Consider the following 61,767-nt stretch of genomic DNA (forward strand, 5'->3'; position numbering starts at 1 on the left):
TCACTTAAAACAATTTTTTTATATTCCTTGTAAGGGGTTACACTCTCAGGTAGGGCGGCGATGACAGATTCTTTTGCAAACCGCAGGGTTAAAGTCCAAATGTTGCTTTATTTATCACACTTCGGCAATACAGGCAACCCCAGTTATAATTCACTGGGTAAGCTGAAGGTCCAAAACCATCAACAAAGCATAAACCAACAAAGCATAAACCAAAAGAAACACCTGCCCGTCTGGGCTCTGGCTAATACAGTGAAGTTCCTAACTCACCTATTGAACACAGTTCACACAGAGAACTTGGCTTCTCTAGCCAGCAGGGCAGCCAGCTTCCCAGACTTTCTCCAGGCCTCACTCTCCCAGACTGACAGCCTGGACTATGCTTTATTTCCCCTTGATGATCCCAGCTGGCTTCAGCTGGGGTACCCTCAGGCTAGGGGAAACCTGAGGTCTGGATATTTTTAGCCAACAAGCAGTGTACCCTGGACAAAGCATCTGCGTTCCCCTGTAAATTCCCCGGCCTATATTCAACCTTGAAATTAAAATTTTGCAGGGAGAGAAACCACCTGGTCTTGCGTTTTTTATCTCCCTGTTTTGTTTCATCCAAGTTAAAGGAGCGTGATCTGTTACCAACTGAAATTTCCTACCCAGTAGGTAATATTTAAGTGACTCCAGAGCCCATTTAATGGCCAGACACTTCCGTTCTACTATGGCATCATTTTTTTCTGCCAAGGTCAACTTCCTACTTAGGTACATCACTGGGTGCTCCTCCCCATTTATCATTTGTGACAGGACCGCTCCCAAGCCTGTCTCAGATGCATCAGTCTGGACCAGAAACTCTTTTCTGAAATCCGGGGAAATGAGCACTGGCTGTTGACAGAGAGCGGACTTTAGGCTTTGAAAGGCCTTTTCTGCCTCTAGGGTCCACTTCACCATTACTGACTTAGGGCCTTTTGTTAATTTAGTCAATGGTGCTGCCATTGAGGCAAAATTTGGTACGAACCGGCGGTAGTACCCTGTTATGCCAAGGAAGGCCCTGACTTGTTTCTTCGTTAAGGGCCTAGGCCAGTCTTGTATCGCCTCTACTTTATTGATTTGGGGTTTAACTAGCCCTTTACCAATAATGTAGCCCAGATATTTTGTTTCCTCCAGACCCACTGCACACTTCTCAGGGTTTATGGTTAGACCAGCATCACTAATGGAGTCTATAACGGCCTGTACCTTCCAGAGATGACTTCTCCAATCAGATGAAAAAATTACCACATCATCAAGGTAAGCGGCCGCATAGTCACGATGTGGCTTCAAAATCAGGTCCATCAACCTCTCAAATGTAGCAGGGGCTCCATGTAACCCGAACAGCATCACTGTGTACTGGAACAGCCCCTCTGGAGTGGAGAATGCCGTATTTTCTTTTGCATCATCTGAAAATGGTATCTGCCAATACCCTTTTGTAAGGTCAAGGGTCGTGATGTACCTTGCTTACCCAAGCTTCTCAATTAGTTAATCTACTCTGGGCATGGGGTACGCATCGAATTTTGACACCTCATTTAGCTTCCGGAAATCATTACAAAATCTCCAAGTCCCATTAGGCTTCGGGATTAAGACAATAGGGCTTGACCACTCACTGGTAGATTCCTCAATGACCCCTAACTCAAGCATGCGCCTGACCTCAGAGGATACCGCTTTTCTGCGTGCTTCTGGTATCCTGTAGGGCTTTAGATTCACCTTACTGTGGGGCTCAGTTCTCATGGAATGTTTTATCAGGTGGGTACAGCCTGGTAGGTCTGAAAATCTTTCTCTATTTTTCTGCAGAAACTCCTTTACTTCTTGTTTCTGAGGTACTGACAGTGCCTCACAAATTTTTACCGGAGGAATTGGTGGTGACACCTCCTTACTCATGGTCTGTGCGGCCACCAATGACTCCCGATCTTTCCATGGCTTGATCAGATTTACATGGTAAATCTGGTAGGGTCTTCTACTTCCTGGTTGGTGCACCTTATAGTTCACCTCGCCCACTTTTTCCACAACCTCGTAGGGACCCTGCCATTTTGCCAGAAACTTACTTTCTACAGTGGGAACTAGAATCAGGACCCTGTCTCCGGGATTCAAGTCCCTTACCTTGGCAGACCTGTTATAAATTCTGCTTTGAGACTCCTGAGCTCTTTGCAGATGTTCTTTAAAAATGGGCAACACTGTCGCTATCCTGTCTTGCATATCAGCCACATGTTCAATGATGCTCTTATAGGGAGTAGCCTCAGTCTCCCAGGTTTCTTTAGCTACATCGAGTAAACCCCTTGGGTGACGGCCACATAGTAACTCAAATGGTGAGAACCCTATAGAAGCCTGAGGCACCTCCCTAACAGAGAACATAAGGTAGGTTAGGAGGCAGTCCCAGTCCCGACCATCCTTTTCGACCACTTTTTTTAACATCTGTTTCAGCGTCTTGTTAAACCTCTCGACCAACCCATCTGTCTGTGGGTGGTACACCGAGGTACGTATCTGGGTGATTTTGAACAACTTGCACAACTCTTTCATGACCTTCAACATAAAGGGGGTACCCTGGTCTGTGAGAATTTCTTTAGGGATCCCCGTGCGGGAGAACATGAAAAATAATTCCCAAGCAATATTTTTGGACGCCATGTTTCGCAAGGGTACCGTTTCCAGGTATCGTGTGGCATAGTCCAACACAACCAAGATATACTGGTATCCCCTAGCTGACTTATAAAAGGGACCCACCAAGTCCATGGCAATTCTTTCAAAAGGTACCTCAATGATGGGAAGAGGCACCAAGGGACTCCGGAAATGTGAGGTCGGGGCACTTATCTGGCAGGTGGGGCAGTATATTTCCACTTCCTTGTATACTCCAGGCCAGAAAAATCTTTGTAGTACCCTCTCCTGTGTTTTGCTAACACCCAAATGACCCCCAAGTACGTGGTTATGTGCGAGATTGAGTACCATACGTCTATAGGGTTTTGGCACCAGAAGCTGCTCCACAATTTCATTGTTGCATTTATTAACTCGATGCAACAGGTTTCCATTCATGGCAAAATGCGGAAATTTTTGGTCAGCTTCTGGTACCTGTGGTACACCATCTATCACAGTGTCATTATCAGGTACATCACATAACCCCACATTTTCATCAGACATTTCAGTTAACATGACATCTTCATTTTGCACCTTATTGGCACCATTGTCTTCAATGCTATTTTCCTTTAAACTATTGGATTCAATAGGCCACTCATAGCAATAATTATTTAAAGGAGAAGGCACAGATTCTGCAGGAGTGTTTCTCCTCTCCCACAACTTCCAAAACAAGGGGAAGTCCCGGCCCAATATCATATCATGCATAAGTCTTTTGGTGACCCCAACTTCATAGAATAAAGTCCCAGCCGGTGTCTCAACCTTAACGCAAGTCACCGGGTAGGATTTTGCATCCCCATGGATGCACAACACATTTACTCTTTTTTCCGGCACATAATTGCCAGCCATGAAGCTGGCATGTACTAAGGTGACCAGACTACCGGAGTCCAACAGAGCCCTGACGGAGCAGTTATTTATCACCAGGGTACACATCTGTGGCTTAGTCTCTAGTCCTGGGGAGGCCGCACACACTGGCACCACATACACTGACTGTCTTCGGCTCCCGGCACACTCCATGGGCTCTGAGGTCAGAGGGCAATAGGCAGCAATGTGTCCCCACTTACGGCACCTCCATCACTGGGGCGCCCCGGGTCTCCTAGGTGAGAAGACCTCTCCGGGTCCAAACTGCCCGGGAGACTCAGCCTTATGCCTATGCCCAACCTCTAGAGCCTTATTCCCTCTTACACCCAACAGCCGGAAATCTCTTACCCACAGAGGACACGGGTCGAGCACTCTGGAGGGTGTTGGTGCGGTAGGGACATCACGCAGGTAGACCTCAGTTGACAGGAACCTTTCCACCTGGTTTACGAGCTGATCCGCAGTTTTGGGGTCTCCATGTCCGACCCACCATTGCAGCTCCGCTGGGAGGGCTCTGAAGTAGTGATCCACCATTACTTTCTCCACAATCTGGTCTGGTGTAGAAGTCTCAGGTTCCAGCCACTTCCGTACAAGATGGAGGAGGTCAAACATCTGGGATCGGGCAGGCTTGTCCATGGTGTAGCTCCACGTGTGGACCCTCCGGGCACAAACCGCTGGTGTAGCGCCCAAACGAGCCAGGATCTCCATTTTTTTATTGACATAGTCCCGGACATCCTGCTCCCTGAGGTCATAGTAGGCCTTTTGTGGTTCGCCGGACAAAAATGGCGCAAGGACCACTGCCCACTCTGCTACCAGCAGCCTTTCTCTTTCGGCCACCCGCTCAAATACGGTCAGGTAGGCCTTGATATGATCATCAAGTGTCAGTTTTTGTAAGGCCCACTGCACAGCCCTCCTCACATTAAAAGTCTCTGGGGGGCTTACCTCCACACGCGGGGTTGGGGCTACTACAGTCTCTCTCAATACAGCAATCTGCTCCACCAGTAAATTATTGGTTTCCTGCTGCTGGGCCTGGGCCTCCACCTCAGCCTGCTGCTGGACACGTAAGGCTTCCTCGTGTCTCTTTTTATCCTCAGCATGTCGTTTTCTTTCCTACAGATTGGCCAGTAAAAACATCTTCATCATTTCCTCCATGGTATTTGGTGAAATTTGCAAAGCTGCAGCAGCTTTCACCCAGGACATTAAATCATCAGCTGTCACGCCGTTGCCCTTAGCAACAGACTGCTGCTTTTTTCAGCAGCTACGCCTGCCCGCATCCGACATCAATTAAAAGGGGGTACACTCTCAGGTAGGGCGGCGATGACAGATTCTCTTGCAGACTTCAGGGTTAAAGTCCAAATGTTGCTTTATTTATCACACTCCGGCAATACAGGCAACCCCAGTTATTATTAACTGGGTAAGCTGAAGGTCCAGCACCACAAAACATAAACCAAAATAAACACCTGCCCGTCTGGGCTCTGGCTAATGCAGTGAAGTTCCTAACTCACCTATTGAACACAGTTCACACAGAGAACTCAGCTTCTCTAGCCAGCAGCGCAGCCAGCTTCCCAGACTTTCTCCAGGCCTCACTCTCCCAGACTGACAGCCTGGACTATGCTTTATTTCCCCTTGACGATCCCAGCTGGCTTCAGCTGGGGATCTCTCAGGCTAGGGGAAAACCTGTCCCGGAATGGGGTGGACTGGGGAGATCCCTCTACCAATCCTACCTTCTCCCAGTCCAATAAAATCCAGCCAATAAACCTTACAAAACTGTTTCAGCAACCTACACATTGATGAGACTATTTTAACCTTCTGGATTTTATTAACCTCACCCAGTTAAGGAAGCTGGGTGGGATATACACCCCTTCCAGGACTCTACCATACACTTTTCTGTTCACCTTACCACATCCTTTAAAGGGTTTTCTGGGAATTTTATACGGATGACCTACCGTATCCGCTGGATAGATTGACTGGTGGGGGTCCAACACCCAGAACCCCCACTTATAAGCTGTTTGGGTAGGCACTGGTGCTTTCAATAGTTCAGCAGCCTTCTCTCATCTCACCATTCACATCTCTTTTATTGTTTAGCTGCTGTGCTTGGTATCAAATCTCAGTCCCTTTCACTGCAATGAAGCTGAGCTGCTCCCCATATGACTGATAAACATGATGTTACATGGCCTGGAAAAAGCTGCAAGAAGGCCATAGCACTACTGCGAAAGCCGCTGTCTTCTACTTTTGCTCACAGTGGCTATTTATCACTGACCCAATCATGCCCCTGCTCCTGTTTGTTCATCATGTTCCCTACAATATTGCTGCTGCTGCTGAAATCACATCAGCTTCTACATCCCCTACTGCCACTACTACTACCCCTACACATCCACACGTCTTCTGCCTTGTCTGTTAGACTACTACTGGTACAACTACTGCTGCTACAACTATTACACCTACACAGCTGTACATCCTCTTCCTTGTCATTGTGGTTTCACATACAGACTGCAGCTCTTCCTAAAAAGGGAGAATTTTAGAATAAGCCACTACTTTTTCCAATAAGGGTGGGTTCACACTAGCGTTAGGGATTTCGGTATGGCTTTCCGTTATAACATGGTTATAAAGGAAAATAACGGAATCCATAGGATGGAATGCAAAACGGAAGCCTTTAAAAGGCATTTTGCTTTGCTCCGTCCTAATAGAAGTCTATGGGAAAAAGGAACGAACCCGAACTTTACAGTTTGGATTCGCTCAACCCTACTCATAAATCAAGAATATTTATGTGCATCCGGTCACAGATTCACACAACAGGGACTCATCAACAACTATCTATTTTTCAAAGGTGTAGATTTGAGGAAAAAATATTAACTAGGTTCAATATTTAAAATAAAAATGAGGCTAGCTGTGGACAGGTAAACAAACAGTTTCTATGTGTCCACCCAATCTTCTGTACTCCATGTTCAAATGAGAAAACTTCAATTTCTTATATTGTTTCCCTGTGATTATTTTAGTCCCATTAATATGATAAATGATCTCCTTGTGCTTGAGACTTTGCAGTAATATCCTTTATATCTGACGTCTTCTACAATACATAAACTCTCCCCTAGTCTTAACACTACGGTTGTGCAAATATAAAAATGGCTGTATGAATGTGCTCCCCAAGATCACTTTCATATTTCCCTTGTCAATAAACATAATCCTACTGTCCTTATATTTTTTGTTTACAGCAACATCTCCATCGTCAACAACTATGACTTCCTCAACAACCACCCCGACTAAAGACATTATGACAACTACCTGTAAGTAGTACGCCACTGAATAGTGTACAATAACATAGCATGGTTAAGGTTTTAGCATGTTCGTTACCAGAATACTCAAGTCCTCCTCTTAAACTTTGGTCCTAAATTGTATTCCATTTAAAATCCAATACAACTCATAACATGCTCTATAATACATAAAATCCTCCATAGTCTTGACCGTGGGACTGTGAATGTATAACTAATGGTTGCATGACTGTGTTCCCCAAGATCACCTTCACATTTCCCACGTCATTGAAATTAATTCTACTGTCCTGATATTTTATGAACAGAATATCACAACATCGTCTACAACTATGACTTCCTCAACAACCAGCCTGGTGGCCACCACTGGGTTGCAGGAAGGTGAGAAACCAATTGGCCACATATCCTATAGGCCTCCAAGAAGAAAATCCCATATGGACATCACACCCTGACAAATTCCTAGTGACAAAAAAAGTGCATCGTCAACACAAAATGGCATACAAAAAAATTAAAGATTTAAGAATATGTTTGTGTATTATAGACCAGACATACTATTGGTTTTGTAAAAATTCGATTTATTATCGCAAGTAGAAGATTTTTTATGAATTTTAACTATGGTATTATACATTTGTTTGTAGCAACTACTATAAGCACTGTACCAACATTCAAAACTACAGAGCCCATGACATCTTCTACACCATGTCCGTGTACCTGTAAAGATCAAGCTTTGAATTATTGTGTCCGTCCAATCTACTGTTCTCCATGCTCAAGTGAGAAACCTTCTATTTCTTACCTATCCCTTTCATTTTTTTTTTTATTCCATCATACTAATCAATGATCTCCTTGTGCTTGAGGCTTTGCACTAAAATCCAGTACATCTAACAAAATGTTCTACAATGCATAAACTCTTCCATAGTATCTACCCTAGTCTTGTGCATGTATAACAAATTTTTGGGCAGCAGTGGTCCCTAAAATCACTTCTACATTTTTCAAGTCAGTAAACATAACCATAATTATCTGATATTTTATATCTATAGTAACATCGTCGACAACTATCACTTCCTCAGCAACCACCCCGATGATCACCACTTCGACTACTAGCACTACGAAAACTACTGGTAAGTAGAACTACATTGAGCATGTAGACAATAGCATAGCACGGAGAATGGTGTACATAAAGTGTGTTTGTTACTAGAATGCCCAAATGCTTTTCTTGTTCTTTTGTTCCTAGTTTTATTCCATGTAAAGTCCAAAAAAAAAAGGTGAAACTCTCTGATACAAAGTCTTGACCTTGGGGCTGTAAATGTTCTTCTCTTGTTCTTTTGTTCCTAGTTTTATTACATGTAATGAGTACTGTGCCCACTTTCACAACCACAGATCCCACATCATCTACTAGACCATGTCCATGTACCTGTGGCGATCACGTTTTGAATCTTTGTGTCCGCCCAATCTTCTGCACTCCGTGTTCAAGTGAGAAACCTTCTATTTCTAATCATATTTCCCTGTTTTCCCTTTTTGTCTTAGTCCTATCATTATGATCAATTTTCAAATTTTTGCTTGAGGCTCTGCACTAAAATGCAGTACATCTGACTAAATGTTGTACCATACATAAACTCATCCAGAGTCTCTGCCCTAGTATTGTGCAAAAATAACAAATTTATTTACGACTATGGTCCACAAGATCACTTTTATATTTCCCTTGTCAATGAACATAATCCTTCTGTCCTTATATTTTATGTTTACAGCAACATCTCCATCGTCAACAACTATGACTTCCTCAACAAGCACCCCGACTACTGACACTACGACGACTACCTGTAAGTAGTACGCCACTGAATAGTGCACAATAACATAGCATGGTTAAGGTTTTAGCATGTTTGTTACCAGAATACACAAGTCCTTCTCTTGAACTTTGGTCCTAAATTTTATTCCATTTAAAATCCAATACAACTCATGAAATGCTCTATGATACATAAACTCCTCCATAATCTTGACCTTGGGACTGTGAATGTATAAATAATGGTTGCATGACTGTGTTCCCCAAGATCACTTTCACATTTCCCACATCATTGAAAATAATCCTACTGTCCTGATATTTTATGAACAGAGTATCACAACATCGTCTACAACTATGACTTCCTAAACAACCAGCCTGGTGGCCAACACTGGGTTGCAGGAAGGTGAGAAACCAATTGGCCACATGTCCATATGGGATTTCCTTCTTGGAGGCCTATAGGATATCACACCCTGAAAAATTCCTAGTGACAAAAAAAGTACATTATGGACACAAAATGGCATACAAAAAAATTCAAGATTTGAGGATATGTGTCGTGTATTGTAGACCAGACATACAATTGGTTTTGTAAAAATTCGATTTATTATCCCAAGTAGAAGATTTTTAATAAATTCTAACTATGGTATTATACATTTGTTTGTAGCAACTACTATGAGCACTGTACCAACTTTCACAACTACAGAGACCATTACATCTTCTACACCATGTCCGTGTACATGCAAAAATCAAGCTTTGAATTATTGTGTCCGTCCAATCTATTGTTCTCCATGCTCAAGTGAGAAACCTTCTATTTCTTACCTATCCCTTTCATTTATTTTTTTATTCAATTATACTAATCAATGATCTCCTTTTGCTTGAGGCATTGCACAAAAATCCAATGCATCTAACAAAATGTTCTACAATACATAAACTCTTCCATAGTATCTACCCTAGGCTTGTGCATGAATAACCAATTTTTGGGAATGCAGTGGTCCCCAAAATCACTTCTACTTTTTTCAAGTCAGTAAACATAACCCTAATCATCTGATATTTTATATTTATAGTGACATCGTCGACAACTATGACTTCCTCAGCAACCACCCCGATGATCACCACTTCGACTACTAGCACTACGAAAACTACTGGTAAGTAGAACTACATTGAGCATGTAGACAATAGCATAGCAGGGAGAATGGTGTACATAAAGTGTGTTTGTTACTAGAATGCCCAAATGCTTTTCTTGTTCTTTTGTTCCTAGTTTTATTCCATGTAAAGTCCAATAAAACTGATGAAACTCTCTGATACAAAGTCTTGACCTTGGGGCTGTAAATGTTCTTCTCTTGTTCTTTTGTTCCTAGTTTTATTACATGTAAAGTCCAATAAAACTGATGAAACGCTCTGATACGTAGTCTTGACCTTGGGAGTGTGAATGTATGAAAATGGTTTTATGACTCGTGTCCCCCAGATAACTTTTCCATTTCCCATGTCATACTTACTACTACTGTTATGATATTTTATGTCTATAGCAACATCACCATTGTCTACAACTATGACATCCTCAACAGCCACCCCGAAGGCCACCACTTCAACCACTGGCAGTATGTCAACTACCTGTAAGTAGGCCACTATTGAAAGGTGGTTTTGCATAGTGTGCCTAGGATGTGCATGCAGTTTGCATACTATTTTCACTCCAATGGGAAATAAGCCAACAGTGAGCTTTTTCAACAGGAGATGTGCACTATACTACTGCTGTGGTTCAGCGCAACTTTTCTCATGACAGCTTCTGCATCTGTGGCAATGAAATTTTGAAAGCTTACAAACTTTAATATTGAATACACACAAGTAGGAAGACCTCATGCCATAATTCTTGCGAAAAATAAACAAGAGGATAAAGATTGCATGTGCTATTTTCATGTCTACCCTGTAGTAAATGTCCCCGTCCAGAGGCAGTGCTGTAGCATAAGGATGATCTTAACTAAACCGAGTCAGCCATTTTCTTCTACATCCTGAGTACATTAGTTTTTCCCCATTAAAGTCCTATGAAAAAAGTGTAGTGTGCTACACAAAAAAAGTACAAGGATATGGTCTATCACATGCCCTCTGTGAAAGGAGAATAGTCCCAACAAACCCAAGTCTCTAAGCCAGAAGGTCCTGCAAACAAAAGATATTATTAGCCTCCTGTATTGTGACGTTAGGAAAAATCCACCTTGCTGTTCGTTTCGAACAGTGCTGTTACCCTATTGTCACCAGGAGCCAAAGTTGGGGTTTGGAATTCACATAAGTAGACTTGGGGTTGCAGGACGGTTAAAGATCTAATAGCCACATGCTCAATAGGCCTCCAGGAAGGTTATCCCATATGGACATAACAGTGATTAATGAACACACAGTGGCATAATGAAAGAAATAAGGATATGTGTCATGTACTAAAGAACTACAATTGGTTTTGTAAAAATTCTTCATATAATCCCAACTAGAAGGTCTTAGCTACATTCTAACTATGGTATTATACATTTCATATTTAGTGACTGCAATGAGTACTGTGCCCACTTCCACAACCACAGATCCCACATCATCTACTAGACCATGTCCATGTACCTGTGGCGATCACGTTTTGAATCTTTGTGTCCGCCCAATTTTCTGCACTCCGTGTACAAGTGAGAAACCTTCTATTTCTAATCATATTTAACTGTTTTCCCTGTTTATCTTAATCCTATCATTATGATCAATTTTCTCCTTGTGCTTGAGGCTCTGCACTAAAATGCAGTACATCTGACCAAATGTTGTACCATACATAAACTCATCCAGAGTCTCTGCCCTAGTATTGTGCATAAATAACCAATTTATTTACAACTATGGTTCACAAGTAGAGTTGAGCGAACACCTGGATGTTCGGGTTCGAGAAGTTCGGCCGAACTTCCCGGAAATGTTCGGGTTCGGGATCCGAACCCGATCCGAACTTCGTCCCGAACCCGAACCCCATTGAAGTCAATGGGGACCCGAACTTTTCGGCACTAAAAAGGCTGTAAAACAGCCCAGGAAAGGGCTAGAGGGCTGCAAAAGGCAGCAACATGTAGGTAAATCCCCTGCAAACAAATGTGGATAGGGAAATGAATAAAAATAAAAATTAAATAAATAAAAATTAACCAAAATCAATTGGAGAGAGGTCCCATAGCAGAGAATCTGGCTTCCCGTCACCCACCACTGGAACAGTCCATTCTCAGATATTTAGGCCCCGGAACCCAGGCAGAGGAGAGAGGTCCCGTAACAGAGAATCTGGCTTCATGTCAGCAGAGAATTAGTCTGCATGTCATAGCAGAGAATGAGGCTTCACGTCAGCCACCACTGCAACAGTCCATTGGCATATATTTAGGCCCAGCACACAGGCAGAGGAGAGAGGTCCCGTAACAGACAATCTGGCTTCATGTCAGCAGAGAATCAGTCTTCATGTCATAGCAGAGAATCAGGCTTCACGTCAGCCACCACTGCAACAGTCCATTGGCATATATTTAGGCCCAGCACCCAGGCAGAGGAGAGAGGTCCCGTAACAGACAATCTGGCTTCATGTCAGCAGAGAATTAGTCTGCATGTCATAGCAGAGAATGAGGCTTCACGTCAGCCACCACTGCAACAGTCCATTGGCATATATTTAGGCCCAGCACACAGGCAGAGGAGAGAGGTCCCGTAACAGACAATCTGGCTTCATGTCAGCAGAGAATTAGTCTGCATGTCATAACAGAGAATGAGGCTTCACGTCAGCCACCACTGCAACAGTCCATTGGCATATATTTAGGCCCAGCACCCAGGCAGAGGAGAGAGGTCCCGTAACAGACAATCTGGCTTCATGTCAGCAGAGAATCAGTCTTCATATCATAGCAGAGAATCAGGCTTCACGTCACCCACCACTGTAAGAGTCCATTTTCATAAATTTAGGCCCAGCACCCAGGCAGAGGAGAGAGGTCCCGTAACAGACAATCTGGCTTCATGTCAGCAGAGAATCAGTCTTCATATCATAGCAGAGAATCAGGCTTCACGTCACCCACCACTGTAAGAGTCCATTTTCATAATTTTAGGCCCAGCACCCAGGCAGAGGAGAGAGGTCCCGTAACAGACAATCTGGCTTCATGTCAGCAGAGAATTAGTCTGCATGTCATAGCAGAGAATGAGGCTTCACGTCAGCCACCACAGCAACAGTCCATTGGCATATATTTAGGCCCAGCACCCAGGCAGAGGAGAGAGGTCCCGTAACAGACAATCTGGCTTCATGTCAGCAGAGAATCAGTCTTCATATCATAGCAGAGAATGAGGCTTCACGTCAGCCACCACTGTAAGAGTCCATTTTCATAAATTTAGGCCCAGCACCCAGGCAGAGGAGAGAGGTCCCGTAACAGACAATCTGGCTTCATGTCAGCAGAGAATCAGTCTTCATATCATAGCAGAGAATCAGGCTTCACGTCACCCACCACTGTAAGAGTCCATTTTCATAAATTTAGGCCCAGCACCCAGGCAGAGGAGAGAGGTCCCGTAACAGACAATCTGGCTTCATGTCAGCAGAGAATCAGTCTTCATATCATAGCAGAGAATGAGGCTTCACGTCAGCCACCACTGCAACAGTCCATTGGCATATATTTAGGCCCAGCACACAGGCAGAGGAGAGAGGTCCCGTAACAGACAATCTGGCTTCATGTCAGCAGAGAATCAGTCTGCATGTCATAGCAGAGAATCAGGCTTCACGTCAGCCACCACTGCAACAGTCCATTGGCATATATTTAGGCCCAGCACACAGGCAGAGGAGAGAGGTCCCGTAACAGACAATCTGGCTTCATGTCAGCAGAGAATTAGTCTGCATGTCATAGCAGAGAATGAGGCTTCACGTCAGCCACCACTGCAACAGTCCATTGGCATATATTTAGGCCCAGCACACAGGCAGAGGAGAGAGGTCCCGTAACAGACAATCTGGCTTCATGTCAGCAGAGAATTAGTCTGCATGTCATAGCAGAGAATCAGGCTTAACGTCAGCCACCACTGCAACAGTCCATTGGCATATATTTAGGCCCAGCACCCAGGCAGAGGAGAGAGGTCCCGTAACAGACAATCTGGCTTCATGTCAGCAGAGAATCAGTCTTCATATCATAGCAGAGAATCAGGCTTCACGTCACCCACCACTGTAAGAGTCCATTTTCATAAATTTAGGCCCAGCACCCAGGCAGAGGAGAGAGGTCCCGTAACAGACAATCTGGCTTCATGTCAGCAGAGAATCAGTCTGCATGTCATAGCAGAGAATCAGGCTTCACGTCACCTAACATTGGAACAGTCCATTGGCATATATTTAGGCCCCGGCACCCAGACAGAGGAGAGGTTCATTCAACTTTGGGTAGCCTCGCAATATAATGGTAAAATGAAAATAAAAATAGGATTGAATGAGGAAGTGCCCTGGAGTCCAATAATATATGGTTAAGGGGAGGTAGTTAATGTCTAATCTGGACAAGGGACGGACAGATCCTGTGGGATCCATGCCTGGTTCATTTTTATGAACGTCAGCTTGTTTACATTGGCTGTAGACAGGCGGCTGCGTTTGTCTGTAATGACGCCCCCTGCCGTGCTGAATACACGTTCAGACAAAACGCTGGCCGCCGGGCAGGCCAGCACCTCCAAGGCATAAAAGGCTAGCTCTGGCCACGTGGACAATTTAGAGACCCAGAAGTTGAATGGGGCCGAACCATCAGTCAGTACGTGGAGGGGTGTGCACATGTACTGTTCCACCATGTTAGTGAAATGTTGCCTCCTGCTAACACGTTGCGTATCAGGTGGTGGTGCAGTTAGCTGTGGCGTGTTGACAAAAGTTTTCCACATCTCTGCCATGCTAACCCTGCCCTCAAAGGAGCTGGCATTGACACAGCTGCCTTGGCGACCTCTTGCTCCTCCTCTGCCTTGGCCTTGGGCTTCCACTTGTTCCCCTGTGACATTTGGGAATGCTCTCAGTAGCGCGTCTACCAACGTGCGCTTGTACTCGCGCATCTTCCTATCACGCTCCAGTGCAGGAAGTAAGGTGGGCACATTGTCTTTGTAGCGTGGATCCAGCAGGGTGGCAACCCAGTAGTCCGCACAGGTTAAAATGTGGGCAACTCTGCTGTCGTTGCGCAGGCACTACAGCATGTAGTCGCTCATGTGTGCCAGGCTGCCCAGGGGTAAGGACAAGCTGTCCTCTGTGGGAGGCGTATCGTCATCGTCCTGCCTTTCCCCCCAGCCACGCACCAGTGATGGACCCGAGCTGCGTTGGGTGCCACCCCGCTGTGACCATGCTTCATCCTCATCCACCTCCACCTCCTCCTCATCCTCGTCCTCCTCGTCCTCCAGTAGTGGGCCCTGTCTGGCCACATTTGTACCTGGCCTCTGCTGTTGCCAAAAACCTCCCTCTGAGTCACTTCGAAGAGACTGGCCTGAAAGTGCTAAAAATGACCCCTCTTCCTCCTCCTCCTCCTCCTCCTGGGCCACCTCCTCTTGCATCATCGCCCTAAGTGTTTTCTCAAGGAGACATAGAAGTGGTATTGTAACGCTGATAACGGCGTCATCGCCACTGGCCATGTTGGTGGAGTACTCGAAACAGCGCAACAGGGCACACAGGTCTCGCATGGAGGCCCAGTCATTGGTGGTGAAGTGGTGCTGTTCTGTAGTGCGACTGACCCGTGCGTGCTGCAGCTGAAACTCCACTATGGCCTGCTGCTGCTCGCACAGTCTGTCCAGCATGTGCAAGGTGGAGTTCCACCTGGTGGGCACGTCGCATATGAGGCGGTGAGCGGGAAGGCCGAAGTCACGCTGTAGCGCAGACAGGCGAGCAGCAGCAGGATGTGAACGCCGGAAGCGCGAACAGACGGCCCGCACTTTATGCAGCAGCTCTGACATGTCGGGGTAGTTGTGAATGAACTTCTGCACCACCAAATTCAGCACATGCGCCAAGCAAGGGATGTGCGTCAAATTGGCTAGTCCCAGAGCTGCAACGAGATTTCGCCCATTATCACACACCACCAGGCCGGGCTTGAGGCTCACCGGCGGCAACCACTCGTCGGTCTGTTGTTCTATACCCCGCCACAACTCCTGTGCGGTGTGGGGCCTGTCCCCCAAACATATGAGGTTCAGAATGGCCTGCTGAAATTTACCCCGGGCTGTGCTGAAGTTGGTGGTGAAGGTGTGTGGCTGACTGGATGAGCAGGTGGAAAAAGAGGAGGAGGAAGCCGAGAAGGAGGAGGTGGCAACAGGAGGCAAAGAATGTTGCCCTGCGATCCTTGGCGGCGGAAGGACGTGCGCCAAACAGCTCTCCGCCTGGGGCCCAGCTGCCACTACATTTACCCAGTGTGCAGTTAGGGAGATATAGCGTCCCTGGCCGTGCTTACTGGTCCACGTATCTGTGGTTAGGTGGACCTTGCTACAGATGGCGTTGCGCAGTGCACACTTGATTTTATCGGATACTTGGTTGTGCAGGGAAGGCACGGCTCTCTTGGAGAAGTAGTGGCGGCTGGGAACAACATACTGTGGGACAGCAAGCGACATGAGCTGTTTGAAGCTGTCTGTGTCCACCAGCCTAAATGACAGCATTTCATAGGCCAGTAGTTTAGAAATGCTGGCATTCAGGGCCAGGGATCGAGGGTGGCTAGGTGGGAATTTACGCTTTCTCTCAAATGTTTGTGAGATGGAGAGCTGAACGCTGGCGTGTGACATGGTTGAGACGCTTGGTGACGGAGGTGGTGGTGGTGGTGTTGGTGGTGCATCCCCTGTTTGCTGGGCGGCAGGTGCCAACGTTCCTCCAGAGGCGGAGGAAGAGGCCGAGGCGGCAGCAGCAGAAGAGGCCGAGGCGGCAGCAGCAGAAGAGGTAGCAGGGGGAGCCTGAGTGACTTCCTTGGTTTTAAGGTGTTTACTCCACTGCAGTTCATGCTTTGCATGCAGGTGCCTGGTCATGCAGGTTGTGCTCAGGTTCAGAACGTTAATGCCTCGCTTCAGGCTCTGATGGCACAGCGTGCAAACCACTCGGGTCTTGTCGTCAGCACATTGTTTGAAGAAGTGCCATGCCAGGGAACTCCTTGAAGCTGCCTTTGGGGTGCTCGGTCCCAGATGGCGGCGGTCAGTAGCAGGCGGAGTCTCTTGGCGGCGGGTGTTCTGCTTTTGCCGACTGCTCCCTCTTTTGCTACGCTGTTGGCTCGGTCTCACCACTGCCTCTTCCTCCGAACTGTGAAAGTCAGTGGCACGACCTTCATTCCATGTGGGGTCTAGGACCTCATCGTCCCCTGCATCGTCTTCCACCCAGTCTTGATCCCTGACCTCCTGTTCGGCCTGCACACTGCAGAGAGACGCAGCAGTTGGCACCTGTGTTTCGTCATCATCAGAGACATGCTGAGGTGGTATTCCCATGTCCTCATCATCAGGAAACATAAGTGGTTGTGCGTCAGTGCATTCTATGTCTTTCACCGCTGGGGAAGGGCTAGGTGGATGCCCTTGGGAAACCCTGCCAGCGGAGTCTTCAAACAGCATAAGAGACTGCTGCATAACTTGAGGCTGAGACAGTTTCCCTGGTATGCATGGGGGTGATGTGACAGACTGATGTGGTTGGTTTTCAGGCGCCATCTGTGCGCTTTCTGCAGAAGACTGGGTGGGAGATAATGTGAACGTGCTGGATCCACTGTCGGCCACCCAATTGACTAATGCCTGTACCTGCTCAGGCCTTACCATCCTTAGAACGGCATTGGGCCCCACCATATATCGCTGTAAATTCTGGCGGCTACTGGGACCTGAGGTAGTTGGTACACTAGGACGTGTGGATGTGGCAGAACGGCCACGTCCTCTCCCAGCACCAGAGGGTCCACTAACACCACCACGACCATGTCCGCGTCCCTTACTAGATGTTTTCCTCATTGTTATCGTTCACCACAACAACAAAAATATTATTTGGCCCAATGTATTGTATTCAAATTTAGCTGGATATAAATTTGAGGCCTAGTATTTAGGCGCTGGGTGACAGGTATGGGTTTAGTGACAGAATTAGACTTGGAAATGCACAGTAGCGGGTGTGTGAAGTTATTCTGAATGACCCTATGTGCACCTTCAATATGATCTACCCTTTTAGGGATAGATTTCAAATAGCTCTGATACAGCAGAAACCACAAAATTATGAAATTGCTAAATTGGGAATTGTATTTCAACCCAGAACAAAAAAATGTGCTTTGACGGACACTAAATAACTTGCCCAGCAACAACAGTACAGCGGTAACGACAGATTTAGCGGGATATAAATTTGAGGCCTACTTTTTAGGCGCTGGGTGACCGGTATGGATTTAGTGACAGAATTAGACTGGGATATGCACAGTAGCGTGTGTGTGTGAAGTTATTCTGAATGACCCTATGTGCACCTTGAATATTATATACCCTTTTAGGGATAGATTTCAAATAGCTCTGATATAGCAGAAACCACTAAATTATGAAATTGCTAAATTGGGAATTGTATTTCAACCCAGAACAAAAAATGTGCTTTGACGGACACTAAATAACTTTCCCAGCCTCAACAGGACAGCGGTAACGAGAGATTTAGCGGGATATAAATTTGAGGCCTAGTATTTAGGCGCTGGGTGACCGGTATGGATTTAGTGACAGAATTAGACTGGGATATGGCCAAAAAATAACCACACTATTGCTGGTTAAATGCACTTGGTGACGGGCGCAGCTTGCCCCTGATGTAGTATATGGCCAAAAAATGAACAGACTATTGCTGGTTAAATGCACTTGGTGTCACAGCTTGACCAACCACACTACTGAGGGTTAAATGCACTTGGTGACGGGCGCAGCTTGCCCCTGATGTAGTATATGGCCAAAAAATAAACAGACTATTGCTGGTTAAATGCACTTGGTGACGGGCGCAGCTTGCCCCTGATAAACAGGATAAACAGAATAAACAGAATATTGCTGGTTAAATGCACTTGGTGTGATAGCTTGACCAACCACACTACTGAGGGTTAAATGCACTTGGTGACGGGCGCAGCTTGCCCCTGATGTAGTATATGGCCAAAAAATAAACAGACTATTGCTGGTTAAATGCACTTGGTGTGACAGCTTCTCCCTGATGTAGGCTTTAGCCAAAAAACAAACGCACCATTGAGGGTTAAATGCACTTGGTGACAGGCGCAGCTTGCCCCTGATGTAGTATATGGCCAAAAAATAAACAGACTATTGCTGGTTAAATGCACTTGGTGTGACAGCTTCACCCTGATGTAGGCTTTAGCCAAAAAACAACCACACCATTGAGGGTTAAATGCACTTGGTCGCAGCTTGTGCTGGCGCACCACAAGACACAAAATGGCCGCCGATCACCCCAGAAAAATGTGACTGACAAACGGTCTGGGCAGCCTAAAAACAGCGAGCAATTGAGGATCAGCAGCTCAATGATCCACAGCTGCAGATCGATCAGTTAATCAAGTCCTTTGGAGGAGTTAATCTGCCTAATCTCGCCCTACTGTCGCAGCCGCAACCTCTCCCTACGCTAATCAGAGCAGAGTGACGGGCGGCGCTATGTGACTCCAGCTTAAATAGAGGCTGGGTCACATGGTGCTCTGGCCAATCACAGCCATGCCAATAGTAGGCATGGCTGTGATGGCCTCTTGGGGCAAGTAGTATGACGCTTGTTGATTGGCTGCTTTGCAGCCTTTCAAAAAGCGCCAAGAATGCGTCACAAAAGCGCCAAGAAAGCGACGAACACCGAACCCGAACCCGGACTTTTACGAAAATGTCCGGGTTCGGGTCCGTGTCACGGACACCCCAAAATTCGGTACGAACCCAAACTATACAGTTCGAGTTCGCTCATCCCTATTCACAAGATCACTTTCATATTTTCCGTGTCAATGAACATAATCCTACTGTCCTTATATTTTATGTTTACAGCAACATCTCCATCGTCAACAACTATGACTTCCTCAACAAGCACCCCGACTACTGACACTACGACGACTACCTGTAAGTAGTACGCCACTGAATAGTGCACAATAACATAGCATGGTTAAGGTTTTAGCATGTTTGTTACCAGAATACACAAGTCCTTCTCTTGAACTTTGGTCATACATTTTATTCCATTTCAAATCCAAAACAACTCATAAAATTCTCTATGATACATAAACTCCTACATAATCTTGACCTTGGGACTGTGAATGTATAAATAATGGTTGCATGACTGTGTTCCCCAAGATCACTTTCACATTTCCCACATCATTGGAAATAATCCTACTGTCCTGATATTTTATGAACAGAATATCACAACATTGTCTACAACTATGACTTCCTCAACAACCAGCCTGGTGGCCACTACTGGGTTGCAGGAAGGTGAGAAAGCAATTGGCCACATGTCCATATGGAATTTCCTTCTTGGAGGCCTATAGGATATCACACCCTGAAAAATTCCTAGTGACAAAAAAAGGGCATCGTGGACACAAAATGGCATACAAAAAAATTAAAGATTTGAGGATATGTGTTGTGTATTATAGACCAGACATACAATTGGTTTTGTAAAAATTTGATTTATTATCCTAAGTAGAAATTTTAATAAATTCTAACTATGGTATCATACATTTGTTTGTAGCAACTACTATGAGCACTGTACCGACTTTCACAACTACAGAGCCTATGACATCTTCTACACCATGTCCGTGTACCTGTAAAAATCAAGCTTTGAATTATTGTGTCCGTCCAATCTACTGTTGCTCAAGTGAGAAACCTTCTATTTCTTACATATCTCTTTCATTTGTTTTGTTCCATCATACTTATCAATGATCTCCTTGTGCTTGAGGCTTTGCACTAAAATCCAGTACATCTAACAAAATGTTCTACAATACATAAAATCTTCCATAGTATCTACCCTAGGCTTGTGCATGTATAACCAATTTTTGGGCAGCAGTGGTCCCCAAAATCACTTCTACATTTTTCAAGTCAGTAAACATAACCCTAATCATCTGATATTTTATATCTATAGTAACATCGTCGACAACTATGACTTCCTCAGCAACCACCCCGATGATCACCACTTCGACTACTAGCACTACGAAAACTACTGGTAAGTAGAACTACATTGAGCATGTAGACAATAGCATAGCACGGAGAATGGTGTACATAAAGTGTGTTTGTTAATAGAATGCCCAAATGCTTTTCTTGTTCTTTTGTTCCTAGTTTTATTCCATGTAAGGTCCAATAAAACTGATGAAACTCTCTGATACAAAGTCTTGACCTTGGGGCTGTAAATGTTCTTCTCTTGTTCTTTTGTTCCTAGTTTTATTACATGTAAAGTCCAATAAAACTGATGAAACGCTCTGATACATAGTCTTGACCTTGGGAGTGTGAATGTATGAAAATGGTTTTATGACTCAGGTCCCCCAGATAACTTTCACATTTCCCATGTCATACTTACTACTACTGTTATGATATTTTATGTCTATAGCAACATCACCATTGTCTACAACTATGACATACTCAACAGCCACCCCGAAAGCCACCACTTCAACCACTGGCAGTATGTCAACTACCTGTAAGTAGGCCACTATTGAAAGGTGGTTTTGCATAGTGTGCCTAGGATGTGCATGCAGTTTGCATACTATTTTTACTCTAATGGGAAATAAGCCAACAGTGAGCTTTTTCAACAGCAGATGTGCACTATACTACTGCTGTGGTTCAGCGCAACTTTTCTCATGACAGCTTCTGCATCTGTGGCAATTAAATTTTGAAAGCTTACAAACTTTAATATTGAATACACACAAGTAGGAAGACCTCATGCCATAATCCTTGCGAAAAATAAACAAGAGGATAAAGATTGCATGTGCTATTTTCATGTCTACCCTGTAGTTAATGTCCCCGTCCAGAGGCAGTGCTGTAGCATAAGGATGATCTTAACTAAACCGAGTCAGCCATTTTCTTCTACATCCTGAGTACATTAGTTTTTCCCCATTAAAGTCCTATGAAAAAAGTGTAGTGTGCTACACAAAAAAAGTAAAAGGATATGGTCTATCACATGCCCTCTGTGAAAAGAGAATAGTCCCAACAAACCCAAGTCTCTAAGCCAGAAGGTCCTGCAAACAAAAGATATTATTAGCCTCCTGTATTGTGACGTTAGGAAAAATCCACCTTGCTGTTCGTTTCGAACAGTGCTGTTATCCTATTGTCACCAGGAGCCAAAGTTGGGGTTTGGAATTCACATAAGTAGACTTGGGGTTGCAGGACGGTTAAAGATCTAATAGCCACATGCTCAATAGGCCTCCAGGAAGGTTATCCCATATGGACATACCAGTGATTAATGAACACACAGTGGCATAATGAAAGAAATAAGGATATGTGTCATGTACTAAAGAACTACAATTGGTTTTGTAAAAATTCTTCATATAATCCCAACTAGAAGGTCTTAGCTACATTCTAACTATGGTATTATACATTTCATATTTAGCGACTGCAATGAGTACTGTGCCCACTTCTAGCAACCACAGATCACACATCATTAGAGTTGAGCGAACACCTGGATGTTCGGGTTCGAGAAGTTCGGCCAAACTTCCCGGAAATGTTCGGGTTCGGGATCCGAACCCGATCCGAACTTCGTCCCGAACCCGAACCCCATTAAAGTCAATGGGGACCCGAACTTTTCGGTACTAAAAAGGCTGTAAAACAGCCCAGGAAAGGGCTAGAGGGCTGCAAAAGGCAGCAACATGTAGGTAAATCCCCTGCAAACAAATGTGGATAGGGAAATGAATTAAAATAAAGATTAAATAAATAAAAATTAACCAAAATCAATTGGAGAGAGGTCCCATAGCAGAGAATCTGGCTTCACGTCACCCACCACTGGAACAGTCCATTCTCAGATATTTAGGCCCCGGCACCCAGGCAGAGGAGAGAGGTCCCGTAACAGAGAATCTGTCTTCATGTCAGCAGAGAATCAGTCTGCATGTCATAGCAGAGAATCAGGCTTCACGTCAGCCACCACTGCAACAGTCCATTGACATAAATTTAGGCCCAGCACCCAGGCAGAGGAGAGAGGTCCCGTAAGAGACAATCTGGCTTCATGTCAGCAGAGAATCAGTCTTCATATCATAGCAGAGAATCAGGCTTCACGTCACCCACCACTGTAAGAGTCCATTTTCATAAATTTAGGCCCAGCACCCAGGCAGAGGAGAGAGGTCCCGTAACAGACAATCTGGCTTCATGTCAGCAGAGAATCAGTCTGCATGTCATAGCAGAGAATCAGGCTTCACGTCAGCCACCAATGCAACAGTCCATTGTCAGATATTTAGGCCCAGCACTCAGGCAGAGGAGAGAGGTCCCGTAACAGACAATCTGGCTTCATGTCAGCAGAGAATCAGTCTTCATGTCATAGCAGAGAATCAGGCTTCACGTCAGCCACCACTGCAACAGTCCATTGTCATAAATTTAGGCCCAGCACCCAGGCAGAGGAGAGAGGTCCCGTAACAGACAATCTGGCTTCATGTCAGCAGAGAATCAGTCTTCATATCATAGCAGAGAATCAGGCTTCACGTCACCCACCACTGTAAGAGTCCATTTCCATAAATTTAGGCCCAGCACCCAGGCAGAGGAGAGAGGTCCCGTAACAAACAATCTGGCTTCATGTCAGCAGAGAATCAGTCTTCATATCATAGCAGAGAATCAGGCTTCACGTCAGCCACCAATGCAACAGTCCATTGTCAGATATTTAGGCCCAGCACCCAGGCAGAGGAGAGAGGTCCCGTAACAGAGAATCAGGCTTCACGTCAGCCACCAGTGCAACAGTCCATTGGCATATATTTAGGCCGAGCACCCAGGCAGAGGAGAGAGGTCCCGTAACAGAGAATCTGGCTTCATGTCAGCAGAGAATCAGTCTTCATGTCATAGCAGAGAATCAGGCTTCACGTCACCCACCACTGTAAGAGTCCATTTTCATAAATTTAGGCCCAGCACCCAGGCAGAGGAGAGAGGTCCCGTAACAGACAATCTGGCTTCATGTCAGCAGAGAATCAGTCTTCATATCATAGCAGAGAATCAGGCTTCACGTCAGCCACCAATGCAACAGTCCATTGTCAGATATTTTTTTCCCAGCACCCAGGCAGAGGAGAGAGGTCCCGTAACAGACAATCAGGCTTCACGTCAGCCACCTGTGCAACAGTCCATTATCATATATTTAGGCCCAGCACCCAGGCAGAGGAGAGGTTCATTCAACTTTGGGTAGCCTCGCAATATAATGGTAAAATTAAAATACAAATAGGATTGAATGAGGAAGTGCCCTGGAGTACAATAATATATGGTTAAGGGGAGGTAGTTAATGTCTAATCTGGACAAGGGACGGACAGGTCCTGTGGGATCCATGCCTGGTTCATTTTTATGAACGTCAGCTTGTCCACATTGGCTGTAGACAGGCGGCTGCGTTTGTCTGTAATGACACCCCCTGCCGTGCTGAATACACGTTCAGACAAAACGCTGGCCGCCGGGCAGGCCAGCACCTCCAAGGCATAAAAAGCTAGCTCTGGCCACGTGGACAATTTAGAGACCCAGTAGTTGAATGGGGCCGAACCATCAGTCAGTACGTGGAGGGGTGTGCACACGTACTGTTCCACCATGTTAGTGAAATGTTGCCTCCTGCTAACACGTTGCGTATCAGGTGGTGGTGCAGTTAGCTGTGGCGTGTTGACAAAACTTTTCCACATCTCTGCCATGCTAACCCTGCCCTCAGAGGAGCTGGCCGTGACACAGCTGCCTTGGCGACCTCTTGCTCCTCCTCGGCCTTGGCCTTGGGCTTCCACTTGTTCCCCTGTGACATTTGGGAATTCTCTCAGTAGCGCGTCTACCAACGTGCGCTTGTACTCGCGCATCTTCCTATCACGCTCCAGTGCAGGAAGTAATGTGGGCACATTGTCTTTGTAGCATGGATCCAGCAGGGTGGCAACCCAGTAGTCCGCACACGTTAAAATGTGGGCAACTCTGCTGTCGTTGCGCAGGCACTGCAGCATGTAGTCGCTCATGTGTGCCAGGCTGCCCAGGGGTAAGGACAAGCTGTCCTCTGTGGGAGGCGTATCGTCATCGTCCTGCCTTTCCCCCCAGCCACGCACCAGTGATGGACCCGAGCTGCGTTGGGTGCCACCCCGCTGTGACCATGCTTCATCCTCATCCTCCTCCACCTCCTCCTCATCCTCGTCCTCCTCGTCCTCCAGTAGTGGGCCCTGGCTAGCCACATTTGTACCTGGCCTCTGCTGTTGCCAAAAACCTCCCTCTGAGTCACTTCGAAGAGACTGGCCTGAAAGTGCTAAAAATGACCCCTCTTCCTCCTCCTCCTCCTCCTCCTCCTCCTCCTGGGCCACCTCCTCTTCCATCATCGCCCTAAGTGTTTTCACAAGGAGACATAGAAGTGGTATTGTAACGCTGATAACGGCGTCATCGCCACTGGCCATGTTGGTGGAGTACTCGAAACAGCGCAACAGGGCACACAGGTCTCGCATGGAGGCCCAGTCATTGGTGGTGAAGTGGTGATGTTCTGTAGTGCGACTGACCCGTGCGTGCTGCAGCTGAAACTCCACTATGGCCTGCTGCTGCTCGCACAGTCTGTCCAGCATGTGCAAGGTGGAGTTCCACCTGGTGGGCACGTCGCATATGAGGCGGTGAGCGGGAAGGCCGAAGTTACGCTGTAGCGCAGACAGGCGAGCAGCAGCAGGATGTGAACGCCGAAAGCGCGAACAGACGGCCCGCACTTTATGCAGCAGCTCTGACATGTCGGGGTAGTTGTGAATGAACTTCTGCACCACCAAATTCAGCACATGCGCCAAGCAAGGGATGTGCGTCAAACTGGCTAGTCCCAGAGCTGCAACGAGATTTCGCCCATTATCACACACCACCAGGCCGGGCTTGAGGCTCACCGGCAGCAACCACTCGTCGGTCTGTTGTTCTATACCCCGCCACAACTCCTGTGCGGTGTGGGGCCTGTCCCCCAAACATATGAGTTTCAGAATGGCCTGCTGACGTTTACCCCGGGCTGTGCTGAAGTTGGTGGTGAAGGTGTGTGGCTGACTAGATGAGCAGGTGGAAGAAGAGGAGGAGGAAGTCGAGTAGGAGGAGGTGGCAACAGGAGGCAAAGAATGTTGCCCTGTGATCCTTGGCGGCGGAAGGACGTGCGCCAAACAGCTCTCCGCCTGGGGCCCAGCTGCCACTACATTTACCCAGTGTGCAGTTAGGGAGATATAGCGTCCCTGGCCGTGCTTACTGGTCCACGTATCTGTGGTTAGGTGGACCTTGCCACAGATGGCGTTGCACAGTGCACACTTGATTTTATCGGATACTTGGTTGTGCAGGGAAGGCACGGCTCTCTTGGAGAAGTAGTGCCGGCTGGGAACAACATACTGTGGGACAGCAAGCGACATGAGCTGTTTGAAGCTGTCTGTGTCCACCAGCCTAAATGACAGCATTTCATAGGACAGTAGTTTAGAAGTGCTGGCATTCAGGGCCAGGGATCGAGGGTGGCTAGGTGGGAATTTACGCTTTCTCTCAAATGTTTGTGAGATGGAGAGCTGAACGCTGCCGTGTGACATGGTTGAGATGCTTGGTGTCGGAGGTGTTGGTGGTACATCCCCTGTTTGCTGGGCGGCAGGTGCCAACGTTCCTCCAGAGGCGGAGGAAGAGGCCGAGGCGCAGCAGCAGAAGAGGCCGAGGCGGCAGCAGCAGAAGAGGCCGAGGCGGCAGCAGCAGAAGAGGTAGCAGGGGGAGCCTGAGTGACTTCCTTGGTTTTAAGGTGTTTACTCCACTGCAGTTCATGCTTTGCATGCAGGTGCCTGGTCATGCAGGTTGTGCTAAGGTTCAGAACGTTAATGCCTCGCTTCAGGCTCTGATGGCACAGCGTGCAAACCACTCGGGTCTTGTCGTCAGCACATTGTTTGAAGAAGTGCCATGCCAGGGAACTCCTTGAAGCTGCCTTTGGGGTGCTCGGTCCAAGATGGCGGCGGTCAGTAGCAGGCGGAGTCTCTTGGCAGCGGGTGTTCTGCTTTTGCCCACTGCTCCCTCTTTTGCTACGCTGTTGGCTCGGTCTCACCACTGCCTCTTCCTCCGAACTGTGAAAGTCAGTGGCACGACCTTCATTCCATGTGGGGTCTAGGACCTCATCGTCCCCTGCATCGTCTTCCACCCAGTCTTGATCCCTGACCTCCTGTTCAGTCTGCACACTGCAGAAAGACGCAGCAGTTGGCACCTGTGTTTCGTCATCATCAGAGACATGCTGAGGTGGTATTCCCATGTCCTCATCATCAGGAAACATAAGTGGTTGTGCGTCAGTGCATTCTATGTCTTTCACCGCTGGGGAAGGGCTAGGTGGATGCCCTTGGGAAACCCTGCCAGCGGAGTCTTCAAACAGCATAAGAGACTGCTGCATAACTTGAGGCTGAGACAGTTTCCCTGGTATGCATGGGGGTGATGTGACAGACTGATGGGGTTGGTTTTCAGGCGCCATCTGTGCGCTTTATGCAGAAGACTGGGTGGGAGATAATGTGAACGTGCTGGATCCACTGTCGGCCACCCAATTGACTAATGCCTGTACCTGCTCAGGCCTTACCATCCTTAGAACGGCATTGGGCCCCACCATATATCGCTGTAAATTCTGGCGGCTACTGGTACCTGAGGTAGTTGGTACACTAGGACGTGTGGATGTGGCAGAACGGCCACGTCCTCTCCCAGCACCAGAGGGTCCACTAACACCACCACGACCATGTCCACGTCCGCGTCCCTTACTAGATGTTTTCCTCATTGTTATCGTTCACCACAACAACAAAAATATTATTTGGCCCAATGTATTGTATTCAAATTCAGCTGAATATAAATTTGAGGCCTAGTATTTAGGCGCTGGGTGACCGGTATAGATTTACTGACAGAATTAGACTTGGAAATGCACAGTAGCGTGTGTGTGAAGTTATTCTGAATGACCCTATGTGCACCTTGAATATTATATACTCTTTTAGGGATAGATTTCAAATAGCTCTGATATAGCAGAAACCACTAAATTCTGAAATTGCTAAATTGGGAATTGTATTTCAACCCAGAACAAAAAATGTGCTTTGACGGACACTAAATAACTTGCCAAGCCAGAACAGTACAGCGGTAACGACAGATTTAGCGGGATATAAATTTGAGGCCTAGTATTTAGGCGCTGGGTGACCGGTATGGATTTACTGACAGAATTAGACTTGGAAATGCACAGTAGCGTGTGTGTGAAGTTATTCTGAATGACCCTATGTGCACCTTGAATATTATATACCCTTTTAGGGATAGATTTCAAATAGCTCTGATACAGCAGAAACCAGTAAATTATGAAATTGCTAAATTGGGAATTGTATTTCAACCCAGAACAAAAAATGTGCTTTGACGGACACTAAATAACTTGCCAAGCCACAACAGTACAGCGGTAACGACAGATTTAGCGGGATATAAATTTGAGGCCTAGTAATTAGGCGCTGGGTGACCGGTATGGATTTACTGACAGAATTAGACTGGGATATGGCCAAAAAATGACCACACTATTGCTGGTTAAATGCACTTGGTGTGACAGCTTGACCAACCACACTACTGAGGTTTAAATGCACTTGGTGACGGGCGCAGCTTGCCCCTGATGTAGTATATGGCCAAAAAATGAACAGACTATTGCTGGCTAAATGCACTTGGTGTGACAGCTTGACCAACCACACTACTGACGGTTAAATGCACTTGGTGACGGGCGCAGCTTGCCCCTGATGTAGTATATGGCCAAAAAATGAACAGACTATTGCTGGTTAAATGCACTTGGTGTGACAGCTTGACCAACCACACTACTGAGGGTTAAATGCACTTGGTGACGGGCGCAGCTTGCCCCTGATGTAGTATATGGCCAAAAAATAAACAGACTATTGCTGGTTAAATGCACTTGGTGTGACAGCTTCACCCTGATGTAGGTTTTAGCCAAAAAACAACCACACCATTGAGGGTTAAATGCACTTGGTCGCAGCTTGTGCTGGCGCACCACAAGACACAAAATGGCCACCGATCACCCCAGAAAAAAGTGACTGACAAACGGTCTGGGCAGCCTAAAAACAGTGAGCAATTGAGTATCAGCAGCTCAATGACCCACAGCTGCAGATCGATCAATAATCAAGTGCTTTGGAGGAGTTAATCTGCCTAATCTCGCCCTACTGTCGCAGCCGCAACCTCTCCCTACGCTAATCAGAGCAGAGTGACTGGCGGTGCTATGTGACTCCAGCTTAAATAGAGGCTGGGTCACATGGTGCTCTGGCCAATCACAGCCATGCCAATAGTAGGCATGGCTGTGACGGCCTCTTGGGGCAAGTAGTATGACGCTTGTTGATTGGCTGCTTTGCAGCCTTTCAAAAAGCGCCAAGAAAGCGTCACAAAAGCGCCAAGAAAGCGCCGAACACCGAACCCGGACTTTTACGAAAATGTCCGGGTTCGGGTCCGTGTCACGGACACCCCAAAATTCGGTACGAACCCGAACTATACAGTTCGAGTTCGCTCATCCCTACACATCATCTACTAGACCATGTCCATGTACATGTGGCGATCACGTTTTGAATCTTTGTGTCCGCGCAATTTTCTGCACTCCGTGTACAAGTGAGAAACCTTCTATTTCTAATCATATTTAACTGTTTTCCCTGTTTATCTTAATCCTATCATTATGATCAATTTTCTCCTTGTGCTTGAGGCTCTGCACTAAAATGCAGTACATCTGACCAAATGTTGTACCATACATAAACTCATCCAGAGTCTCTGCCCTAGTATTGTGCATAAATAACCAATTTATTTACAACTATGGTTCACAAGATTACTTTCATATTTTCCGTGTCAATGAACATAATCCTACTGTCCTTATATTTTATGTTTACAGCAACATCTCCATCGTCAACAACTATGACTTCCTCAACAAGCACCCCGACTACTGACACTACGACGACTACCTGTAAGTAGTACGCCACTGAATAGTGCACAATAACATAGCATGGTTAAGGTTTTAGCATGTTTGTTACCAGAATACACAAGTCCTTCTCTTGAACTTTGGTCATACATTTTATTCCATTTCAAATCCAATACAACTCATAAAATGCTCTATGATACATAAACTCCTCCATAATCTTGACCTTGGGACTGTGAATGTATAAATAATGGTTGCATGACTGTGTTCCCCAAGATCACTTTCACATTTCCCACGTCATTGAAAATAATCCTACTGTCCTGATATTTTATGAACAGAATATCACAACATTGTCTACAACTATGACTTCCTAAACAACCAGCCTGGTGGCCACCACTGGGTTGCAGGAAGGTGAGAAAGCAATTGGCCACATGTCCATATGGGATTTCCTTCTTGGAGGCCTATAGGATATCACACCCTGAAAAATTCCTAGTGACAAAAAAAGTGCATTGTGAACACAAAATGGCATACAAAAAAATTAAAGATTTGAGGATATGTGTTGTGTATTATAGACCAGACATACAATTGGTTTTGTAAAAATTTGATTTAACTATGGTATCATACATTTGTTTGTAGCAACTACTATGAGCACTGTACCGACTTTCACAACTACAGAGCCTATGACATCTTATACACCATGTCCGTGTACCTGTAAAAATCAAGCTTTGAATTATTGTATCCGTCCAATCTACTGTTCTCCATGCTCAAGTGAGAAACCTTCTATTTCTTACATATCTCTTTCATTTGTTTTGTTCCATCATACTTATCAATGATCTCCTTGTGCTTGAGGCTTTGCACTAAAATCCAGTACATCTAACAAAATGTTCTACAATACATATACTCTTCCATAATATCTACCCTAGGCTTGTGCATGTATAACCAATTTTTGGGCAGCAGTGGTCCCCAAAATCACTTCTACATTTTTCAAGTCAGTAAACATAACCCTAATCATCTGATATTTTATATCTATAGTAACATCGTCGACAACTATGACTTCCTCAGCAACCACCCCGATGATCACCACTTCGACTACTAGCACTACGAAAACTACTGGTAAGTAGAACTACATTGAGCATGTAGACAATAGCATAGCACGGAGAACGGTGTACATAAAGTGTGTTTGTTACTAGAATGCCCAAATGCTTTTCTTGTTCTTTTGTTCCTAGTTTTATTCCATGTAAAGTCCAATAAAACTGATGAAACTCTCTGATACAAAGTCTTGACCTTGGGGCTGTAAATGTTCTTCTCTTGTTCTTTTGTTCCTAGTTTTATTACATGTAAAGTCCAATAAAACTGATGAAACGCTCTGATACATAGTCTTGACCTTGGGAGTGTGAATGTATGAAAATGGTTTTATGACTCGGGTCCCCCAGATAACTTTCACATTTCCCATGTCATACTTACTACTACTGTTATGATATTTTATGTCTATAGCAACATCACCATTGTCTACAACTATGACATCCTCAACAGCCACCCCGAAGGCCACCACTTCAACCACTGGCAGTATGTCAACTACCTGTAAGTAGGCCACTATTGAAAGGTGGTTTTGCATAGTGTGCCTAGGATGTGCATGCAGTTTGCATACTATTTTCACTCCAATGGGAAATAAGCCAACAGTGAGCTTTTTCAACAGCAGATGTGCACTATACTACTGCTGTGGTTCAGCGCAACTTTTCTCATGACAGCTTCTGCATCTGTGGCAATGAAATTTTCAAAGCTTGCAAACTTTAATATTGAATACACACAAGTAGGAAGACCTCATGCCATAATCCTTGCGAAAAATAAACAAGAGGATAAAGATTGCATGTGCTATTTTCATGTCTACCCTGTAGTAAATGTCCCCGTCGAGATGCAGTGCTGTAGCATAAGGATGATCTTAACTAAACCGAGTCAGCCATTTTCTTCTACATCCTGAGTACATTAGTTTTTCCCCATTAAAGTCCTATGAAAAAAGTGTAGTGTGCTACACAAAAAAAGTAAAAGGATATGGTCTATCACATGCCCTCTGTGAAAGGAGAATAGTCCCAACAAACCCAAGTCTCTAAGCCAGAAGGTCCTGCAAACAAAAGATATTATTAGCCCCCTGTATTGTGACTTTAGGAAACATCCACCTTGCTGTTCGTTTTGAACAGTGCTGTTACCCTATTGTCACCAGGAGCCAAAGTTGGGGTTTGGAATTCACATAAGTAGACTTGGGGTTGCAGGACGGTTAAAGATCTAATAGCCACATGCCCAATAGGCCTCCAGGAAGGTTATCCCATATGGACATAACAGTGATTAATGAACACACAGTGGCATAATGAAAGAAATAAGGATATGTGTCATGTACTAAAGAACTACAATTGGTTTTGTAAAAATTCTTCATATAATCCCAACTAGAAGGTCTTAGCTACATTCTAACTATGGTATTATACATTTCATATTTAGTGACTGCAATGAGTACTGTGCCCACTTCCAAAACCACAGATCCCACATCATCTACTAGACCATGTCCATGTACCTGTGGCGATCACGTTTTGAATCTTTGTGTCCGCCCAATTTTCTGCACTCCGTGTACAAGTGAGAAACCTTCTATTTCTAATCATATTTAACTGTTTTCCCTGTTTATCTTAATCCTATCATTATGATCAATTTTCTCCTTGTGCTTGAGGCTCTGCACTAAAATGCAGTACATCTGACCAAATGTTGTACCATACATAAACTCATCCAGAGTCTCTGCCCTAGTATTGTGCATAAATAACCAATTTATTTACAACTACGATTCCCAAGATCACTTTCATATTTTCCGTGTCAATGAACATAATCCTACTGTCCTTATATTTTATGTTTACAGCATCATCTCCATCGTCAACAACTATGACTTCCTCAACAAGCACCCCGACTACTGACACTACGACGACTACCTGTAAGTAGTACGCCACTGAATAGTGCACAATAACATAGCATGGTTAAGGTTTTAGCATGTTTGTTACCAGAATACACAAGTCCTTCTCTTGAACTTTGGTCATACATTTTATACCAGTTCAAATCCAATACAACTCATAAAATGCTCTATTATACATAAACTCCTCCATAATCTTCACCTTGGGACTGTGAATGTATAAATAATGGTTGCATGACTGTGTTCCCCAAGATCACTTTCACATTTCCCACGTCATTGAAAATAATCCTACTGTCCTGATATTTTATGAACAGAATATCACAACATCGTCTACAACTATGACTTCCTCAACAACCAGCCTGGTGGCCACCACTGGGTTTCAGGAAGGTGAGAAAGCAATTGGCCACATGTCCATATGGGATTTCCTTCTTGGAGGCCTATAGGATATCACACCCTGAAAAATTCCTAGTGACAAAAAAAAGTGCATCGTGGACACAAAATGGCATACAAAAAAATTTAAGATTTGAGGATATGTGTTGTGTATTATAGACCAGACATACAATTGGTTTTGTAAAAATTTGATTTATTATCCGAAGTAGAAGATTTTTTATAAATTCTAACTATGGTATCATACATTTGTTTGTAGCAACTACTATGAGCACTGTACCGACTTTCACAACTACAGAGCCTATGACATCTTCTACACCATGTCCGTGTACCTGTAAAAATCAAGCTTTGAATTATTGTGTCCGTCCAATCTACTGTTCTCCATGCTCAAGTGAGAAACCTTCTATTTCTTACATATCTCTTTTATTTGTTTTGTTCCATCATACTTATCAATGATCTCCTTGTGCTTGAGGCTTTGGACTAAAATCCAGTACATCTAACAAAATGTTCTACAATACATATACTCTTCCATAGTATCTACCCTAGGCTTGTGCATGTATAACCAATTTTTGGGCAGCAGTGGTCCCCAAAATCACTTCTACATTTTTCAAGTCAGTAAACATAACCCTAATCATCTGATATTTTATATCTATAGTAACATCGTCGACAACTATGACTTCCTCAGCAACCACCCCGATGATCACCACTTTGACTACTAGCACTACGAAAACTACTGGTAAGTAGAACTACATTGAGCATGTAGACAATAGCATAGCAGGGAGAACGGTGTACATAAATTGTGTTTGTTACTAGAATGCCCAAATGCTTTTCTTGTTCTTTTGTTCCTTGTTTTATTCCATGTAAAGTCCAATAAAACTGATGAAGCTCTCTGATACAAAGTCTTGACCTTGGGGCTGTAAATGTTCTTCTCTTGTTCTTTTGTTCCTAGTTTTATTACATGTAAAGTCCAATAAAACTGATGAAACGCTCTGATACATAGTCTTGACCTTGGGAGTGTGAATGTATGAAAATGGTTTTATGACTCCGGTCCCCCAGATAACTTTCACATTTCCCATGTCATACTTACTAGTACTGTTATGATATTTTATGTCTATAGCAACATCACCATTGTCTACAACTATGACATCCTCAACAGCCACCCCGAAGGCCACCACTTCAACCACTGGCAGTATGTCAACTACCTGTAAGTAGGCCACTATTGAAAGGTGGTTTTGCATAGTGTGCCGAGGATGTGCACGCAGTTTGCATACTATTTTTACTCCAATGGGAAATAAGCCAACAGTGAGCTTTTTCAACAGCAGATGTGCACTATACTACTGCTGTGGTTCAGCGCAACTTTTCTCATGGCAGCTTCTGCATCTGTGGCAATAAAATTTTGCAAGCTTACAAACTTTAATATTGAATACACACAAGTAGGAAGACCTCATGCCATAATCCTTGCGAAAAATAAACAAGAGGATAAAGATTGCATGTGCTATTTTCATGTCTACCCTGTAGTTAATGTCCCCGTCCAGAGGGAGTGCTGTAGCATAAGGATGATCTTAACTAAACCGAGTCAGCCATTTTCTTCTACATCCTGAGTGCATACGTTTTTCCTCATTAAAGTCCTATGAAAAAAGTGTAGTGTGCTACACAAAAAAAGTACAAGGATATGGTCTATCACATGCCCTCTGTGAAAGGAGAATAGTCCCAACAAACCCAAGTCTCTAAGCCAGAAGGTCCTGCAAACAAAAGATATTATTAGCCTCCTGTATTGTGATGTTAGGAAAAATCCACCTTGCTGTTCGTTTTGAACAGTGCTGTTACCCTATTGTCACCAGGAGCCAAAGTTGGGGTTTGGAATTCACATAAGTAGACTTGGGGTTGCAGGACGGTTAAAGATCTAATAGCCACATGCCCAATAGGCCTCCAGGAAGGTTATCCCATATGGACATAACAGTGATTAATGAACACACAGTGGCATAATGAAAGAAATAAGGATATGTGTCATGTACTAAAGAACTACAATTGGTTTTGTAAAAATTCTTCATATAATCCCAACTAGAAGGTCTTAGCTACATTCTAACTATGGTATTATACATTTCATATTTAGTGACTGCAATGAGTACTGTGCCCACTTCCACAACCACAGATCCCACATCATCTACTAGACCATGTCCATGTACCTGTGGCGATCACGTTTTGAATCTTTGTGTCCGCCCAATTTTCTGCACTCCGTGTACAAGTGAGAAACCTTCTATTTCTAATCATATTTAACTGTTTTCCCTGTTTATCTTAATCCTATCATTATGATCAATTTTCTCCTTGTGCTTGAGGCTCTGCACTAAAATGCAGTACATCTGACCAAATGTTGTACCATACATAAACTCATCCAGAGTCTCTGCCCTAGTATTGTGCATAAATAACCAATTTATTTACAACTATGGTTCACAAGATCACTTTCATATTTTCAGTGTCAATGAACATAATCCTACTGTCCTTATATTTTATGTTTACAGCAACATCTCCATCGTCAACAACTATGACTTCCTCAACAAGCACCCCGACTACTGACACTACGACGACTACCTGTAAGTAGTACGCCACTGAATAGTGCACAATAACATAGCATGGTTAAGGTTTTAGCATGTTTGTTACCAGAATACACAAGTCCTTCTCTTGAACTTTGGTCATACATTTTATTCCATTTCAAATCCAATACAACTCATAAAATGCTCTATGATACATAAACTCCTCCATAATCTTGACCTTGGGACTGTGAATGTATAAATAATGGTTGCATGACTGTGTTCCCCAAGATCACTTTCACATTTCCCACGTCATTGAAAATAATCCTACTGTCCTGATATTTTATGAACAGAATATCACAACATCGTCTACAACTATGACTTCCTCAACAACCAGCCTGGTGGCCACCACTGGGTTGCAGGAAGGTGAGAAAGCAATTGGCCACATGTCCATATGGGATTTCCTTCTTGGAGGCCTATAGGATATCACACCCTGAAAAATTCCTAGTGACAAAAAAAGTGCATCGTGGACACAAAATGGCATACAAAAAAATTAAAGATTTGAGGATATGTGTTGTGTATTATAGACCAGACATACAATTGGTTTTGTAAAAATTTGATTTATTATCCTAAGTAGAAAATTTTTAATAAATTCTAACTATGGTATCATACATTTGTTTGTAGCAACTACTATGAGCACTGTACCGACTTTCACAACTACAGAGCCTACGACATCTTATACACCATGTCCATGTACCTGTAAAAATCAAGCTTTGAATTATTGTGTCCGTCCAATCTACTGTTCTCCATGCTCAAGTGAGAAACCTTCTATTTCTTACATATCTCTTTTATTTGTTTTGTTCCATCATACTTATCAATGATCTCCTTGTGCTTGAGGCTTTGGACTAAAATCCAATACATCTAACAAAATGTTCTACAATACATAAAATCTTCCATAGTATCTACCCTAGGCTTGTGCATGTATAACCAATTTTTGGGCAGCAGTGGTCCCCAAAATCACTTCTACATTTTTCAAGTCAGTAAACATAACCCTAATCATCTGATATTTTATATCTATAGTAACATCGTCGACAACTATGACTTCCTCAGCAACCACCCCGTTGATCACCACTTCGACTACTAGCACAACGAAAACTACTGGTAAGTAGAACTACATTGAGCATGTAGACAATAGCATAGGACGGAGAATGGTGTACATAAAGTGTGTTTGTTACTAGAAAGCCCAAATGCTTTTCTTGTTCTTTTGTTCCTAGTTTTATTCCATGTAAAGTCCAATAAAACTGATGAAACTCTCTGATACAAAGTCTTGACCTTGGGGCTGTAAATGTTCTTCTCTTGTTCTTTTGTTCCTAGTTTTATTACATGTAAAGTCCAATAAAACTGATGAAACGCTCTGATACGTAGTCTTGACCTTGGGAGTGTGAATGTATGAAAATGGTTTTATGACTCCGGTCCCCCAGATAACTTTCACATTTCCCATGTCATACTTACTACTACTGTTATGATTTTTTATGTCTATAGCAACATCACCATTGTCTACAACTATGACATCCTCAACAGCCACCCCGAAGGCCACCACTTCAACCACTGGCAGTATGTCAACTACCTGTAAGTAGGCCACTATTGAAAGGTGGTTTTGCATAGTGTGCTTAGGATGTGCATGCAGTTTGCATACTATTTTCACTCCAATGGGAAATAAGCCAACAGTGAGCTTTTTCAACAGCAGATGTGCACTATGCTACTGCTGTGGTTCAGCGCAACTTTTCTCATGACAGCTTCTGCATCTGTGGCAATGAAATTTTGAAAGCTTACAAACTTTAATATTGAATACACACAAGTAGGAAGACCTCATGCCATAATCCTTGCGAAAAATAAACAAGAGGATAAAGATTGCATGTGCTATTTTCATGTCTACCCTGTAGTAAATGTCCCCATCCAGAGGCAGTGCTGTAGCATAAGGATGATCTTAACTAAACCGAGTCAGCCATTTTCTTCTACATCCTGAGTACGTTAGTTTTTCCCCATTAAAGTCCTATGAAAAAAGTGTAGTGTGCTACACAAAAAAAGTACAAGGATATGGTCTATCACATGCCCTCTGTGAAAGGAGAATAGTCCCAACAAACCCAAGTCTCTAAGCCAGAAGGTCCTGAAAGAATATTATCCTTCTCTCTATGCATCGTGATTCCTTTCTGTGTCCCCGAAGACAGACGTCTGGAGAACGTGTCAATGACAGATGCAGAATTATGTCAGAAACAGTTCTATTTATTGTTGTCGTACCGGGCCTTATATACATCCATGCATACATACAAGAATAGCTGCAGCTCTCATTACAATAGTAGCAGTTCCTTATACAGCTCTCATTATAATAATGCTGACTAGAAACTTTCCTTATAAAGACAGAAGGTAAATTGTATACATAGTCACCCTTCAATATGATGTCACCCAACCTCTTGTTCTTCATACAGATCACACAGCTAATTCTGTTTAACCCTTCAATCCCCTCTTTAGTCATAAATATGACTTATCTTTTCTCTCTCATAGAGAGGTAAGTAGCATATGCTTGACCAGGGTCTGTGGGTTTTGGACACATTGCACAAAACATCTGTATGAGGGAAGGGATACATTGGATGCAACAACATATACCAATCAAGGAAGCAATAATAATTGCAATACTGATAAATGATGTTCCTAACCAACTCTCTGTTTAACCCTTCAGGTCCTGCAAACAAAAGATATTATTAGCCTCCTGTATTGTGATGTTAGGAAAAATCCACCTTGCTGTTCGTTTTGAACAGTGCTGTTTCCCTATTGTCACCAGAAGCCAAAGTTGGGGTTTGGAATTCACATAAGTAGACTTGGGGTTGCAGGACGGTTAAAGATCTAATAGCCACATGCCCAATAGGCCTCCAGGAAGGTTATCCCATATGGACATAACAGTGATTAATGAACACACAGTGGCATAATGAAAGAAATAAGGATATGTGTCATGTACTAAAGAACTACAATTGGTTTTGTAAAAATTCTTCATATAATCCCAACTAGAAGGTCTTAGCTACATTCTAACTATGGTATTATACATTTCATATTTAGTGACTGCAATGAGTACTGTGCCCACTTCCACAACCACAGATCCCACATCATCTACTAGACCATGTCCATGTACCTGTGCCGAGCACGTTTTGAATCTTTGTGTCCGCCCAATTTTCTGCACTCCGTGTACAAGTGAGAAACCTTCTATTTCTAATCATATTTAACTGCTTTCCCTGTTTATCTTAATCCTATCATTATGATCAATTTTCTCCTTGTGCTTGAGGCTCTGCACTAAAATGCAGTACATCTGACCAAATGTTGTACCATACATAAAATCATCCAGAGTCTCTGCCCTAGTATTGTGCATAAATAACCAATTTATTTACAACTATGGTTCACAAGATCACTTTCATATTTTCCGTGTCAATGAACATAATCCTACTGTCCTTATATTTTATGTTTACAGCAACATCTCCATCGTCAACAACTATGACTTCCTCAACAAGCACCCCGACTACTGACACTACGACGACTACCTGTAAGTAGTACGCCACTCAATAGTGCACAATAACATAGCATGGTTAAGGTTTTAGCATGTTTGTTACCAGAATACACAAGTCCTTTTCTTGAACTTTGGTCATACATTTTATTCCATTTCAAATCCAATACAACTCATAAAATGCTCTATGATACATAAACTCCTCCATAATCTTGACCTTGGGACTGTGAATGTATAAATAATGGTTGCATGACTGTGTTCCCCAAGATCACTTTCACATTTCCCACGTCATTGAAAATAATCCCACTGTCCTGATATTTTATGAACAGAATATCACAACATCGTCTACAACTATGACTTCCTCAACAACCAGCCTGGTGGCCACCACTGGGTTGCAGGAAGGTGCGAAAGCAATTGGCCACATGTCCATATGGGATTTCCTTCTTGGAGGCCTATAGGATATCACACCCTGAAAAATTCCTAGTGACAAAAAAAGTGCATCGTGGACACAAAATGGCATACAAAAAAATTAAAGATTTGAGGATATGTGTTGTGTATTATAGACCAGACATACAATTGGTTTTGTAAAAATTTGATTTATTATCCTAAGTAGAAAATTTTTAATAAATTCTAACTATGGTATCATACATTTGTTTGTAGCAACTACTATGAGCACTGTACCGACTTTCACAACTACAGAGCCTATGACATCTTATACACCATGTCCGTGTACCTGTAAAAATCAAGCTTTGAATTATTGTGTCCGTCCAATCTACTGTTCTCCATGCTCAAGTGAGAAACCTTCTATTTCTTACATATCTCTTTTATTTGTTTTGTTCCATCATACTTATCAATGATCTCCTTGTGCTTGAGGCTTTGCACTAAAATCCAGTACATCTAACAAAATGTTCTACAATACATAAAATCTTCCATAGTATCTACCCTAGGCTTGTGCATGTATAACCAATTTTTGGGCAGCAGTGGTCCCCAAAATCACTTCTACATTTTTCAAGTCAGTAAACATAACCCTAATCATCTGATATTTTATATCTATAGTAACATCGTCGACAACTATGACTTCCTCAGCAACCACCCCGATGATCACCACTTCGACTACTAGCACTACGAAAACTACTGGTAAGTAGAACTACATTGAGCATGTAGACAATAGCATAGCAGGGAGAATGGTGTACATAAAGTGTGTTTGTTACTAGAATGCCCAAATGCTTTTCTTGTTCTTTTGTTCCTAGTTTTATTCCATGTAAAGTCCAATAAAACTGATGAAACTCTCTGATACAAAGTCTTGACCTTGGGGCTGTAAATGTTCTTCTCTTGTTCTTTTGTTCCTAGTTTTATTACATGTAAAGTCCAATAAAACTGATGAAACGCTCTGATACGTAGTCTTGACCTTGGGAGTGTGAATGTATGAAAATGGTTTTATGACTCCGGTCCCCCAGATAACTTTCACATTTCCCATGTCATACTTACTACTACTGTTATGATATTTTATGTCTATAGCAACATCACCATTGTCTACAACTATGACATCCTCAACAGCCACCCCGAAGGCCACCACTTCAACCACTGGCAGTATGTCAACTACCTGTAAGTAGGCCACTATTGAAAGGTGGTTTTGCATAGTGTGCCGAGGATGTGCATGCAGTTTGCATACTAATTTTACTCCAATGGGAAATAAGCCAACAGTGAGCTTTTTCAACAGCAGATGTGCACTATACTACTGCTGTGGTTCAGCGCAACTTTTCTCATGACAGTTTCTGCATCTGTGGCAATGAAATTTTGAAAGCTTACAAACTTTAATATTGAATACACACAAGTAGGAAGACCTCATGCCATAATCCTTGCGAAAAATAAACAAGAGGATAAAGATTGCATGTGCTATTTTCATGTCTACCCTGTAGTTAATGTCCCCGTCCAGAGGGAGTGCTGTAGCATAAGGATGATCTTAACTAAACCGAGTCAGCCATTTTCTTCTACATCCTGAGTACATTAGTTTTTCCCCATTAAAGTCCTATGAAAAAAGTGTAGTGTGCTACACAAAAAAAGTACAAGGATATGGTCTATCACATGCCCTCTGTGAAAGGAGAATAGTCCCAACAAACCCAAGTCTCTAAGCCAGAAGGTCCTGGAAGAATATTATCCTTCTCTCTATGCACCGTGATTCCTTTCTGTGTCCCCGAAGACAGACGTCTGGAGAACGTGTCAATGACAGATGCAGAATTATGTCAGAAACAGTTCTATTTATTGTTGTCGTACCGGGCCTTATATACATCCATGCATACATACAAGAATAGCTGCAGCTCTCATTACAATAGTAGCAGTTCCTTATACAGCTCTCATTATAATAATGCTGACTAGAAACTTTCCTTATAAAGACAGAAGGTAAATTGTATACATAGTCACCCTTCAATATGATGTCACCCAACCTCTTGTCCTTCATACAGATCACACAGCTAATTCTGTTTAACCCTTCAATCCCCTCTTTAGTCATAAATATGACTTATCTTTTCTCTCTCATAGAGAGGTAAGTAGCATATGCTTGACCAGGGTCTGTGGGTTTTGGACACATTGCACAAAACATCTGTATGAGGGAAGGGATACATTGGATGCAACAACATATACCAATCAAGGAAGCAATAATAATTGCAATACTGATAAATGATGTTCCTAACCAACTCTCTGTTTAACCCTTCAGGTCCTGCAAACAAAAGATATTATTAGCCTCCTGTATTGTGATGTTAGGAAAAATCCACCTTGCTGTTCGTTTTGAACAGTGCTGTTTCCCTATTGTCACCAGAAGCCAAAGTTGGGGTTTGGAATTCACATAAGTAGACTTGGGGTTGCAGGACGGTTAAAGATCTAATAGCCACATGCCCAATAGGCCTCCAGGAAGGTTATCCCATATGGACATAACAGTGATTAATGAACACACAGTGGCATAATGAAAGAAATAAGGATATGTGTCATGTACTAAAGAACTACAATTGGTTTTGTAAAAATTCTTCATATAATCCCAACTAGAAGGTCTTAGCTACATTCTAACTATGGTATTATACATTTCATATTTAGTGACTGCAATGAGTACTGTGCCCACTTCCACAACCACAGATCCCACATCATCTACTAGACCATGTCCATGTACCTGTGGCGATCACGTTTTGAATCTTTGTGTCCGCCCAATTTTCTGCACTCCGTGTACAAGTGAGAAACCTTCTATTTCTAATCATATTTAACTGTTTTCCCTGTTTATCTTAATCCTATCATTATGATCAATTTTCTCCTTGTGCTTGAGGCTCTGCACTAAAATGCAGTACATCTGACCAAATGTTGTACCATACATAAACTCATCCAGAGTCTCTGCCCTAGTATTGTGCATAAATAACCAATTTATTTACAACTATGGTTCACAAGATCACTTTCATATTTTCCGTGTCAATGAACATAATCCTACTGTCCTTATATTTTATGTTTACAGCAACATCTCCATCGTCAACAACTATGACTTCCTCAACAAGCACCCCGACTACTGACACTACGACGACTACCTGTAAGTAGTACGCCACTCAATAGTGCACAATAACATAGCATGGTTAAGGTTTTAGCATGTTTGTTACCAGAATACACAAGTCCTTTTCTTGAACTTTGGTCATACATTTTATTCCATTTCAAATCCAATACAACTCATAAAATGCTCTATGATACATAAACTCCTCCATAATCTTGACCTTGGGACTGTGAATGTATAAATAATGGTTGCATGACTGTGTTCCCCAAGATCACTTTCACATTTCCCACGTCATTGAAAATAATCCCACTGTCCTGATATTTTATGAACAGAATATCACAACATCGTCTACAACTATGACTTCCTCAACAACCAGCCTGGTGGCCACCACTGGGTTGCAGGAAGGTGCGAAAGCAATTGGCCACATGTCCATATGGGATTTCCTTCTTGGAGGCCTATAGGATATCACACCCTGAAAAATTCCTAGTGACAAAAAAAGTGCATCGTGGACACAAAATGGCATACAAAAAAATTAAAGATTTGAGGATATGTGTTGTGTATTATAGACCAGACATACAATTGGTTTTGTAAAAATTTGATTTATTATCCTAAGTAGAAAATTTTTAATAAATTCTAACTATGGTATCATACATTTGTTTGTAGCAACTACTATGAGCACTGTACCGACTTTCACAACTACAGAGCCTATGACATCTTATACACCATGTCCGTGTACCTGTAAAAATCAAGCTTTGAATTATTGTGTCCGTCCAATCTACTGTTCTCCATGCTCAAGTGAGAAACCTTCTATTTCTTACATATCTCTTTTATTTGTTTTGTTCCATCATACTTATCAATGATCTCCTTGTGCTTGAGGCTTTGCACTAAAATCCAGTACATCTAACAAAATGTTCTACAATACATAAAATCTTCCATAGTATCTACCCTAGGCTTGTGCATGTATAACCAATTTTTGGGCAGCAGTGGTCCCCAAAATCACTTCTACATTTTTCAAGTCAGTAAACATAACCCTAATCATCTGATATTTTATATCTATAGTAACATCGTCGACAACTATGACTTCCTCAGCAACCACCCCGATGATCACCACTTCGACTACTAGCACTACGAAAACTACTGGTAAGTAGAACTACATTGAGCATGTAGACAATAGCATAGCAGGGAGAATGGTGTACATAAAGTGTGTTTGTTACTAGAATGCCCAAATGCTTTTCTTGTTCTTTTGTTCCTAGTTTTATTCCATGTAAAGTCCAATAAAACTGATGAAACTCTCTGATACAAAGTCTTGACCTTGGGGCTGTAAATGTTCTTCTCTTGTTCTTTTGTTCCTAGTTTTATTACATGTAAAGTCCAATAAAACTGATGAAACGCTCTGATACGTAGTCTTGACCTTGGGAGTGTGAATGTATGAAAATGGTTTTATGACTCCGGTCCCCCAGATAACTTTCACATTTCCCATGTCATACTTACTACTACTGTTATGATATTTTATGTCTATAGCAACATCACCATTGTCTACAACTATGACATCCTCAACAGCCACCCCGAAGGCCACCACTTCAACCACTGGCAGTATGTCAACTACCTGTAAGTAGGCCACTATTGAAAGGTGGTTTTGCATAGTGTGCCGAGGATGTGCATGCAGTTTGCATACTAATTTTACTCCAATGGGAAATAAGCCAACAGTGAGCTTTTTCAACAGCAGATGTGCACTATACTACTGCTGTGGTTCAGCGCAACTTTTCTCATGACAGCTTCTGCATCTGTGGCAATGAAATTTTGAAAGCTTACAAACTTTAATATTGAATACACACAAGTAGGAAGACCTCATGCCATAATCCTTGCGAAAAATAAACAAGAGGATAAAGATTGCATGTGCTATTTTCATGTCTACCCTGTAGTTAATGTCCCCGTCCAGAGGGAGTGCTGTAGCATAAGGATGATCTTAACTAAACCGAGTCAGCCATTTTCTTCTACATCCTGAGTACATTAGTTTTTCCCCATTAAAGTCCTATGAAAAAAGTGTAGTGTGCTACACAAAAAAAGTACAAGGATATGGTCTATCACATGCCCTCTGTGAAAGGAGAATAGTCCCAACAAACCCAAGTCTCTAAGCCAGAAGGTCCTGAAAGAATATTATCCTTCTCTCTATGCACCGTGATTCCTTTCTGTGTCCCCGAAGACAGACGTCTGGAGAACGTGTCAATGACAGATGCAGAATTATGTCAGAAACAGTTCTATTTATTGTTGTCGTAACGGGCCTTATATACATCCATGCATACATACAAGAATAGCTGCAGCTCTCATTACAATAGTAGCAGTTCCTTATACAGCTCTCATTATAATAATGCTGACTAGAAACTTTCCTTATAAAGACAGAAGGTAAATTGTATACATAGTCACCCTTCAATATGATGTCACCCAACCTCTTGTCCTTCATACAGATCACACAGCTAATTCTGTTTAACCCTTCAATCCCCTCTTTAGTCATAAATATGACTTATCTTTTCTCTCTCATAGAGAGGTAAGTAGCATATGCTTGACCAGGGTCTGTGGGTTTTGGACACATTGCACAAAACATCTGTATGAGGGAAGGGATACATTGGATGCAACAACATATACCAATCAAGGAAGCAATAATAATTGCAATACTGATAAATGATGTTCCTAACCAACTCTCTGTTTAACCCTTCAGGTCCTGCAAACAAAAGATATTATTAGCCTCCTGTATTGTGATGTTAGGAAAAATCCACCTTGCTGTTCGTTTTGAACAGTGCTGTTTCCCTATTGTCACCAGAAGCCAAAGTTGGGGTTTGGAATTCACATAAGTAGACTTGGGGTTGCAGGACGGTTAAAGATCTAATAGCCACATGCCCAATAGGCCTCCAGGAAGGTTATCCCATATGGACATAACAGTGATTAATGAACACACAGTGGCATAATGAAAGAAATAAGGATATGTGTCATGTACTAAAGAACTACAATTGGTTTTGTAAAAATTCTTCATATAATCCCAACTAGAAGGTCTTAGCTACATTCTAACTATGGTATTATACATTTCATATTTAGTGACTGCAATGAGTACTGTGCCCACTTCCACAACCACAGATCCCACATCATCTACTAGCCCATGTCCATGTACCTGTGGCGATCACGTTTTGAATCTTTGTGTCCGCCCAATTTTCTGCACTCCGTGTACAAGTGAGAAACCTTCTATTTCTAATCATATTTAACTGTTTTCCCTGTTTATCTTAATCCTATCATTATGATCAATTTTCTCCTTGTGCTTGAGGCTCTGCACTAAAATGCAGTACATCTGACCAAATGTTGTACCATACATAAAATCATCCAGAGTCTCTGCCCTAGTATTGTGCATAAATAACCAATTTATTTACAACTATGGTTCACAAGATCACTTTCATATTTTCCGTGTCAATGAACATAATCCTACTGTCCTTATATTTTATGTTTACAGCAACATCTCCATCGTCAACAACTATGACTTCCTCAACAAGCACCCCGACTACTGACACTACGACGACTACCTGTAAGTAGTACGCCACTCAATAGTGCACAATAACATAGCATGGTTAAGGTTTTAGCATGTTTGTTACCAGAATACACAAGTCCTTTTCTTGAACTTTGGTCATACATTTTATTCCATTTCAAATCCAATACAACTCATAAAATGCTCTATGATACATAAACTCCTCCATAATCTTGACCTTGGGACTGTGAATGTATAAATAATGGTTGCATGACTGTGTTCCCCAAGATCACTTTCACATTTCCCACGTCATTGAAAATAATCCCACTGTCCTGATATTTTATGAACAGAATATCACAACATCGTCTACAACTATGACTTCCTCAACAACCAGCCTGGTGGCCACCACTGGGTTGCAGGAAGGTGCGAAAGCAATTGGCCACATGTCCATATGGGATTTCCTTCTTGGAGGCCTATAGGATATCACACCCTGAAAAATTCCTAGTGACAAAAAAAGTGCATCGTGGACACAAAATGGCATACAAAAAAATTAAAGATTTGAGGATATGTGTTGTGTATTATAGACCAGACATACAATTGGTTTTGTAAAAATTTGATTTATTATCCTAAGTAGAAAATTTTTAATAAATTCTAACTATGGTATCATACATTTGTTTGTAGCAACTACTATGAGCACTGTACCGACTTTCACAACTACAGAGCCTATGACATCTTATACACCATGTCCGTGTACCTGTAAAAATCAAGCTTTGAATTATTGTGTCCGTCCAATCTACTGTTCTCCATGCTCAAGTGAGAAACCTTCTATTTCTTACATATCTCTTTTATTTGTTTTGTTCCATCATACTTATCAATGATCTCCTTGTGCTTGAGGCTTTGCACTAAAATCCAGTACATCTAACAAAATGTTCTACAATACATAAAATCTTCCATAGTATCTACCCTAGGCTTGTGCATGTATAACCAATTTTTGGGCAGCAGTGGTCCCCAAAATCACTTCTACATTTTTCAAGTCAGTAAACATAACCCTAATCATCTGATATTTTATATCTATAGTAACATCGTCGACAACTATGACTTCCTCAGCAACCACCCCGATGATCACCACTTCGACTACTAGCACTACGAAAACTACTGGTAAGTAGAACTACATTGAGCATGTAGACAATAGCATAGCAGGGAGAATGGTGTACATAAAGTGTGTTTGTTACTAGAATGCCCAAATGCTTTTCTTGTTCTTTTGTTCCTAGTTTTATTCCATGTAAAGTCCAATAAAACTGATGAAACTCTCTGATACAAAGTCTTGACCTTGGGGCTGTAAATGTTCTTCTCTTGTTCTTTTGTTCCTAGTTTTATTACATGTAAAGTCCAATAAAACTGATGAAACGCTCTGATACGTAGTCTTGACCTTGGGAGTGTGAATGTATGAAAATGGTTTTATGACTCCGGTCCCCCAGATAACTTTCACATTTCCCATGTCATACTTACTACTACTGTTATGATATTTTATGTCTATAGCAACATCACCATTGTCTACAACTATGACATCCTCAACAGCCACCCCGAAGGCCACCACTTCAACCACTGGCAGTATGTCAACTACCTGTAAGTAGGCCACTATTGAAAGGTGGTTTTGCATAGTGTGCCGAGGATGTGCATGCAGTTTGCATACTAATTTTACTCCAATGGGAAATAAGCCAACAGTGAGCTTTTTCAACAGCAGATGTGCACTATACTACTGCTGTGGTTCAGCGCAACTTTTCTCATGACAGCTTCTGCATCTGTGGCAATGAAATTTTGAAAGCTTACAAACTTTAATATTGAATACACACAAGTAGGAAGACCTCATGCCATAATCCTTGCGAAAAATAAACAAGAGGATAAAGATTGCATGTGCTATTTTCATGTCTACCCTGTAGTTAATGTCCCCGTCCAGAGGGAGTGCTGTAGCATAAGGATGATCTTAACTAAACCGAGTCAGCCATTTTCTTCTACATCCTGAGTACATTAGTTTTTCCCCATTAAAGTCCTATGAAAAAAGTGTAGTGTGCTACACAAAAAAAGTACAAGGATATGGTCTATCACATGCCCTCTGTGAAAGGAGAATAGTCCCAACAAACCCAAGTCTCTAAGCCAGAAGGTCCTGAAAGAATATTATCCTTCTCTCTATGCACCGTGATTCCTTTCTGTGTCCCCGAAGACAGACGTCTGGAGAACGTGTCAATGACAGATGCAGAATTATGTCAGAAACAGTTCTATTTATTGTTGTCGTAACGGGCCTTATATACATCCATGCATACATACAAGAATAGCTGCAGCTCTCATTACAATAGTAGCAGTTCCTTATACAGCTCTCATTATAATAATGCTGACTAGAAACTTTCCTTATAAAGACAGAAGGTAAATTGTATACATAGTCACCCTTCAATATGATGTCACCCAACCTCTTGTCCTTCATACAGATCACACAGCTAATTCTGTTTAACCCTTCAATCCCCTCTTTAGTCATAAATATGACTTATCTTTTCTCTCTCATAGAGAGGTAAGTAGCATATGCTTGACCAGGGTCTGTGGGTTTTGGACACATTGCACAAAACATCTGTATGAGGGAAGGGATACATTGGATGCAACAACATATACCAATCAAGGAAGCAATAATAATTGCAATACTGATAAATGATGTTCCTAACCAACTCTCTGTTTAACCCTTCAGGTCCTGCAAACAAAAGATATTATTAGCCTCCTGTATTGTGATGTTAGGAAAAATCCACCTTGCTGTTCATTTTGAACAGTGCTGTTTCCCTATTGTCACCAGAAGCCAAAGTTGGGGTTTGGAATTCACATAAGTAGACTTGGGGTTGCAGGACGGTTAAAGATCTAATAGCCACATGCCCAATAGGCCTCCAGGAAGGTTATCCCATATGGACATAACAGTGATTAATGAACACACAGTGGCATAATGAAAGAAATAAGGATATGTGTCATGTACTAAAGAACTACAATTGGTTTTGTAAAAATTCTTCATATAATCCCAACTAGAAGGTCTTAGCTACATTCTAACTATGGTATTATACATTTCATATTTAGTGACTGCAATGAGTACTGTGCCCACTTCCACAACCACAGATCCCACATCATCTACTAGACCATGTCCATGTACCTGTGGCGATCACGTTTTGAATCTTTGTGTCCGCCCAATTTTCTGCACTCCGTGTACAAGTGAGAAACCTTCTATTTCTAATCATATTTAACTGTTTTCCCTGTTTATCTTAATCCTATCATTATGATCAATTTTCTCCTTGTGCTTGAGGCTCTGCACTAAAATGCAGTACATCTGACCAAATGTTGTACCATACATAAACTCATCCAGAGTCTCTGCCCTAGTATTGTGCATAAATAACCAATTTATTTACAACTATGGTTCACAAGATCACTTTCATATTTTCCGTGTCAATGAACATAATCCTACTGTCCTTATATTTTATGTTTACAGCAACATCTCCATCGTCAACAACTATGACTTCCTCAACAAGCACCCCGACTACTGACACTACGACGACTACCTGTAAGTAGTACGCCACTCAATAGTGCACAATAACATAGCATGGTTAAGGTTTTAGCATGTTTGTTACCAGAATACACAAGTCCTTTTCTTGAACTTTGGTCATACATTTTATTCCATTTCAAATCCAATACAACTCATAAAATGCTCTATGATACATAAACTCCTCCATAATCTTGACCTTGGGACTGTGAATGTATAAATAATGGTTGCATGACTGTGTTCCCCAAGATCACTTTCACATTTCCCACGTCATTGAAAATAATCCTACTGTCCTGATATTTTATGAACAGAATATCACAACATCGTCTACAACTATGACTTCCTCAACAACCAGCCTGGTGGCCACCACTGGGTTGCAGGAAGGTGCGAAAGCAATTGGCCACATGTCCATATGGGATTTCCTTCTTGGAGGCCTATAGGATATCACACCCTGAAAAATTCCTAGTGACAAAAAAAGTGCATCGTGGACACAAAATGGCATACAAAAAAATTAAAGATTTGAGGATATGTGTTGTGTATTATAGACCAGACATACAATTGGTTTTGTAAAAATTTGATTTATTATCCTAAGTAGAAAATTTTTAATAAATTCTAACTATGGTATCATACATTTGTTTGTAGCAACTACTATGAGCACTGTACCGACTTTCACAACTACAGAGCCTATGACATCTTATACACCATGTCCGTGTACCTGTAAAAATCAAGCTTTGAATTATTGTGTCCGTCCAATCTACTGTTCTCCATGCTCAAGTGAGAAACCTTCTATTTCTTACATATCTCTTTTATTTGTTTTGTTCCATCATACTTATCAATGATCTCCTTGTGCTTGAGGCTTTGGACTAAAATCCAGTACATCTAACAAAATGTTCTACAATACATAAAATCTTCCATAGTATCTACCCTAGGCTTGTGCATGTATAACCAATTTTTGGGCAGCAGTGGTCCCCAAAATCACTTCTACATTTTTCAAGTCAGTAAACATAACCCTAATCATCTGATATTTTATATCTATAGTAACATCGTCGACAACTATGACTTCCTCAGCAACCACCCTGATGATCACCACTTCGACTACTAGCACTACGAAAACTACTGGTAAGTAGAACTACATTGAGCATGTAGACAATAGCATAGCAGGGAGAATGGTGTACATAAAGTGTGTTTGTTACTAGAATGCCCAAATGCTTTTCTTGTTCTTTTGTTACTAGTTTTATTCCATGTAAGGTCCAATAAAACTGATGAAACTCTCTGATACAAAGTCTTGACCTTGGGGCTGTAAATGTTCTTCTCTTGTTCTTTTGTTCCTAGTTTTATTACATGTAAAGTCCAATAAAACTGATGAAACGCTCTGATACGTAGTCTTGACCTTGGGAGTGTGAATGTATGAAAATGGTTTTATGACTCCGGTCCCCCAGATAACTTTCACATTTCCCATGTCATACTTACTACTACTGTTATGATATTTTATGTCTATAGCAACATCACCATTGTCTACAACTATGACATCCTCAACAGCCACCCCGAAGGCCACCACTTCAACCACTGGCAGTATGTCAACTACCTGTAAGTAGGCCACTATTGAAAGGTGGTTTTGCATAGTGTGCCGAGGATGTGCATGCAGTTTGCATACTAATTTTACTCCAATGGGAAATAAGCCAACAGTGAGCTTTTTCAACAGCAGATGTGCACTATACTACTGCTGTGGTTCAGCGCAACTTTTCTCATGACAGCTTCTGCATCTGTGGCAATGAAATTTTGAAAGCTTACAAACTTTAATATTGAATACACACAAGTAGGAAGACCTCATGCCATAATCCTTGCGAAAAATAAACAAGAGGATAAAGATTGCATGTGCTATTTTCATGTCTACCCTGTAGTTAATGTCCCCGTCCAGAGGGAGTGCTGTAGCATAAGGATGATCTTAACTAAACCGAGTCAGCCATTTTCTTCTACATCCTGAGTACATTAGTTTTTCCCCATTAAAGTCCTATGAAAAAAGTGTAGTGTGCTACACAAAAAAAGTACAAGGATATGGTCTATCACATGCCCTCTGTGAAAGGAGAATAGTCCCAACAAACCCAAGTCTCTAAGCCAGAAGGTCCTGAAAGAATATTATCCTTCTCTCTATGCACCGTGATTCCTTTCTGTGTCCCCGAAGACAGACGTCTGGAGAACGTGTCAATGACAGATGCAGAATTATGTCAGAAACAGTTCTATTTATTGTTGTCGTAACGGGCCTTATATACATCCATGCATACATACAAGAATAGCTGCAGCTCTCATTACAATAGTAGCAGTTCCTTATACAGCTCTCATTATAATAATGCTGACTAGAAACTTTCCTTATAAAGACAGAAGGTAAATTGTATACATAGTCACCCTTCAATATGATGTCACCCAACCTCTTGTCCTTCATACAGATCACACAGCTAATTCTGTTTAACCCTTCAATCCCCTCTTTAGTCATAAATATGACTTATCTTTTCTCTCTCATAGAGAGGTAAGTAGCATATGCTTGACCAGGGTCTGTGGGTTTTGGACACATTGCACAAAACATCTGTATGAGGGAAGGGATACATTGGATGCAACAACATATACCAATCAAGGAAGCAATAATAATTGCAATACTGATAAATGATGTTCCTAACCAACTCTCTGTTTAACCCTTCAGGTCCTGCAAACAAAAGATATTATTAGCCTCCTGTATTGTGATGTTAGGAAAAATCCACCTTGCTGTTCATTTTGAACAGTGCTGTTTCCCTATTGTCACCAGAAGCCAAAGTTGGGGTTTGGAATTCACATAAGTAGACTTGGGGTTGCAGGACGGTTAAAGATCTAATAGCCACATGCCCAATAGGCCTCCAGGAAGGTTATCCCATATGGACATAACAGTGATTAATGAACACACAGTGGCATAATGAAAGAAATAAGGATATGTGTCATGTACTAAAGAACTACAATTGGTTTTGTAAAAATTCTTCATATAATCCCAACTAGAAGGTCTTAGCTACATTCTAACTATGGTATTATACATTTCATATTTAGTGACTGCAATGAGTACTGTGCCCACTTCCACAACCACAGATCCCACATCATCTACTAGACCATGTCCATGTACCTGTGGCGATCACGTTTTGAATCTTTGTGTCCGCCCAATTTTCTGCACTCCGTGTACAAGTGAGAAACCTTCTATTTCTAATCATATTTAACTGTTTTCCCTGTTTATCTTAATCCTATCATTATGATCAATTTTCTCCTTGTGCTTGAGGCTCTGCACTAAAATGCAGTACATCTGACCAAATGTTGTACCATACATAAACTCATCCAGAGTCTCTGCCCTAGTATTGTGCATAAATAACCAATTTATTTACAACTATGGTTCACAAGATCACTTTCATATTTTCCGTGTCAATGAACATAATCCTACTGTCCTTATATTTTATGTTTACAGCAACATCTCCATCGTCAACAACTATGACTTCCTCAACAAGCACCCCGACTACTGACACTACGACGACTACCTGTAAGTAGTACGCCACTCAATAGTGCACAATAACATAGCATGGTTAAGGTTTTAGCATGTTTGTTACCAGAATACACAAGTCCTTTTCTTGAACTTTGGTCATACATTTTATTCCATTTCAAATCCAATACAACTCATAAAATGCTCTATGATACATAAACTCCTCCATAATCTTGACCTTGGGACTGTGAATGTATAAATAATGGTTGCATGACTGTGTTCCCCAAGATCACTTTCACATTTCCCACGTCATTGAAAATAATCCTACTGTCCTGATATTTTATGAACAGAATATCACAACATCGTCTACAACTATGACTTCCTCAACAACCAGCCTGGTGGCCACCACTGGGTTGCAGGAAGGTGCGAAAGCAATTGGCCACATGTCCATATGGGATTTCCTTCTTGGAGGCCTATAGGATATCACACCCTGAAAAATTCCTAGTGACAAAAAAAGTGCATCGTGGACACAAAATGGCATACAAAAAAATTAAAGATTTGAGGATATGTGTTGTGTATTATAGACCAGACATACAATTGGTTTTGTAAAAATTTGATTTATTATCCTAAGTAGAAAATTTTTAATAAATTCTAACTATGGTATCATACATTTGTTTGTAGCAACTACTATGAGCACTGTACCGACTTTCACAACTACAGAGCCTATGACATCTTATACACCATGTCCGTGTACCTGTAAAAATCAAGCTTTGAATTATTGTGTCCGTCCAATCTACTGTTCTCCATGCTCAAGTGAGAAACCTTCTATTTCTTACATATCTCTTTTATTTGTTTTGTTCCATCATACTTATCAATGATCTCCTTGTGCTTGAGGCTTTGGACTAAAATCCAGTACATCTAACAAAATGTTCTACAATACATAAAATCTTCCATAGTATCTACCCTAGGCTTGTGCATGTATAACCAATTTTTGGGCAGCAGTGGTCCCCAAAATCACTTCTACATTTTTCAAGTCAGTAAACATAACCCTAATCATCTGATATTTTATATCTATAGTAACATCGTCGACAACTATGACTTCCTCAGCAACCACCCTGATGATCACCACTTCGACTACTAGCACTACGAAAACTACTGGTAAGCAGAACTACATTGAGCATGTAGACAATAGCATAGCAGGGAGAATGGTGTACATAAAGTGTGTTTGTTACTAGAATGCCCAAATGCTTTTCTTGTTCTTTTGTTACTAGTTTTATTCCATGTAAGGTCCAATAAAACTGATGAAACTCTCTGATACAAAGTCTTGACCTTGGGGCTGTAAATGTTCTTCTCTTGTTCTTTTGTTCCTAGTTTTATTCCATGTAAAGTCCAATAAAACTGATGAAATGCTCTAATACATAGTCTTGACTTTGGGAGTGTGAATGTATGAAAATGGTTTTATGACTCCGGTCCCACAGATAACTTTCACATTTCCCATGTCATACTTACTACTACTGTTATGATATTTTATGTCTATAGCAACATCACCATTGTCTACAACTATGACATCCTCAACAGCCACCCCGAAGGCCACCACTTCAACCACTGGCAGTATGTCAACTACCTGTAAGTAGGCCACTATTGAAAGGTGGTTTTGCATAGTGTGCCTAGGATGTGCATGCAGTTTGCATACTATTTTCACTCCAATGGGAAATAAGCCAACAGTGAGCTTTTTCAACAGCAGATGTGCACTATACTACTGCTGTGGTTCAGCGCAACTTTTCTCATGACAGCTTCTGCATCTGTGGCAATGAAATTTTGAAAGCTTACAAACTTTAATATTGAATACACACAAGTAGGAAGACCTCATGCCATAATCCTTGCGAAAAATAAACAAGAGGATAAAGATTGCATGTGCTATTTTCATGTCTACCCTGTAGTAAATGTCCCCGTCCAGAGGCAGTGCTGTAGCATAAGGATGATCTTAACTAAACCGAGTCAGCCATTTTCTTCTACATCCTGAGTACATTAGTTTTTCCCCATTAAAGTCCTATGAAAAAAGTGTAGTGTGCTACACAAAAAAAGTACAAGGATATGGTCTATCACATGCCCTCTGTGAAAGGAGAATAGTCCCAACAAACCCAAGTATCTAAGCCAGAAGGTCTGCAAACAAAAGATATTATTAGCCTCCTGTATTGTGACGTTTGGAAAAATCCACCTTGCTGTTCGTTTCAAACAGTGCTGTTACCCTATTGTCACCAGGAGCTAAAGTTGGGGTTTGGAATTCACATAAGTAGACTTGGGGTTGCAGGACGGTTAAAGATCTAATAGCCACATGCCCAATTGGCCTCCAGGAAGGTTATCCCATATGGACATAATAGTGATTAATGAACACACAGTGGCATAATGAAAGAAATAAGGATATGTGTCATGTACTAAAGAACTACAATTGGTTTTGTAAATATTCTTCATATAATCCCAACTAGAAGGTCTTAGCTACATTCTAACTATGGTATTATACATTTCATTTTTAGTGACTGCAATGAGTACTGTGCCCACTTCCACAACCACAGATCCCACATCATCTACTAGACCATGTCCATGTACCTGTGGCCATCACGTTTTGAATCTTTGTGTCCGCCCAATCTTTTGCACTCCGTGTTCAAGTGAGAAACCTTCTTTTTCTAATCATATTTCTCTGTTTTCCCTGTTTATCTTAGTCCTATCATTATGATCAATGATCTTCTTGTGCTTGAGGCTCTGCACTAAAATCCAGTACATCTGACCAAATGTTGTACCATACATCAACTCATCCAGAGTCTCTGCCCTAGTCTTGTGCATAAATAACCAATTTATTTACAGCTATTGTCCACAAGATCACTTTCATATTTCCCTTCTAAGTAAATATGATCCTAATCTTCTGATATTTTATGTCTATAGTAACATTGTGGACAATTATGACTCCCTCAACAACCACCCCTATGACACATATCTGATACATATGCAACCTAATCTGAAATGGTTCATCTCAGATTATTTTTCCTATATATCAAATCATTTTTTTTACACAATAAAAGCACACAGAGCTATGGGGATTGGATGTTGCGGATGTGCTAGTGGCGATCTAGCAACCCATGTCCTCAGCTCTATACCCAAAATCCCAGCGACAGGTTCCCTTTAAGCATGTAGACACTAGTATAGCGTGGAGAATAGTTGTACATATGTTTGTTACCAAAATAAACAAGTCCTTGTCTTTTTCTTCTGTCCCTAGTTTTATTCTTTGAAAATCTAATGCAACTGATAAAACACTCCCTGAGACATAAACCCCTCCATCATTTCTACCCTAGAGTTGTGTATGTATAGAAAAATGTCTGCAAGGCTGTGTTCTCTAAGATCTCTTTCATATTTCTTGTCATTAAACATAATTCTACTGTCCTGATATTTTATAACTCTAGCAACGCTGTCAACAACTATGACTTTAACAACCACTCCGACTTCCCCAATAACCACCACTTCATCTACTAGCAGTATGTCAACTTCCTTTAAGTAGAATAACATTGAAAAGTAACGTTGTGTAGTGAACCGAGTTTATATAAATTGTTATATGCAAAGCAGTGAAAGGGAGGTAATTTGATTTGTAATATTTTTATAAACAGTTTTAATTTTTAGTCCTGCTAGAGGACTTGAACATGGGACCTTCTGATCACTTGCTCAATAAATGCAATACTATTGCAGTCTATGGAATTTAAATTTTCTACCCGTCAGGTTATGCTTCATGCATTGTTCTGGAGGGAGTTCTCTTTGATAGGACTGGGGCCTTCACAAGGCCCCAGGCGGTCATATTAACAGATTAGACCACGGGAGCTCTGAAGACAGTGGGAGTCTCCTCCCTATATCTAATGGTTCAGATGTAACGGTCTTTAACAAGTGGCCTAATGACCAATATTGAAGTTATCACTAATCCTGGGCATTTTGGCTGGGTATCGGCTAAAATATACGGCCGGCACCCTCTACATAAGTATATGATAATCCATACACATTCCACTGACGCTTGCAGGCATGCTGTCTCTTCTTCCAGTAACGCTATTTCTTTTTCCTTTGATGTTTTCAGTCATGCTCTCTTATTCCAGCGCTGTTTGCAGGCATGCTCTCTCTTCGTCCAGCACCATTTGCCAGCATGCTCTCTCTTCTTCCAGCGCCGCTTACTGGCATGCTCTCTTTTCCTCCAGTAACGCTCTCTCTTTTCCTTTGACCCTTGCAGGCATGCTATCTCTTTTTCCCTTAATACTCTTTCTTTCTTTAGTTGCATGTCTTGTGCAGCAAAGGAAGACCTTACTCTTGCAGTGTCAACTTCTGCATGGGCGAGAGCAGCCTTTTCTTTTGCTGATGACTTGCTATAGCAGCTTGCTCGTGACCTGGTCCTGTATAATGATGCCTGGCTAGCGGACATTGTGTGCCTTTTTCTGGATGCTTAATGTCTCTGTACGGACTCAGTCTATGTAGAAACGGTCTTCTGGTCTGGATCGTGCTGCACTTGCTGGGGGCTGCACTTTCACTTCTTGTGACTGCTACAATCTTGTACGTAGGACCGCGTGTGTGATGGCGGCTCTGTATAGTCAGATTCACTATCGCTGGTGACTAGCATCTGTTTTACTGTTCTGTTTTCATACACGTTCACACAGTGTGCGGTCTGACATTAAGCATATACCATTCATGTCTTCCAAATAAGAGGACTGTTCTTTGTAGTCTAACTTGTTTATTGGCAGAGCAAGAGTATTTGATGATTGATAAATTGATTGGTAAAGCTATAAGAATACAAATAACATGAATAAGTATATAGAATAGCATGGACTGTAACATTTGCATAACACTGAAGCAAAAGATAAAATGGCTGCCTTACATAAGATTGCATGGCTAGCTAACAAAATTAACAACTTCCCTGAGACAATAATAACTAACTAAACAGCTCTGCATAACATAATGTCCCTGAAACAAAGATAGATTTCTGATCAGATATGATTTCACAAGTATGGTTTAGTTTAAGAAAGAGATATGCAGAAGGACAGCTCTGTACTGTGTCCTGGAGACTTCTCTTTCTCAGGATGCTTTGCCCTCCCACAAAGCTTTGCACCATCCACAATACAGCAGTCTTTGATACAAGAAAAACAAGGTGCAATACAATAAAACACCGCTAGATGGTGCTATTATGACATTAATCCCTACAGGGATACTAAAACCTGGCTGACGTGAAATATAATTAAATTCAAACCCGGCTGGGCAGAGCAACGTGGACAACCTTCCATTCTCCAGAAGTTGGAAGATCCCGACTGTACCTCGATAGATAATGTCGGGAAGAGAAGTTTTGGTGCGAAGTTAATATTTTTGTTCTCCCTAGAGTTAAGCTGCCAGAAGTATCTCTCCCTATTGAATGCAAATACTTGTTCGGTCGAGCCAAACATGTATGTGTATGAGCAAGCCAGGAGAGATAGTTGTCCTCTGAATGATTATTTGGTCAACAGCTAGTGAATTGTGATTTCTTAGATAAATAATAATTTATTAGATAAAGTTGTGGCAAAACCAACCTCGCCACTGGGTTTTGGAGGGGCCTGGTTGCCAGCCTCTTGCCCCAGGATTATAGCCCATACAAACTTTGAAGGAGAAGACAGACCAGCCGCACAGCTTAAATCTGTGGAACTGTTTTGGACAGAAAAGCCATGAGTACAGCCAGGCCCAAGAGACTTTTACAACTAATTTGTGCTATGTTGGGATGTTAAATGTCTATGTGTATTGTAAAGGGTGGTTGGACATTGTATATGTTGAGTAGTGAGGTCTGTTCCATTGTCTCTCTGTGTGTATTGGCGATTGCCCTCTGTCCTGAGAGATAATTGAATTACAACTCGGTTGTCTCCAGGACAGAGGACATTGTGTATTCTCCTGCCTGTGATGATTATGTTAACTATGGTGTACCATGATTATATCACAGGCAGAGGGGAGGATTCTATGTGGGTTGTAGCCTTTGTGTTATTAGTAATTGTATTTTGTTGAATGCGTCTCAGACAATGCCAGTGTGTTAGTTAATTGCGTCAAAGACAATGCTCATTGTATTTTGTTGATTGTGTTACAGACAGAGGGAAGGGGTGTTTGTGTACAATTGCTGGGAAGGTTTCAATACTGTAAATGCATGTGATTGGCTAAAACATAAACAGTCACAGTCTTCTACAAGGGCCCTGGGGGGGGCTGTCCCTTGCTAGGAGACCTGCATAAAATGCTGAAAAATAACCCATTAAACAGTTGCTGTTTTACATTCAACATAGAGCCTCGTCTCATGTGTGTGGGGATTGCTATACGTGTACTACAAATCGCTGTATTTTCCCTTATGGTATTTTGATGTGGTGTTTTAATCAATAAATCAAACAAATGTCCCTAGGACTACCTTACACCTATTATCCTAATCCTCCTAAATCCTAAAACTTAACCTTTAATAGTTAATCATAAACATTACCTATAGAACTTTATAATTGTCAGTAGTCACTTAGTACTATATATTGTACTAGTACTAGCCTCCTGCCTAGAATGGCCTATCTGGAGTAGGACTTAATGGCTTGACTGGCTGTGCGCTGACAGTATTGATACAAGCACAAGGTGATAATCATTCCTATATATGTTGGCTGTGTGACTTTACTGGATTAAAACTAACAATCCACGCTGCCCCCCGACATGTTTCGCCATGCTCCGGCGCGCTGCCGGAGCACATATAATCATTCCTATATATGTTGGCTGAGTGACTTTACTGGATTAAAACTAACAATCCACGCTGCCCCCCGACATGTTTCGCCGTGCTCCGGCGCGCTGCCAGTATTGATACAAGCACAACGTGATAATCATTCCTATATATGTTGGCTGAGTGACTTTACTGGTTTAAAACTAACAATCCACGCTGCCCCCCGACATGTTTCGCCGTGCTCCGGTGTCCGACTCTGCCCTAACCCCTGAAGACGCAGGAGAACGGCGAAACATGTCGGGGGGGGGCAGCGTGGATTGTTAGCTTTAATCCAGTAAAGTCACTCAGCCAACATATATAGGAATGATTATCACGTTGTACTTGTATCAATACTGGCAGCGTGCAGCCAGTCAAGCTATTAAGTCCTACTCCAGATAGGCCATTCTAGGCAGGAGGCTAGTACTAGTACAATATATAGGACTAAGTGACTACTGACAATTTAAAAGTTCTATAGGTAATGTTTATGATTAACTATTAAAGGTTAAGTTTTAGGATTTAGGAGGTGTAGGATAATAGGTGTAAGGTAGTCCTAGGGACATTTGTTTGATTTATTGCTATACGTGTATACTCCCCTGGCTATTACTTCTAGCTCTTGTAAGAGCTGTTCCTGGCTCCTGTGGTGGTTTTGGTGTAGAGCGGAGTCCTCGGGAAGCACTGGGAGCATCCATCAACGGAGGTACCCGGTCGGGGTGCTAGGAGATCCGTTACAAAAGTCTTCATCTCTTATTACAAAGATCTTGCCTTCACGCATGGGGCAGCATTCTGGCAGTGATCCAGCCATCTCATATCTGCAATAAGGGTAATATTGATTTCCCTTTTCAAATCAAACACCTAGAAATCTACCTGCTAATAAGATTTCCCTCCTATACCATCAGTGCTGAATACAATCATTTAGTAAATATACACTAGTAAACATACCAAATAAAAAATAGATTTGACCTGTTACAATAGTCAGATCCCCACTAATAAGTTATTTATGCCCCATCCTTAAGACTGGGGATATCTTTGCATGATTAGACAACCCCTTTAAGCTCCTCAGTTCATTCTAGTGGTAAATACAGGCCAGAATTATAATTAACTTTTTATTCTAAGCCAGAAATGCATAGTTCTTTGTGGGAAAAATTAAAATAAAGTCCCAACCATAGCAGATAAAACCACTTTGTTAAAAATATAAAGCACATAATATTCAATGAACTCCCTAGACATACAAGACTGCCAGTTATGTTGGAAAGCCCTCACTCTTTCAAAGAAAAAAATAGCTCTAATTATTTTTGCAAATAAAGAATTTCATGTCTTACTATAGCTCCATATTCATTTAATCAGCATAGTTTGAACGTATTACCTACAGAGCACTAATTGCAAAGCCTTCTGCACCATCTAGTGGTGATATGAGATGGTTCAAATCAAAGTATGAAAAAATCAAAAAACAATAATAATAGTAGTCATAAAGCATACTCATTACTGGGGATATCCTACCTACCTAAAGGGGATTTGAGTTGACCTATATGGTGGTGTAACATAAAGCTCCTGTTCCTTGTGCAAGTTATTTAAAGCTTTCCACCTACTTTGTGTCTACCTGGTGTCTTCTTATGCGGCAGAGTGACCATTGAGCCTCATAAGGCTCCGGTGCTCCTTAAACTTTGCATTCCATACACTTTAGGCTCCTTTCACACCTGCGTTCAGGTGTCCGCTCGTGAGCTCCGTTTGAAGGGGCTCACAAGCGGCCCTGAACGCAGCCGTCTGGCCCTAATGCATTCTCAGTGGAGGCGGATCCACTGAGAATGCATCCGCCTGCCAGCGCTCAGCCTCCGCTCCGCTCAGTGAGCGGACACCTGAACGCTGCAAGCAACGCTGTAATAAAAAATTCCTTCCCGACTCCAATCTGGCAATCAGAATAACTCCCTGGATCAACGACCCCTCTCTAGTAGCTATAGTCTGTAATATTATTACGCTCCAGAAATACATCCAGGCCGCTCTTGAATTCCTTTATTGTACTCACCATCACCACCTCCTCAGGCAGAGAGCTCCATAGTCTCACT

General features: G+C 42.3%; 1 protein-coding gene across 1 annotated transcript; it reads left to right on the forward strand.

Annotated features, from left to right (window-relative positions):
- Positions 1–31,367: 31,367 nt before the first annotated feature.
- Positions 31,368–56,696, forward strand: LOC122919708 (mucin-5AC-like). Its single transcript, XM_044268891.1, has 37 exons — positions 31,368–31,407; positions 32,352–32,423; positions 32,652–32,786; positions 33,442–33,522; positions 33,904–33,990; positions 34,900–35,031; positions 35,306–35,377; positions 35,999–36,130; positions 36,395–36,475; positions 36,857–36,943; positions 38,426–38,557; positions 38,832–38,903; positions 39,525–39,656; positions 39,921–40,001; positions 40,383–40,469; positions 41,952–42,083; positions 42,358–42,429; positions 43,051–43,182; positions 43,447–43,527; positions 43,909–43,995; positions 45,478–45,609; positions 45,884–45,955; positions 46,577–46,708; positions 46,973–47,053; positions 47,435–47,521; positions 49,004–49,135; positions 49,410–49,481; positions 50,103–50,234; positions 50,499–50,579; positions 50,961–51,047; positions 52,530–52,661; positions 52,936–53,007; positions 53,629–53,760; positions 54,025–54,105; positions 54,487–54,573; positions 56,403–56,474; positions 56,617–56,696. The coding sequence occupies exons 1-37, from the start codon at positions 31,368–31,370 to the stop codon at positions 56,694–56,696; spliced, it is 3,591 nt and encodes a 1,196-aa protein (XP_044124826.1).
- The last annotated feature ends 5,071 nt before the right edge of the window (positions 56,697–61,767 follow it).

This window comes from Bufo gargarizans, chromosome 9, assembly GCF_014858855.1.
Source record: "Bufo gargarizans isolate SCDJY-AF-19 chromosome 9, ASM1485885v1, whole genome shotgun sequence".
Taxonomy (NCBI): Eukaryota; Metazoa; Chordata; class Amphibia; order Anura; family Bufonidae; genus Bufo; species Bufo gargarizans.

Coding starts and splice junctions, on each gene's coding strand:
- LOC122919708 (XM_044268891.1), top strand. CDS start 31,368: ATGCAGTGCTGTAGCATAAGGATGATCTTAACTAAACCGA. Junction 40,470..41,951: donor TGGCAGTATGTCAACTACCT/GTAAGTAGGCCA, acceptor TTTCATATTTAG/TGACTGCAATGAGTACTGTG. Junction 42,430..43,050: donor TGACACTACGACGACTACCT/GTAAGTAGTACG, acceptor ATTTGTTTGTAG/CAACTACTATGAGCACTGTA.